Here is a 72089-nt window from a genome sequence, read left to right as displayed (position 1 = left end):
AAGCACATTAATTACATTCTCAGTCTGCAGAAGTGAGAAGAAAATTGGCACTTTTAAACACAGCTCCCAAAAGATTAAAATGTCAAATACACAATGTTCTTGCCAATTTGTCCTTCTCAGTGATCGTAAAAGGAGGTGGGGAGAAATGGTAGGGAAATTAGAATCTTTTTTAAGAGGTACTTTTTAAACTATAGTTGACAGAAAAATTCTAAACCACAGTAACCTATGGGAGGTACCCCCAATTAACAACCACTGTGTGTAATGAGCTACGTTACTGAGGAGCATGAGTTGCGTTTGTCAATAGCTGAGAAACAGAAAAACATCGAGTCTCTATAGATTGTTACATCTTTGGGAATACAATTTTATTTGAGCAAGGCTAACCATAGGTTCAATATGGTGAGTTTTCTTAATTGAAAAGTTCCTAGTTCTATTTACTATCTCAACCAGCTTGCAGAAGCTGGAACTCACAATTTGAATTGCCTACTCCTTGGCTTAATTCAAAAGAGACATTGTCCTCTCTAAAAAGCAAAAGTTTTTGTGGAGTTAATTGCAATGAACTCATACCCTCCTACACAGGAGTGAAAAAAGCCAACAAATTCTCTCAAATGACGTGGTTTTGCCAAGATTGGGCGTCACAAAATGAGTAGAAGCAGTTATAAGAAACAAGTAAATGAGGGCTGCTGATTGAGAAGAGAATAAAGAAATGGAAGATCACTGATAAACTGCTCCCTTCATGTCACTGCCAATAACAAACTGCTTACAGTACAGCACTGCTGGAATTGGGCCCCTTGGGAAAGGCAGGAGACTGCTCTGAGGCAGAGTAAGAGAAGGATTCCACCTGGTAGCAATTTAAAAGAAACATAAAGAATACAGATACCAATTCACTTGCCCCATTTATTTTATTGCAAACAGTTCACCTAATAATTATAGTGACCTTGAACTAGCTAAGTTTTCTGAAATTTTTTCTTCCTTTGATAAAAATTACAGTAACACATACTTTTCCATGTCTAAGAATTAAACTATATGGCGTACATAGAATGCACATTAGTAGTATGTATACATATTGCATGAAGTAGTTAACTGAATAATTAGTTGACTATCTGCTATTAGTCATCAGTTAGGGAAAAAAACATTAATATAGTGAGGTAGAATAAGTTTAGATTAGAAACAGAAGGTTGGGCTCTGCTCTATTGTTTCACTATCTAACCCTATCAACTCGGGCAAGACAACACACATTGTTAGTTGCTTCATCTGTAAAATGTAGAGAATGAACTATGTGACCACCAATTCCAGATCTCACAATATATGTTTCCAACCATACTAAACATAAATACATTTATAAACAGACAAAAGAGACATAAGCATATCATTAAACATAATGGGTAAAGACTAAAAACCTATATTCTTGGCAGCTAAATTACAAAGAAAATTAACATTTATTATTTATTTCCTGCTACCCACTAAATGTCATAAATAGTATGTGTGCCATATTAATTTTTCCTTTTATTCATTAGCTGCTTTAATTTAGTTATAAGTTTAAAAGATCTTTATAGGGTTTCCCTGGTGGCGCAGCGGTTGAGAGTCCGCCTGCCGATGCAGGGGACACGGGTTCGTGCCCCGGTCCGGGAGGATCCCACATGCCGCGGAGCGGCTGGGCCCGTGAGCCATGGCCGCTGAGCCTGCGTGTCTGGAGCCTGTACTCCGCAACGGGAGAGGCCACAACAGTGAGAGGCCCGCGTACGGCCAAAAAAAAAAAAAAAAAAAAAAAAGCCAGGAAAACACTGAACAAGAATAAGGAAGACTAGCTCTACCAGATGATAAAAGCTCCTCTAAATAAACCAGTGTGGTACTAGAACATGAGTAGACAGACCAATGGAATTAAATGGAAAATTCAGAAATAGATGTTATATATATGGATATTCAGTATATAATAAAGACGGTTTCTCAAAGCAGTGAAGGGAGAAAAGTGGACTTTCCAATAGTGTTGGAATAATTTGATAGCCACATGGACACAGAAAATAAATAGATTAATTCTTCACAGAGTATACAAGGGAAAATTCCAAATAAATCAAAGAATTCAGTGTCATTATTAAACTATACAATAATAAAAATAGATGAGTGAATTTTCCTATAAACTGGATGTGGAGAGACTTTCCTAATTAGAATTCAAAAATCAGAAGAAATATGGGGAAATGTTGACAAGTTTGTCTACAGAAAAGCAAAAACATTGCATGGCAAAACACACCATAAGCAAAGGAAAATGACAAATGACAAGCTGGGAAAATTTACCTATAATTTACATCAGAGAAAAATGTTCCTAGTTTGTTAAAAACATCTAAAACGTAGAGGAGAGAAACAACAACAACCAAGGAAACAATTCCCCAAAAATGAAATGCTAGAAGTCCATGAAGAGATATGCAATCTTATTCATAATAAGAGAAATACAGATTAGAAGTATTCTCAGATATCATTACTCAGCTATCAGTTTGGCAAAATTTCTAAATTTTGATAACATACTCTGTTGGCAAGATTTGGGGAAACAGGAACTCTAATATGTTTCCTGGTGGGACTGCAAAATGATAAAACCCTATGGAGGGGAATTTGACAAGTAACAAAGTAAGCCTTTTCCTTTGACCCAGCAAATTTACCTACGGGAAATTTTCCAAAGATGTATTCGTAAACTATTAAAAGACATATGTCCAAAGCTATTCACTGCAGCACTATTGGTAATGGCAAAATTCAAGGAGCAACCCAAATGTGGGGGGGGGGGCGGTGAGGGCAGGGGGGAACTGATTGCATGATTCTGAATATCCAAACAATGGAGTAATACGTAGTGGTTAAAGAAATGAGGATTAGTTCTAAACTGGTAAGGAGTTATTTCTAGAACACATTGCTAAACCAAAACAAGAACACGAACACACACACACACACACACACACACACACACACACACACACAACCAACAAAAAACAAGTTGGAGAAAAGAAGGAGGGGAACAGCCTTGTGGAATTTGTTTGGTTCTTGATTCAAACAAACAATTTAAAAAATGAAACATCTGAGGAAACTTAAGAGCTCACTAGATGTCTGTAATATTAAGGAATTATACTTATGTATGATAATAGTATTGAGGTTGTATTTTTAAAAATCTTGTGTTTTTAAAAATCCTTAAAAAAAAATTAATAAATAAAAATCCTTATCTTTTAAAGGTACTTGGAGAAACACAAATGAAATAATATGTATGGGATTTGCAATGAGTTGGTAATTTTTTGTATATTTCCGCAATAAAAATGTTTTAAGGAAAGCATACAATACTAATCATTCCAGTTTGCCAGAATTGTTTTTTTAGTAAAAAGTAACATCAATAATGAATTTATCAGATTCAACAAACAGCCTCAGAACCTCTCCCTTTCCAAGTTCATACATGTAAATTTCCACATTCTAGAAAAGTAAAAGAAGTACCAAAAAATTATGCTGTTACTTATTTTATAGGTAATGCATATGTGCTGCTTAGATGATCGAGATACTTGGAATATTTTCCTTAATTTATAAAAAATAATTTCCATTTTATTATTTGTTCACGATAGTAAGCTCCTTTTCAACATTACCCAAAGTTTATATAAACCACCTAATGCCTTCATTTATTTATTAAACAGCTGCTCACTAGGTGACTACCATTTTCCAGGGACCCTTGTAAACATGGGGATACTGCAGTGACTGCAATAGACAGCAACCCTGCCTTCATGAACCTTATTCTGACGAGTGTGAGATACACCATAAACAAAATAAGTTTTTAAAAAGTATGTAACCACCACCACCAATGGAGAAAAATAAAGCAGGAAATGGAGTTAAATAATGGAGGAGAAAGGGAAGATACACATTTTAAAAGGATGGTAGTCACAGAAGGCCTTTTTTAAAATGTAGAATTTGAAAAAAAAAAAAAAACCAAAAGGACCTGAAATACTGGCACATCTGTTGTGTGGATATCGTAGGGAAATGTGTTATGCCAGTGGAAACAGCCAGTGCAAAGAACCTGAAGTAGGAACACACCTGTTACGTTTGGGAAACAAGAGAGAAGGACAGACTTCCTGGAGAAGAAAAAATGACAGGAAGAACAGAAAATAACGATAGAAAGTTAAAGAATGAGTTACATAAGGTCTGTTGATCATTGTTAGGACTTTTGCTTTTGTACCTATAAGAAGGGAGAACTATTGGATGAACATGAGAAAATGAGTGGTAGAATCCAAATAATACTTGGACAAGATCATTGTGTCTGCTTTGCTGAAAACAGTCACAGGTGATGCCAAAACGTGACCCATACAACTAGAGAAATGAGATCCTTCTTGCCTGAGATCGGGATGACTGTGAAAGAGCATGTTTGTGGAGGAAGATCTAGATCTTAACTTGGGACAACTTAGGTATGAGTTTCCTAATCCTTGGGGCCCATCCTTTATTAGGGATGAAAAGCAGCAGAAGTCCAGTGAGTTCCTTCACATGTGATAGAAGCTACGCCACTGGTAAAGCTTAAAAACACCCTTTGCTGTTCACTTAGTTGCTCTCAAGAGACACCCCATGTAGCCAAAGTGATCTGGAAGAGGGGTGACCTCCTCCAAAACCATAGCATCTGGCAAGGGACTGAGGACTAGGGAGACCACCCCTCCTGCAGGTGACATAAGGCAGAGGGCCCAGGTTTAGTTCTGTCCTGCAGGTAACATTTCTGTTTTAGTTTAGAGGCCTAACAACCATTCTTAGCTTGCAAGGTGCTGTTTCCATGACCCAAGGCCTAATGGGTGACCTGGTACAGTGAGTGGGTCGTGGACTCAGGACCTGTGAGAGTTGTTTTCAGGAAAGCTCGGTGAGCAGATAACAATTTCAACTCTATTGGCTTACAGAATTCAGTTAAGGAGGACAGTTTCTTGCACTGGAAGCTCAGGGACAACTTTTGGCTATCATGGATGGTCCAGAAACCCCAGGAGGCATACAATGGGAGTATACAATGCATGAGTTTCTTGATGGCACTAGTACCAGATTGTGATTTTGTCAGATTCTAGATTCCCTTTTGTTGTGGGGAACTCCGTTCAATGTTGACAAATTTGCAAGTAACAACATAAAGGGCTTGAGTAGAATTTATAAATGAGAATTAGGTTGCCTCCAGAATCCAAAAGACCTAAAAGATGTTAGGATTATTTTAACAGTGCTGGTGCTGAGAAGGTCAATAGGGTTTGTTTGTTTTGTTTTGACAGCACCAGGACTGAAGAGACCCTTACTAATCAAATAATGCCCAGAAATTTTATTGAGGTAGCAATGACCTTGTACTTTGTGTGTGGCAATGGTCCATTCCTTTTTGTCAGCTCCTTTGTGAATGTTTATATGTATCAAAGAGTATGTCAAATGAATGTCCTTGGAGGAGGATGCTAGCTGTGTGATGCCATAACTGTGCTCCTGGAGAGAGTTGAACAAGGTTAAAATCCTTCCTACAAAGACTGCACGTGATGTTGATGTGTGGGCCCTTGAGATTCCCCATGAATAGCCAGGTGAAGGTATATTGTGTTCCTTCTAAGGCCAAGGTAAACTGCAGCTGAGGGGCTGTTGAAATACTGCATCATATCAGCCAAAATCTATGACTGAAAGGTATTTACTGGTTGTGGATTATACAGAATCAGTAATTTCAATAATATTGGGTATGGGGACCTTAATAGGTGGGACCACATCATTAAGATTGTGGTAATCTACTGTGAGGTGCCATTCGTTGGTTTTTAAGTTAAGAGCAGGCCAAGTTGGACTATCAAATGGGAATCACTAGGGATAGTCAACCCTTCTCTCAATAGGTTCTATATAATGGGCTTTAACAAGGCTTGAAAGCCTTGTTTTAACTTATATTGAGCTGTATTAAATTAACTGGTGAGGAAGATCCATGGAGTCCTATTTGTCAGCCAATTTTAAGCATCAAGTAATTTTTACTTCATTGTGTCAGAGATTCAGTGTCTGCTATGAGATATTTTAAGGCAACAAATGCTATGACTGTGGGTAAATTAGGCAAAGCAAGAGTTCTGATGGAGAACAAATAGGTATACCTCACCTTAACTCTTTTATGTTTAACTCCCCTAAAACCATAGGGAGTATCTTGTTTAAATTTAGTGGGATCCCAAGTTATAACTGTAATTTGAGTACCAGTATCAATGAAGGTTTGCTAATGGGTACATTTCAGTAGATGTTAAAGTTGATGCAGAATATATTAGGCTAGCAGTGAAAGACCATTTTGCACCCTTTTATATTTTTGTTGTATGAATTCATTTAGCAAATTTTGGCTTTCCAGTTGGGTTAAGTTTGAAACCTCTGCTTCAGTTTCTGTTTCATCTCCCAATATCTGGGTTGGGTTTTATTGTTTGGTTTTTGTTTATTTTGTCTTTAGTAGTTGCTGATTAGACCTGAGGTGAGGGGGTAGGTACTCTCCACCCTGCTTATATTTATGTTTCTTCTTCCAGAGAATTTCAAATCATTATCATCAGGATTAGGGGTCTCCCATGGCACTGGTGGCTTTGGTAGTTTTAAAGATCTCAGACTTAAATCAGGCTTAAATTAACCCCTTGGCTGAGCCATGGGTGTACCATGAGTACAGGGGCATTTTTCCCTGTAACCTGAGGATTAGAATTTTTTTGGCAAAAGAGGCATAGGCAGTAGCAGCAGCAGAAGTATTCTGTAGGGTCCTAGTGAGCCATCTGCTTAGGAGTGTGGACCTCCGTGTGCCATAGAGTGACCAACCAAAGAGCCCATATAATACACAGAGTGTCACTCTTTCCCTGAACACTCATTTCCTGAATGAAGACTCAATGCCTGGTTGAGACCCACAACCAGTGGTCACAGAGGTGTTCCCCTGAGCCCAACATCAGTCATAGCTTATACTGGAATTGATACACATGAGTCAATTTGGGGACACAGTTAGGTCCAGGCCATGGACTGGATTCCTGTGTCCCTCACTGACCTCAAGCAGGCTAGATTAGGCATGTTATTATAGCAAGGCTGAGATACAACAGCAAGCAAGTCCACCTGAGTCAGAGAGCAAGCAGAAGTGCACAAAGACTCAGAACTAGCACATGCCACCTCTGCCATATTCTGTTGGACAAAGAGAGTCACAAGACCATTGCAGAGTAAAGAGAAGGTAGGGACTACAAAATTATAGGGCAACAGGTATGGGTATAAGATGGCCTTTCACTGGGGCCATCAATGTCATCAAAATATGGGAAAGTCATAGTTCCTTGGGCTAATCACCTGACTTCAATAAATCAACACCTTCACTTGTAATATATCCAAAAGTTTGTTGGATACAATATCTGACACACAGTAGACCCTAAAAAAGAGCCATTTCTCTCTTTTCTCTATGTCCAGGGACATGCTGTACTTCTAATAAGAGTAATCTCCTCTCCTGACCAAGCTAAATGATGCAAAGATGAGCACCTGATGAAAGTCAATCCAATTACAACTATTCCTTCTTTTTTTTTTTTTTTTTTTGCGGTACGCAGGCCTCTCACTGTTGTGGCCTCTCCCGTTGTGGAGCACAGGCTCTGGAGGCGCAGGCTCAGTGGCCATGGCTCACGGGCCCAGCCGCTCCGTGGCATGTGGGATCTTCCCGGACTGGGGAACGAACCCGTGTCCCCTGCATCGGCAGGCGGATTCTCAACCACTGCACCACCAGGGAAGCCCCCATCTTTTTTTTAAATCAAGTTACTGATGAGAATCAGTGCCAACCAAACTTCTGTGGCTACGAAATAGAAGTCTGGGGAGTTATTAGTGACTGTTTCCTACCATCCTACTAAAAGAGGCAATCTAGAGTACAAAAGAATAAAGTGCACACAGAATAATTTATGAACAAATGCCAAAGAGACAGAGGGTCTTGAGGAGGTTCAAGTGCTTATTTCTAGTTGTCTTTGGAACCTACCAACCCCAATGGCTTCTGTTAGTGAGATACTCCCATATACATGCAACAAATTTTCCTTTTACCAATGTCAAGTTGGATTTCTGATACAACTACTAATACAAAGGAATACCTAGGTTCCAGTCAAAAGTTGCCCTACTTGGAACTATTGCACAAGTAAACAAGAAAAACTAGAAACTGTTTTGATAGCTTTCAAGGATTAATAAAAGAACATAAGACAAATAATTTAGGTGACAATAAAATTTAAAACAAAATAACATTTGCATTTTATACTTATATGAATTTTAAAAATTTGACGTATCAATAGTATGCTTTGAAAATATTAATATAAGTTTGTTTTATACACACGATTTGAGATAATGCAAATTCCCTTAAATGAAATCATGAATTTCAATTCCCAGCTGTGTTTATGCTCAACACATGGCAATGCCAACTTAACTGAAAAACGCAAATATTGATTATTCTTCCTTATGATTGATCTCAAATTTTGCACAATTTCAATTATGCAAGTTTTGAAGGCTGCAACCGTCATGTGAAATATTATATTCTGTGTGATTAACTAACAAATAGTCTGGTTGAAAATTGACTGAAAATTGTTATATGTTGGTTGGTCAAGAAATTTAAATTAGCGGGAATTTCCTGGTGGTGCAGTAGTTAGCACTCTGTGCTTCCACTGCAGGGGGCATGGGTTCGACCCCTGGTCAGGGAAGATCCCACACACTGCTCGGTGTCTCCATAAAAAACAAAGAAAAGAAAAGAAATTTACAGTAGCATCATAAAAGCATAGTCAGACAACAATTTTCAAGTTGCTGGGTACAAAACATCTATAATTAACGAAAAAAACCTAGACTATTACAAAAATTTTATTTGAATATAATCAATTTTAAGCATTAATTATTAGAACATAATAAATGACTTGAATTATTGGGAGAATGGACATTCTCTTTTTTTAACTTTGTCTAAGATCCTTAGGGTGTCAATGAAAATTAGTTAAAATTCTTTTTGTATACAGCAAAGATGACCAGTATGTAGTAGGTGTAATAACTGGTTAGATAGCTATTTACAGTATACACTGAAAAACTGAAACTGGATCAGAAATACAAAATATAATGACAAGCAATACAAACTAACACCTATTGAGTGTCCAGATATCTTTCAGGGTGTTCTCTATGTATTAAATCATTTAATCCTTAAACATTGTATGTAGTAGATCTTATAATTTTAAAATGAAGAAACTGACACATAGAAGTGCTAAGTAACTAGACCAAGGTCAAATAACTAGTTAGTGGCCAGTACTTGAACTGGGTAGTCTGGTTCTGGGGATATGCACTCTGAACCACTATTCTATTCTGTCTCTCATTATATTACTGGTCAGGAATTTTAGAAATTAAAGTGTTACGGGCTGAATATTTCTGTTACCTAAAATTTCTTATATTGAAATCCTAACCCACAATGTGATGGTATTAGGAGGTGGGGCTTTTGGAAGGTGACTAGTTCATAAGGGTAGAGCTCCCTTCTACCATGTAAAGACACAGAAAGACGACAGCCTTCTATGAAGCAGGAAATGGACCCTCACAAGATACCAAATCAGCTGGCATCTTAATCTTGGATTTCCCAGCCTCCAGAACTGAGAAATAAATGTTTGTTTGTAAGCCACCCAGTATATTTTATTTTATGTTTTTTTATATTTTATTTTTGTTATAGCAGCCTGAACAGACTAAGACAGAAGGTAACCATTCTGGCCTTGGTAGTAAGAATATACTCTATCCCTACATTTGACACGAAGCTACATTTTGTGTACTGGTTGAAAGAATTAGGGTAGGGGAGATGAGGAGGGTTGGGGGCAGAGGTGGAGCGTTTTGAGTCCCACAGAAACAAAAATCCAGAAACTCATGATATTCTGAATAAATAATTCTACAATAAAACTGTAGGTCAGTCACTACTGGCTCTAGGGCCCAGTGGGTGAAAATGACTGGTGATAGCTTCTAATAAAAGAACAAAGAACATTTACTATTTAGAAGCTACTAAAAAGTAGCTGGAATGTAGACACTGTTAAAGCTGGAAAAAAATATCAAGAGTAAGTAGATAAACTGCATTTAGTACTGTGCTCTAAGTAAAGGAATCTTGAATATGTAGGTCTGCTCACAGGTGCTGGGGAACATTGAAATCAGGCCACCCTGGAGTGGGAGAGTCCTAAAGGCTGCCAGAAGCAGTGTTTAGGCTAGAGTAGGAAAGCTTCAAGGCTCTCTTTGAAAGACAATGCCTTCAAACTCTGAAGGGTGAAGAAAAAGTAAAAATGAAAGACCACATGGCAATATCCATAGTTAACATAATTGAGAACAGGATGAAATGAGACTCAAGAAATAGACTGAAATTAATTGTTACTTGGAGAAGACAATTAATTGTAAGTCCATACCAGTATGTCACTTTTATGTGGTTGTGGGGTGTAACCAAGTACTACATCAGAGAACCCTAGACACTTGTCTTAGTCTGTTCTTGCTGCTATAAAAATATACCACAGACTGGGGAGCTGTCCAGTAATAAACAACAATCATTTATTTCTCACAGTTCTGGAGGCTGGAAGTCTGAGACCAGGTGCCAGCATGGTCAAGAGAGGGCATTCTTTGGTTGCACACTTTATCCTTGTGTGGTAGAAAGGTCTAGGGGTCTCTGTGGGGTCTCTTTTACAAGATTATTAATCCCATTCATGAGGGTCCATCCTGATGGCCTAAAAATCTCCCAAAGGACCCTCCTCTAATACCATCACAATGGAGTTAGGATTTCCACTTGAATTTGGGGGTGGGGGTCACAAACATTCAGACCATAGCAACACTCTTACAATCATTTTCCGATGTATGTGACTAGGAGAAATAAAAGCAAGGTGTTCTTACTGTAAGAAGCTCACAAAATAGTTGAGCAATTTCTGTGCAACCTTGTCCTATATAAAAGTTTAAATTGTTTTGAAAGCAGGTACTGTCTTGGGATTCTCAAGAAAAGGTTAAAAAAATCTTGATTTCCTGATAACAGAGGAATCCTAAAAATAGATTGAGATGCAATTCTAGGAAATCATCTTTTCAGCTTTATTCTTCCTGTGGTGTGAAACAGCATACCCTTTCCACCTCCCTTTATAGGGGATGAACAACGGGTCAGTGCACCGAGTTCTGAGTACACCTCTGCACAAGTTTCCATGTTTTTTATACTAGTGTCTTTGGTTAGAACGTTAAATTCTAAATTTAATCAAACATCTGTGGGTGGGAATAGATGGGCCTGATGCTTCTCACAGAGCCCATTGAGCTCTCTCTATAGGCCAAAGGCCAGACATGCACTTGGGCCCCAAATATTCATATGCACTCATTTTGTGAGCATCTACTATGTAGAGAACCCAATTCTAAGTATTTGCTAAACCTCAATAAACAAAAAAGTCCTTTCCCTCACACAGCTTACCTGTAGTAGAGAAAACAGATTATTAAAAAATATACACACGAATGTATAAATTATCAAATGGTGGTATTAAGAAAACAGACAAGGAGGATTGGTTCAAGATGGTGGAGGAGAAGGACGTGCTCTCACTGCCTCCTGCAAGAACACCAGAATCACAACTATCTGCTGAACAATCATTGACAGGAAGACACTGGAACTCACCGAAAAAGATACCCCACACCCAAAGACAAAGGAGAAGCCTCAATGAGACAGTAGCAGGGGTACAAACACAATAAAATCAAATCTTATAACTGCTGGATGGGTGACTCACAAACTGGAGAGCACTTATACCACAGAAGTCCACCCACTGGAGTGAAGGTTCTGAGCCCCATGTCAGGCTTCCCAATCTGCAGGTCTAGTAATGGGAGGAGGAATTCCTAGAGAATCAGACTTTGAAGGCTAGCGGGATTTGATTGCAGGACTTCAACAGGAATGGGGGAAACAGAGACTCCATTCTTGGAGGGCACACACAAAGTAGTGTGCATATCAGGACCCAGGGAAAGGAGCAGTGAGCCCATAGGAGACTGAACCAGACCAACCTGCTAGTGTTGGAGGGTCTCCTGTGGAGGCAGCGTGTGGCTATGTCTCACCGTGAGAACAAGGACACTGGCAGTAGAAGTTGTGGGAAGTACTCCTTGGCCTGAGCCCTCCCAGAGTCCACCATTAGCCCCACCAAAGAGCCCGGGTAGGCTCCAGTGTTGGGTCACCTCAGGCCAAACAACCAACTTGGAGGAAACCCAGCCCCACCTATCAGCAGACAAGTGAATTAAAGTTTTACTGAGCTCTGCCCACCAAAGCAACAGCCAGCTCTACCCACCACCAGTCCCTCCCATCAGGAAATTTGCACAAGCCTCTTAGACAGCCGCATTCACCAGAAGGAAGACAGCAGAAGGAAGAAGAACTACAGTCCTGCAGCCTGTGGAACAAAAACAACATTCACAGAAATATAGACAAGATGAAAAGGCAGAGGGCTATGTACCAGATGAAGGAACAAGATAAAACCCCAGAAAAACAACTAAATGAAGTAGAGATAGGCAACCTCCCAGAAAAAGAATTCACAATAATGATAGGGAAGATGATCCAGGACCTCAGAAAAAGAATGGAGGCAAAGATAGAGAAGATGCAAGAAATGTTTAACAAGGTCTAGAAGAATTAAGGAACAAACAGAGATGAACAATACAATAACTGAAATGAAAACTGCACTACAAGGAATCAATAGCAGAATAACTGAGGCAGAAGAACGGATAAGTGACCTGGAAGAAAGAATGGTGGAATTCACTGCTGTGGAACAGAATAAAGAAAAAAGAATAAACAGAAATGAAGTCAGCCTACGAGACCTCTGAGACAACATTAAACGCAACAACATTCGAATTATACGGGGTCTCAGAAGGAGAAGTGAGAGAGAAAGGACCCAAGAAAACATTGAAGAGATTCTAGTCGAAAACTTCCCTAACATAGGAAAGGAAATAGCCACCCAAGCCCAGGAAATGCAGAGAGTCCCATACAGGATAAACCCAAGGAGAAACATGCCAAGACACATAGTAATCAATTGGCAAAAATTAAAGACAAAGAAAAATTATTGAAAGCAGCAAGGGAAAAATGACAAATAACATACAAGGGAACTCCAATAAAGTTAACAGCTGATTTCTCAGCAGAAACTCTACAAGCAAGAAGGGAGTGGCATGATATAGTTAAAGTGATGAAAGGGAAGAACATACAACCAAGATTACTCTACCAAACAAGGATCTCATTCAGATTCGATGGAGAAATCAAAAGCTTTACAGACAAGCAAAAGCTAAGAGAATTCAGCACCACAAAACCAGCTCTACAACAAATGCTAATGGAACTTCTCTAAGTGAGAAGAAAAGGACCTACAAAAACAAACCCAAAACAATTTAGAAAATGGTAACAGGAACATACATATCAATAATTACCTTAGGGCTTTCCTGGTGGCGCAGTAGTTGAGAGTCCGCCTGCTGATGCAGGGGACGTGGGTTCATGCCCCGGCCGGGGAGGATCCCACATGCTGTGGAGCAGCTGGGCCCATGAGCCATGGCCGCTGGGCCTGCAAGTCCAGAGCCTGTGCTCCACAATGGGAGCCACAAGAGTGAGAGACCCACGTACCGCAAAATAAAATAAAATAATAATAATAATAATTACCTTAAATGTGAATGGATTAAATGTTCCAAGCAAAAGACACAGGCTTCCTGAATGGATACAAAAACAAGACCCATAAATATGCTGTCTACAAGAGACCCACTTCAGACCTAGGGACACATTCGGACAGAGAGTGAGGGGATGGAAAAAGATATTCCATGCAAATGGAAATCAAGAGAAAGCTGGAGTAGCAATACTCATATCAGATAAAATAGACTTTAAAATAAAGAATGTTACAACAGACAAGGAAGGACACTACATAATGATCAAGGGATCAATTCAAGAAGAAGATATAACAATTATAAATATATATGCACCCAACATAGGAGCACCTCAATACATAAGGCAACTGCTAACAGCTATAACAGAGGAAATTGACAGTAACACAATCATAGTGGGGGAATTTAACACCTCACACCAATGGACAGATCATCCAAAATGAAAATAAATAAGGAAACAGAAGCTTTAAATGACACAATAGACCAGATAGATTTAATTGATATTTATAGGACATTCCATCCAAAAAGAGCAGATTACACTTTCTTCTCAAGTGCTCATGGAACACTCTCCAGGATAGATCACAACTTGGGTCACAAGTCAAGCCTCAATAAATTTAAGAAAATTGAAATCATATCAAGTATCTTTTCTGACCAAAATGTTATGAGATTAGACATCAATTACAGGGGAAAAAAACATAAAAAACACAAACACATAGAGGCTAAACAATACATTACTAAATAACCAAGAGATCATTGAAGAAATCAAAGAGGAAATAAAAAAGTACCCAGAGACAAATGATAATGAAAACACGATGATCCAAAACCTATAGGATGCAGCAAAAGCAGTTCTAAGAGGGAAGTTTATAGCTATACAAGCCTACCTCAAGAAACAATTTCAAACAAACAATCTAACCTTACACCTAAAGGAACAAGAGAAAGAAGAACAAACAAAACCCAAAGTTAGCAGAAGGAAAGAAATCATAAAGATCAGAGCAGAATTAAATGAAACAGAAACAAAGAAAACAATAGCAAAGATCAATAAAACTAAAACCTGGTTCTTTGAGAAGATAAACAAACTTGATAAACCATTAGCCAGACTCATCAAGAAAAAGAGGGAGAGGACTCAAATCAATAAATTTAGAAATGAAAAAGTAGAAGTTACAACAGACACTGCAGAAATACAAAGCATCCTAAAAGACTACTACAAGCAACTCTATGTCTATAAAAGGGACAACCTGGAAGAAATGGACAAATTCTTAGAAAGGTATAACCAGGAAGAAATAGAAAATATCAACAGACCAAAATCACAAGTAATGAAATTGAAACTGTGATTAAAAATCTTCCAACAAACAAAAGTCTAGGACCAGAGGGCTTCACAGGTGCATTCTATCAAACATTTAGAGAAGAGCTAACACCCATCCTTCTCAAACTCTTCCAAAAAATTGCAGAGGAAGGAACACTCCCAAACTCATTCTATGAGGCCACCATCACCCAGATACCAAAACCAGACAAAGATACTACAAAAAAAGAAAATTACAGACCAATATCACTGATGAATATAGATGCAAAAATTCTCAACAAAATACTAGCAAACAGAATCCAACAGCATATTAAAAGGATCATACACCTTGATCAAGTGGGATTTATCCCAGGGATGCAAGAATTCTTCAATATATGCAAATCAATCAATGTGATACACCATATTAACAAACTGAAGAATAAAAACCATATGATCATCTCAATAGATGTAGAAAAAGCTTTTGACAAAATTCGACACCAATTTATGATAAAAACTCTCCAGAAAGTGGGCATAGAGGGAACTTACCTCAACATAATAAAGGCCATATAAGACAGACCCACAGCAAACATCATTCTCAATGGTGAAAAACTGAAAGCATTTCCACTAAGATCAGGAACAAGACAAGGATGTCTACTCTCGCCACTATTATTCAACATAGTTTTGGAAGTCCTAGCCACAGCAATCAGAAAAGAAAAAGAAACAAAAGGAATACTAATTGGAAAACAAGAAGTAAAACTGTCACTGTTTGCAGATGACACGATACTATACATAGAGCATCCTAAAGATGCCACCAGTAAACAACTAGAGCTAATCAATGAATTTGGTAAAGTTGCAGGATACAAAATTAATGCACAGAAATCTCTTGCATTCCTATACACAAATGATGAAAAATCTGAAAGAGAAATTAAGGAAACACTCCTGTTTACCACTGCAACAAAAAGAATAAAATACCTAGGAATAAACCTACCTAGGGAGAAAAAAGACCTGTATGCAGAAAACTATAAGACACTGATGAAAGAAATTAAAGATGATACCAACAGCTGGAGAGATATACCATGTTCTTGGATTGGAAGAATCAATATTGTGAAAATGACTATACTACTCAAAGCAATCTACAGATTCAATGCAATCCCTATCATATTACCAATGGCATTTTTCACAGAACTACAACAAAAAATCTTAAAATTTCCATGGAGACACAAAAGACCTCGAATAGCCAAAGCAGTCTTGAGAGAAAAAAGCAGAGCAGGAGGAATCAGACTCCCTGACTTCAGATTATACTACAAAGTTACGGTAATCAAGACAATATGGTACTGGCACAAAAACAGAAATACAGATCAATGGAACAGGTTAGAAAGCCCAGTGATAAACCCATGCACCTATGGTCAACTAATCTATGACAAAGGAGGCAAGGATATACAATGGAGAAAAGACAGACTCTTCAATAAGTGGTGCTGGGCGCATAGCACAGGGAGATCAGCTCGGTGCTTTGTGACCACCTAGAGGGGTGGGACAGGGAGGGTAGGAGGGAGGGAGATGCAAGAGGGAAGAGATATGGGAACATAGGTATATGTATAACTGATTCATTTTGTTATAAAGCAGAAACTAACACACAATTGTAAAGTAATTATACTCCAATAAAGATGTAAAAATAAATAAATAAGTGGTGCTGGGAAAACTGGACAGCTACATGTAAAAGAATGAAATTAGAACACTCTGTAACACCATACCCCAAAATAAACTCAAAATGGATTAGAGACCTAAATGTAAGATCGGACACTGTATAACTCTTAGAGGGAAACATAGGAAGAACACTCTTTGACATAAATCACAGCAAGATCTTTTTTGATCCACCTCCTAGAGTAATGGAAATAAAAACAAAAATAAACAAATGGGACCTAATGAAACTTAAAAGCTTTTGCACAGCGGAGGAAACTACAAACAAGACAAAAAACAACCCTCAGAATGGGAAAAAAAAGTATTTGCAAACCAATCAATGGATAAAGGATTAATCTCCAAAATACATAAACAGCTCATGCAGCTCAATATTAAAAAAACAAACAACCCGATCCAAAAATGGGCAGAAGACCTAAATAGACATTTCTCCAAAGAGGACATACAGATGGCCAAGAAGCCCATGAAAAGCTGCTCAACATTACTAATTATAAGAGAAATGAAAAGCAAAACTACAATGAGGTATCACCTCACATCAGCTAGAATGGGCATCATCAGAAAATCTACAAACAGCAAGTGCTGGAGAGGGTGTGGAGAAAAGGGAACCCTCTTGCACTGTTGGTGGGAATGTAAATTGATACAGCCACTATGCACAACCGTAAGGAGGTTCCTTAAAAAACTAAAAATAGAATTGCCATCTGACCCAGCAATCCCACTACTGGTCATATACCCAGAGAAAACCATAATTCAAAAAGACACATGCACCCCAGTGTTCATTGCAGCACTATTTACTATAGCCCGGTCATGGAAGCAACCTAAATGCCCATCGACAGACGAATGGATAAAGAAGATGTGGTACATATATACAATGGAATATTACTCGGCCATAAAAAGGAACGAAATTGGGTCATTTGTAGAGACGTGGATGAATCTAGAGACTGCTATACAAAGTAAGTCAGAAAGAGAAAAACAAATATCGTATATTAACACATATATGTGGAACCTAGAAAAATGGTACAGATGAACCAGTTTGCAGAGCAGAAATTGAGACACAGATATAGTGAACAAACGTATGGACACCAAGGGGGGAAAGCAGTGGGGGGTGGGGGTGGGGGTGTGATGAATTGGGAGATTGCGATTGACATGTATACAAATGTGTATAGAATGGATAACTGGTGAGAACCTGCTGTATGAAAAATTTAATAAAATTCAAGTCCCCTTGGTACTGACTAAAAATGTACAAAACTTTTTTAAAAATAGTATTGGGATCGGCTTCTCATTATAGAACAATTTTCCTTGGGCAACAGAGGCTCAAATATCCTTAATATTAAAAAGTATATAATCGTATGTATTAGAGGACTATGAATACTAAAATAGATATGCCACATGCAATTTAGAAGAACATGGGCTCATCGGATTTTTCGTAGTGTTAATTACCTGTGTAAGGAGGGTCCACTAAAAACTTTTGCATTAGAAAGCGATTATCACTACTTAAATAATTCTATCCCACTAGAATTACATTCCATTAGGGCAAATATTTTTGACTGTATTTTCATTGCCTTACCCTCAATTCTTAGAACAGTGCCTGGATGAACAAAAGTGTGAATGAATGAATGAATGTGTTACTAATGCTAGTCAAAATACTATAATTAACAGTATAACAAAGAATATGCTATGAACAATTTGTCACTATACTTATGCCAAATGACTACAGATTAGGCTAGAGTTCTGTTTTAAAAAGGGGGTTTATTTTATTTCTTCCGATTTGTTTTATCAGTCAACATTTGTAGAACCAAGAAATTTAACTCCTCATGAATTATCCATGACTGAGAAAAATGATGTGTTCTAAAAATACAAAATAGAAAACAAGTTATTATGTTTGTGTGTGTTGAATTGAATGTTTATATTTACCTAGGTGCTTTAAGTAAACTTTTTCCATTTAGACTTTTTTCATTAAACTCATATTATTGTATTGATCAAGGTTGATAGGTAAAGCTTAGATACAAATCTTTGTCAAACATCAAAGTTCAAGCTCTTTCCACTGTTCTAAGAGATTGCTTACTCCATTAGGAGAAAGCCATCTACCTTATATACCAATGGTGATAATCTGTTCTAATCCAGTTAGTGGGAAGTACTCTGGTCTTGCAGTCAGGTTCTGAATTCTAATCTTAAAAATTCTCAAGTACCATTGGTATTGAGTCAACTTTCTTGTTTGTAAAATTAATGTTCTGCCTATCAAGGCATAAATTGCTGTCTAGAAGAAAGGAAATTAAAAGTATAGGAAAGCAGTTTGTAAATTGTAAAGCAATATTGAAGTGCATGTGATACTGTTCACATTAGCACTTACCTATATCCATTCATATTTTTAAAAATACTTTTTAAGAACTGTGACTTTATACCAAATTTTCTTTGTGGGGATGCAGTAGATTCCCAGATATCTGAAGTAAGAGGACAAAAAAAAAAAAAAAAAAAAAAAAGAATAACAAATAGCCAGTGTTTAAATTGTACTGTATCCCTTTACATTTAACTGGACTCCTTTTTCAGAGTGAATCCTCATATAGCATTCACATGGCAGTACTTTGAAACAGGAACGGGAGAAATATGTAAAGTTTTCGTTATACATTAACCTCCTGTTTAAAGTCTCCACATTTGAAGTTAAAGTCCAAAGTAAACTATCTAATAGATAATCAGATTCCATTTTTTAAAAGAAACTTGAGTAGAAATAGAATAAAATTTTTTCTGTTACCAGAAAACAACTTCTCTTTGCTAGTGCTTTTTATCCCCGACCCAATTAGAGTTTAGATATGACATCAAACTGAGTTCATCAGATCCCTTTCTCTCTTAGTCACACATTTGAGTGTTCCAAATGGTGGTTTGACTGAAGTAGGCAGCAATTTGACTGTTATCCAATCAATTCAATCAAAACAATGTCTGAATAGCGCTAATTAAACTCTGGGATATCAAGAATGAGAAGAGCAATGTGAAAACAACTTGACAATTTTGTATTGTTTAATTTTTTTTTAATTCCCTGTAATTAGACTACCCATGCTAATTAGACTACCCATCCTAAGGGTCTTGTTTTCCTGTGAAAGATCATCTTGACCTAACCTAATGATTTTGCATGTGAATACTCCGAGAAGGTAAATGTCAATCCAAAAAATATATATTGTATATACATATATACATATGTATACACACACACAAATAATATTAAACTTCAAACAAACACTAATTGTACTAATTAAATGCACTGGAGAAACTAAGACTATTAAAATAATGAAGTGTTCACCAGAATACTTAATAAAAAATAATTAAAATGGTGAATATATGAAGCTATTACACTAAAGGCTTATATCCAATACGCAGAGTCAAGACATCTGTTCAAGCAAAGCAAAGAAATAAAGGTATTATTCAAGACTACAATAAAGTCAATTAGTTCAAAAAATTATTTTGTTCACTTCAACAAAATTACAGAAAATCTAAGCTGGTTTCTTCAAACACTTGATCCTTCCAATACTAAGATTAATTTCCATCTTAGCATTAAAATAGACTTAGAACAGGTAAAAAGAAAAAATTACACAAAGTTACAGGAAAGTTGAGGAGAAATATTAACATTTAAAAATTAAAGTCTAGTCATTTAAAAATTTTAGAATATTCCAGTAAAGTTCTTGAGTAATTATTTATTGTTGTTAACATCTATAGGCAAAGTTATTTTATATTTTAGGTATTTGTAATTGTGTTTATACATTTAGAGTATTTTCCCTTCTGGGTATAAAGGAATAGCAGGAAAGTCAAGTACCATACTAGAGTTCAGGCTGTAAGAAAGCATTAATGAAGTACCTGTTTTCAGGACTGGACAACAGATAAGTTTGAGATCCCTCTGGGTAAGGACAAAGGTGAGCTCCAAGGTTACCTTGATTCTCTATTTGTATAAAATGTCCTGACCTTGCTATATCAAGCTGAAATCCAAAAGTGGAGCACAGTGATCCCACTGAGCTGAGGAGGCAGAGATTAGAACTTAGGGCAGCTTAAACAGTGGAATTTGCAGAGTAGGGTACCAGAGGGGAAGAATCTGTGCGCAGGCAGGAAATATACTCAGGGGGCATAGCTTCCCCATAGGTCCCACACAGAAGGCTCAGCTGTGTGTGCACAGGGCAAAGACATATGAGGCTTGCTAATGGGTAAGGTTTTTTGTTTTTTAAATAATATCTGCTTTATTGAAATAATTCACATATTATGTAATTCATCCATTTAAAGTGTTAGTATATTCACAGATACATGAAACCATCACCACTGTCAGTTTTAAAAAACTTTCATCGCCTCCAAAAGAAATGCTATAGCCTTTAGCTATCACCACACGGATCCCCCATTCCCCCAAACCTAGGCAACCACTAATCTACTTTGTCTCCATAGATTTGCCTATTCTGAATATGTCATATGAACAGAATCATGTGATGTGTGGTCTTTCATGACTTGCTTCTTTCACTTAGCATAATGGTCTCAAGGTTAATCCATGTTAAGCATGTATCCATATTTCAGTCCCAGTATTCTGTAAGGATATACCACATTTTGTTTACCCATTCATGCATTGATGGACAGTTGAGGTTTTTCGACCATTTGGCTAATGTGAATAGTGCTGCTATAAACATTTAAATGTTTCATTTCTCTTGGGTAGAAATCTAGGAGTAGAATTGCTGGGCCATATGGTAAGTTTAACCATTTGAGGAACTTACAGATGATTTTTCAAAGTGGCTGCACCATTTCACATCTCACAAGCAGTTTATGAGGGTCCAAATTTCTCTACATCCCCAAGAACACATTATTATCTGACTGAGAATACAGTCATTCTAGTGGGTATGAAGTGGTGCCTCATTGCCATTTTGGTTTGCATTTTCCTGATGACTAATGAGGTCAAGCATCTTTCATGTGCTTATTAGCCATTTGTATACCTCCCTTTGAGAAATGTCTATTCAGATCCTTTACCAGTTTTAATTGGATTGCTGTTGTTGAATTGTAAGAGTTCTTTATGTATTTTGGATACAAAGACTTTTTTCTTCCTTTTGGCTGCGCTGCACAGCTTGTGGGATCTTAGTTCCCCAACCAGGGATTGAACCCAGGCCCTCAGCAGTGAAAGTGCCAAGTCCTAACCACTGGACCACCAGGGAATTCCCTGGATACAAGACCCTTATCAGAAATGATTTGCAAATTTTTTTTTTCCTACTCTGTGGGTTGTCTTTTCGCTTTCTTGATAAAAAAAAAATTGCACTTCAAAAGGATACTAATTTTATCCATGTTTTCTTTTGTTGTTCATCCTTCTAGTATCATATATAAGAATCCATTGCCAAATTTAAGATCCTGAAAATTATCCCCATACCTTTTTCTAGGACATTAATAGTAAAATAGAAAGTACAGAGTGTCAGCTGAGCTGAGCATTCAGCGGAGGGAACAGGCATCAACCCCAAATCTCCTTGGCTTGTCTCTCTTGTCCTGGGGCTGAAGCAAGGGCAATTAGTCATGCCAGGCCCAAGGTGGAGTCTACCTCCCACAAGTGGGGCCTGGGAGGAAAAAGGGCACCAATTTTTAGGCCACACTCACCTGGAACTTAGCCCCAGCAACAGGTAGCTGAATGTATGAGGAGAAATGCTGGCATCCTGCCCCTCTCTGGAAAATAGCCTTCTCACTGGGAGATGGGGTGAAAGGGAGCCCTGAGTACTTAGTTATACTTGTCTTGCTGAGCTGGAGCTAGGAGTGAGTGAGTAGGTCTTGGCTCAGATTCCACAGACTGTCACTTTTCTTACCAAGTTTAGTCGATTTCCTTAATTAAGCTTTTCATTTGCTACATGCCCTTAGAATCATTTCCATAGATTTTCACCAGTTTCTTCGGGGAGGAAGTCTATGGAGCTCCTCATACTATCATGCCAAAAGGAGAACTATAGGGCTTCTCCTTGGGGTAATGATAATGTTCTAAAATTAGATAGGGTGCTGGTTGTCCAACTCTGAATATACCAAAGCCCACTCAATTTTATACCATAAATAGGTAAACATTATGGAATTCAAATTATATCTCAGTAATTTTGCTTTAAGAAAATTATATATATAGTTTTATATAAAAAATTATGTAATTATATATAAAATTATATATATAATTACATATATGGTTTACCAAAAAGTGGCTAGTAAGGTGTTGAGAAAGGAAAAGAGACTAGAGGTCAAGCAGTGCTAGAAGACTTTGGAGGCCCCACCTTGATCGTGGGAAAACCCCTTTATCACCTTTTCAAACACCAAAGCACCCAGCTAAGACACTAGAAAGACTACACCTTGGAAGTAGAGACCTCACTGTAGAGTAAGGCCTACTCCAGACTCACCTGTACAGAGTCTACAATCTACATCCTTACAAGAGTAATAGTGTTTAGAAGGGTTAAGCCCGTCCAAGTTACAGGGGCTTGGGAAACGTTTTGTGCTCTCCACACATCCACCCTAAGAAAAGACAATATTAAGCTCACATGAGTTTAAGATGATTGGTCAGTAACTGAAGTGCCAACTGAAACAAAATTCAAATCTTTACAGGAATATAATGAAATACAGTTATTATAACATACCTTCAATAAAGTACAGTGTATAGTGAAAAAATTTCTACACTTGAAGCAAATATCACTGATAATCCAGATTAAAAAAAAAATCAATAGAAACCAACTCTGAGATGGCGCAAACATAGTATTTAGTAGACAAAGACTACAAACAAAGCAGCTTTTATTAATATGGAGAAAGATTTAAAAGATAATATGTTTAAAGCATTTAAAGCAAATACGATCTTGAGTAAACAGAAAGCAGCAAAACAGAAACTAAGAAAATCAAATAGAAATTCAAAACCTGAAGAATGCTAAATTTATTGAATGACACTGGAGATACAAGAGTAATGAACTTGAGACTAATGAACAGTAATTATCCAAACTGATGAGCAGAGAGAACAAGGGTTAAAGAAGCTGAGTAGAACCTCAGGGATGTGAGATAATATCAAATAGTCTAATACACCACTGGGAGCATGTGTAATAATTATCCTGAAGAGGATGAGAATGAAGCAGAAAAGTCCTTCAAAAATAATGTCTGAACCTTTCACAAATTTGATGAAAAACACTGACTTACAGAAACAAGAAGCTCTATGAACCCTTATCAAGATAGATAGGAAAAAAACCACACCATGCACATCAGATAATAACTACTGAAAACTGAAGGTAAAGTGCTAATCTTGAAAGCAATTGGAGAAAAAAAAAAGACATACCACATACAGAACAGCAATAATAACAATGACCACTAACTAATTGTCAGAAGTTAATAGGAAAACATGTTTAAAGGGCTAAATAAAATATAAGGCAAAAAGAATAGATCTGAAAGAAAGGTTTATAAAACAAAAATACAAAGTATGACAAAGTACAAAGGATGGGATGGATAAATGGTATTATGCTGTTGTAAGCTTTTAAAATATGTGAAATGGTAATGAAAATATGAAGTGGAAAGTAGGAAATAAAAACTATCAGATGTGAAATGAGAAGTGTGAAACAGAAAGTGCCAGATATAAAACCAATAAACTTTGATTAAAGATGAGTATTGTTAGTCCTAGAGCAACCACTGAAAAATAAAAGCGAAGAAGCTGCAAAAAATTAATAAAACATTCAACAAGAAGAGGCAAGAAAAGAACAAAGGAACAAAATACAGAAGAGAAAAATGGAAAACATTCAAGTACATAAAACAACAAGATGATAGATTCAATTATATCAATAATAACATTAAACATAAATGAACTAATAAACACTCCAATCAAAAAGTGGAGATAAGTCTTAATAAAAATGATGCAATCATATTCCTTTTTCAAGAGAGTCACTTTACAGAGACTCAAATAGCTTCAAAGTAAAAACATGGAAAAAGATATGCCATGTAAAAGTATAACAAAACTGTCATGGCTATATTAATATTAGACAAAAGAGACCAAGACAAAGTATTACATAAAAGGACATACCAATAAAAGGGGACATGTATCAGAAAGATAAGTTATAAGTCTGTATGTATATAATAACAGAGCTTCAAAATTCAAGACTCTACAACAGTAGAGGAATATAAGAAAAAAATGGAAAAATCCTCAAGAGCTGGAAATTTTAACATCCCTGTTTTCCTGCCCTTTCCAACTTCTAGAGGCTGCCCACATTTCTTGCTTCATGGCCCCTTTCCATCTTCAAAGCCAGCAATCACATTACTCCAATCTCTGCTTTTCTCCTCACAGCTTTCTCTGACTCTTACTTTCTGCCTTATTCTTCCACATTTAAGGGACCCTTGTGATTATATTGGGACTACAAGGATAATCCAGGAAAAGTTCCATATTTTACAGCAATCCAATCAGCAACTTAATTCCCCCTTGCTATGTAGCAAAACATTCACAAGTTCCAGGCATTAGGACGTGGGCATTTGAGGGGGGCGGGGGGGATGGGCGCCAGAGAGGTCTGCGGGGAATCATTCTGCCTATCGCAATTAGTTTCATAAAATTTCCTATTTCTTAACTTTCCAGACCCACCTAAATAGAAATTCATGAAAACGAAGGTAATACATTTTCAACCAAGTAGAATTTATTAGATTATCTAATATTAACTAGTGTCACAATATGCTCCTGAAAACTTCGAATCCATATAATCCAATTTAAGTACCACTTTTTTTTTTTTTGCGATACGCGGGCCTCTCACTGTTGTGGCCTCTCCCGTTGCGGAGCACAGGCTCCGTACGCGCAGGCTCAGTGGCCATGGCTCACGGGCCCAGCTGCTCTGCGGCATGTGGGATCCTCCCGGACCGGGGCATGAACCTGCGTCCCCTGCATCGGCAGGCGGACTCTCAACCACTGCGCCACCAGGGAAGCCCCTAAGTATCACTTTTTATTCAAATTGCCAAACTTTCTTCTATAGAATCCTGCTTATTACAGAATATATAGGAAACAGCATTATTAGACACTCTTAATGAAGTTTAACACAGGCTATGAATATTAACAGTCTATCTTTAAAGACCCTATTCTGAGAAAGTATTTTAAAATTTGGAAGAGAAATATGTACATTTTGGGCACAACAATCTGTACTATTCACAGCAGATATTTTACCATAAGTAGATGCATTTTCTCATTCTCATTCTCTTTCATCTTTTACTTTTCCCCATTCTCTCATTTTCTCTTTTATCAACCTCTGCCTCTTTCTCTATAAATGATACAAAAAATATACCACCATTGGCAATGCTCTAGAAAATAATTGCAGTTTTAATAGGCAGACCTGTTTTCACCAATTAGTTGGCTTCAGTGTTGGAAAATAGCTGAGCAAGGAACTGCTATAAAGTGATTTCTTTTTAACTGAACCTAGACATCTTTTTTTCCCAATAGTACTAAGAATACTTAGCTGACAGTTTACTAGTTATGACTATGCTTATAACAGTGGCGACTATGGAGTTCTTCATTCCATCAGACAGAGGCAGAAATATGTAGCTGTTTGTCCAAGGTTATTGAGGAAAGCTCAGATGAACCTTGTTCCTGGATTCCTTCCTTTTCTTTTTCTTTGTCTTTCCAGGCAGAATGTAAAATTGTTTTCTAGTCTGAATAAGCATTTCTCTTAAATATCTATGATTCTCTTTAGCGATGTGTATTTCTTTATGAAAGTGTTCTTGGGAAATTGATGATTTGCCAGTTTATCATATAAGACTTCTTAAACTACTGCAGTCTTGGTAGATGGAGCCATGGTAGAAGACAATTTTCTCTAATTTTAGTTCAAATTTTCCTTTTAAAATAAATGAAGCCATCTTGCTTAATAAATCATTTATGTTTGTGAGATTTTTCTAACTTCTGTCCTCTGTTGAAAATATTTATCTAATAGCCTTTTTTGTTTTAAATACAAAGGAATCATTCACAGATTTGCATAAAAATCCAAGTAAAATTATAAATGAATTAGCTTGTTCATCAAAACAGTGATTTGTTTAAATTTTACCTGGATTTCAATGAGCAAAATCAAATTATAGACTTCTATCATAGCCCTTCATTTTAAACAGAGGATTGACAAACTCACTAGATATTTAAATTCCTCCATTAAACTGATTGTTTCTCAGGATTTACCATGTTGAGTTTCTGTGCTAGCTTTTGGGAATACCTAGATGAATAAATTTTAGCTAGACTAAGAGCACTGTGGGAGAGCACAGCTCAGAGAAGGAAGACTCAGTGCAGCCTGGAAATTCAGATCTCTTCTGCACTCCAGGGTGGTAGTCAACCCTTGATCTTCTGGGGGGATTGCTTCCACAATCCCCACAGATATCAAAATCCAAGGATACTCAAGCCCCTTATATAAAATGGTGCAGTATTTGCATATAAGCTACACACATTCTCTGGTATACTTCAAATCATCTCTAGGTTACTTATGTCTAACGCAATGTAAACGTTATGTAAATAGCTGTAAACACAATATAATCCTATGTAAATAGCTGTAAATACAACATAAATGCTATGTAAATAGTTGCCATGGTCAGCAAATTCAAGTTTTGCTTTCTGGAATTTTCTGGAATTTTTAAAGTATTTCCAATTCGAGATTGGTTGACTCCAAGGATATGGAACCTGCAGCTATAGAGAGCCAACTGTATATCCATGTACCTAATCAAAATTCTCCCTAACACATCTTCCCCCAAACTGTGTGTCTCCTCCAGTTTGTTCTATCCCAGAAAATGGCATAGATGTCACTCACTTGCTTAGGCCAGAAACCTAGGGAATCACCTCTGACTCCTACTCCCTCCCAACATTTAGTCAATTATCACCCCCCTAATTCTGTCTTCTAAGTAGAGTCTCTTCATCCCATTGCCAGTACCGCAGGCTGAGCCACTGTCATCCCTTGCTTGGACTTCAAAGCAGCCTTCAGACTGGTCTCTCTGCATCTACTTTTACCGCCTCCGCTTCCGCTTCCGTCCTCCACACACTCACCGCTCAACACATTTGTTGTTTTCATTATCTGCTTTCCTAGCTGGATTAGAAGATCCGTGAGGTAGTTATGTACACCGTTATAATACCAACTATTTGCATTATAGCTGGCGTAAAGGGGTGTCAATTACATATATGTTAAATGAATAAGTGAAAGCCTTCTTCTAGTAAAAGATAAGAGCAATCACACAAAACAACAACGGGGGTCTTTCAAAGAAAAGAGTGTGAACAAAGACCTTTGGAGGCCCAGCAGCACAATGTGCTCAGTGAACCACAAGCAGTTCAGCTGTACTAAATTTTAATATGCAAAGAGTACCCTACAGAGGTAGGTAGCATGAAGTCACAAACTTTGAGCGCAGGCATTTAACTGAAGGGTTATAAGTAGGGAAGCAATAACATGGTCCTGTTCACATTTCAGATAAATAATGACAGCAACAGAGGGAAGAATGGTCTAAAATACATTAATTGCAAATAAACGCAGCTTGAATAGGCTTAAGTAAAAAGGGAGACTTATTAGGATATTGGAACTTCTCATGGGAGTCGAAAAAAGCAAAGTGATTGGGTTACGAGAGTTCCCTGCAGCCTAGACTGTCCTCCATTCCTGCTCTGCACACCAACTTTAAGGATATCACTTTATGCTACTGATATCCATTTCACCAGGTCATTTATCAGGGAAAGATGCTGATAATGCACTTTAACAATATAAAGAGAATCTGAATGAAAACACTCTGGCAAATGAAATCGATTTGAAGGTCATTTCTACTGGACTACTATAATAGGAGAGTTTTAAGCAGCCTGTTGCAGCATAAAAATGTTAAAGATACTCCTTTAGTAAAGGGTGTAAGATCTAAGAGTTACTACAAGAAGAGAATGTGATAGCGAAAGAACTAAAGATGGGCTTTATCTCACAATTTTGCCTAGAACTAGCCCTGTTTAGGGAGAAACCTACATTTCTTCTGAAGCCAATGGCAAGATAAAGAGGTGGGAGATTACTTCAAATCAGCTTTTTAACTGGTTTATAATATTATATCAATTTCATGTGTACAGCAACTTATTTCGACTTCTGTATATGCTATTTGATTCTTTATGGGCAAAAAATTCCTGTGAAATTCTACTGCTTATTTAATAAATAATTCTTCTAAAATAACTATTTCCATTATAAATTTCTGAGTTGCTGTAACTGTGGCAGAAGATTTCACTCGGTCTTTTTTATCTCCCCCCCCCATCGGACTTACTGGAGTAGTCATGGCAAGATGAGATGTCTCAATTAAGCCAATTATTTCTTTCCAACAGAATGACGGTGAGCTATCAACATGTAAAAGAATTAAAGGAGAGTTCTATAAATAGGACTGAGAGACGGTTCATGTATTTAGCTGTTAGCGCATGAGTGCTGATTTTCAGTTGGAAAAAGGTAAACCCAGCCAAGAGAATGCATTTGGCAGCTTGTGTAGAGATTTCTCAGGAGGACCTAAATGAGATGTTGCAACTCTTGCTACATGTAGTTTATCATTAAACAAAAGTGGTAGATGTTATTGCAAAATCAGAGATAAAGTTATAATTGTTTTTTAAATGAAAGAACAGGCCGATCTTAAACTGTAGCAAAATTAATGGGAAACAATCCAGTATATCTTTTTTTTTTTTTTTTTTTTTTTTTTTTTGCGGTACGTGGGCCTCTCACTGCTGTGGAACAGGCCGATCTTAAACTGTAGCAAAATTAATGGGAAACAATCCGGTATATCTTTGAATGAACTGGATTGTCATCATCAGAAGATGAAATACTGTTAAATACAAAACTCTATAAAAATGGATATGTGTATTATCTTAAAAATGGAAATTATAATGTGTTAATAATGTTTCTGAGTTCTGGGCTTCTTAGTTATTTTTAAGTGTTTTGGCACTTAAGATAACAGTTGATTATTAGTGCCACTTGATTATTTGGTACTTCCAAATAATCTATACTAAGATTAAAACACACTTTTAAATTAACTTGCAAAGTAAACTAAGAGTTTAGCCAAAGGAAAAGTTTAGAGGACTTGTAGTAGGAAGGAAGTTCATCTTTGAACAGCATATAGTTGGTCCTTGAACAGTAAGGCTATCTTCCCATATTGCTCCTAGCAATATTTAGAGTATCTTTTAGTCTCCTCTAGCATGTGAATTTCCGTTGGCTTTATAGAGATATCTCTGCTTTAACCTTGCTTAGTTATCCTTTTCCAACTACCTGGACTGTATTTTCTGAACTTAACACTCAACAATTTTCAACATAGATGGAGAATCTTACTAAAAATGTAACTGCTTATGCAATTTGAGATTTTGATGGAATCTGACCATGCAGTTAACCCTTAGCTACTAAATTGATATCAGAATTCTTTACCACTTATCTGTGATGGTCCTAAACTCATAATACAGGCTGGCTTCAAGATTTTCCACTGAGTTCTAGGCCTCATTAGCTTCAATAACCTTCTCAGATATTATAAATTTGGAGAGCCAGTGAAAAGAGGGGGCAATAACTAGAATAAGAGCAATAGTTAACATTAATGCATGCTACCATGTATTTGTTATTATGGTAAACCTTGCACAGTATCTTAATTAAGCTCACAACACTCTTGTAACAAAAGTACTAGAAGTTATCATCATTTTGCGTAGGAGAGAGATGAGGCTTAGAGAGATGATTTTCCAAGGTTATATAGCCGATAAGAGCTGAGTAGGGATTTGATTCCAGAGCTGGTGTACCCAACCCTTATCTGACCCTGTTTCCTGAAAAGATGACTACTGCAAGAACAAGATGCTGACCTGTTTCCAGTGATGGAATGAACGACAACTACCTGTGCGTTTCTGGGCAAGCCACAGAATCTCTGGGGTTTAGTTCCTTCTTCTGTAAAATGAAGATGGTGGATTCTGCATTCTACAAGGCCAACTGTGTACTCTCAATTATATTATCCTAAAATATACTAGTTGTATAGTACTAGTAAAAAGAACTTTAAATGAGCTATGGGGAGTCCAAGATTTGCCACTACCTATTGTGATTTCAAGGGTTATTTCTAATAGGTATGTCAGTGCTTTAGAAATATATTTGTGTAATATAGCACATAAAAATAAAGTACTATCCCAGTCATCTTCAATAAAATATACAGCATTAAAATTATGGATTTGAGCAATTGTGATAAATTGGTTTCTCACTTTTTTTGCCCTTATTAAACATCTAGTCTGTGATATTTTAAGATAATCTTTATTTGTAGTAGGTTTAAACAAAGAGACACCTCCAAGTTTCCATTTATACACATGAGAAGGGTAGGGAATGTCCAAAGACAGCACAGAAAGAGGGAGGGAAAATGTGCCCATAAATACATTAGATAAGCTTTAGCAAAAAGCAGAAGTGGGGGGAAAAAAATCTATATATACCCTGACTCTTTTGCAGTTTGACAAAGTTAATGATTAAAATCTCCTAGATTTTCCACTACTTTTTCCCCAGGTTGTCTATTTGCCTTGATTGATGATATTTTATCTCTTGTGGCCCAAGGATGACTGCCCTTCCTTCCATGTAGAGATTAATAATTGATTAGCTCACAGTCAGGAATCTTATTAGTAAAAGGGAATTGGTTACTTTTGGATGCCATTTTTTTTTTTTAACTGGGTAACATACAGGAGACAGGAGTGCTACAGGACTTGCCGGCAGAAAAATGAAGAGGATCCTGGTTTTCCTGCTTGCTGTAGCATTTGTGCATGCTCTAGAGAGAGGTAAGACTTACAGTGCTGTGACCATTTACAAGAACTCTCAACTAGCCTAATTTCGTTACCATTTTAAAAATTATACACAAGGTGAAAAACAGAAGAATCAGGGCATATGTTGGGGAGAGAGGGAGGAATCAAAGGGGGGTTAATCTGAGCTCAAATGTCACATAGAGTGTTCAATTAAAATAGCCAAGAAGTCACGATAAGAATTCCATGGAAGAAAGAAAAACTATATAATTTGTCACTTTCCCTGTTTTCTTGATAACCAAGATCTTAAAAAATGGTTCAAAATTAGAATTTTTTAATTTGTTAAAGGAGAATGCAAATGGAGGCTATGATCCATCACTGAGCTTTTTCAGACTTCAAATATTCATTGCCAGTGAGAGTACAATATACCATATCAATGATGAAGTCAACAGATTTCTTTGATCTTCTTCAAGGAATCCTCTATATGTAATATTTGAAAACGCATTATAGTTTCTAAAATATCTCACATAAAAGAATTCATTAGCTAAGAAGTACGACTATCAAGGTCTCTGAGCTATATTTTTCATTAAGTTCATTCATCACATGGTGTCTTCGTCTTTGAGCAATATACAACTTTATAAGTTCCCAAGCTGCGAAATTCATAATCAGTTCCAATTTACTTTCTGGCTGATTCTTTAATGCTTATAAAAGGAATCTGCATTCATCCGGCTTCAAAAAATTAAAATTTTCATGTAGTGCTTCCAGTTAACCGCTTTACCCAAGTCATATTAATAACATTTAACCAGTGGAATAAAATGCGTGTATCCCAGGAATTAACAGTTATTAATTATGACAAGAATAACCTTACTCCTGACCTTATTTTTTTTAAAAAAAACCCTCATTTTTGTCATTAAATTATTTTAAATTTTGTCTTATTCATGTCCCTTACAAGACCTCTGAATAGCCCAGATCCCAAGGAACCCTGAAAGCTTACTCCTTCACCCATGGTTTCCCTGAGGCAGATCTGAACCTGAAAAGTCCTCCTGAAGTAGGTTCAGATCTGGATTTTCAAAACACAGAAAGTCCAGTAATGGTTATGTCCTGGGATTATATGTGGATGCCATAATGTGCCATTTTGAACTACTGACTCAATAAATGTACATTGGCTTCACTTCAAAGAATTACAGTGCTTTGGAGAATAACAGTATTCTGCAACCTCTATTTCAACATCCTTTAGTATTCACTCAGCCTCTGATGAAACAGATGCTAAAAACTTCAAGTAAGCTCCCTTGAAGGTCTGAACTTCACAATGAACTCAATTACCTATGTTCCATAGGTCAGATCATGACTCCCGAGACATAAAGTACAATTACCTACATAATAAATGTCCAATATTTGGGGACAGTAGTCCTGACCCATCAGTCCTCTGTTCTGTAATACCTGAGCATAACCGAAATACCAAGTCAGTGTCTTATCTGGAAGCTAGGTGTGCTCACTCCTGGCAGGAAGTGTACAGATTGAAGGAGTTGAGAGGAACTTTGGATGCTGGAGGATTGGTTTGGGTTGCAGTTCTCTGCCTAGTTCTACAGAGCTGACCAATCACCCAAAGCATTTGTCTAGAACCTCTTTTCCAAGGTGTATTTCCTTCAAGACTCATTTCGGAAATATGTTTCTATGGACAAACATATTTAAGAAATAAGCCAGACATTAGTCTTTCTTGGTTTGTTCATAATCAATGTTTTTGGTGTCCTAAGAGTTCTGAGAAATCAAAACAAGATAATTTAACTTTATTCAAAACAATAAAGTTTCCCAAACGCATGGGCTCTTTCCTAAAATGCCTATATCCCATGGAAGCAGTTTTGGAAAACCTCAGTTCTAAAGTGGATATAATATGAATGTTAGCTCCAGTCAGGCTCATCCTCTTCTATCAAATGGCATTGGGGATTCAGTTCACAAACCCTTGGGTACATCTTGAGAGAGACGGGCTTACCAAATATGCCAAATCTAAATGATATTATAATATCCACTTTAGCTACCCTGTGAGAGGCAAGAAAGTTATGTTTGCCAACTGCCTCCACTTGGCTTCTTTACTCAAAACTGAAATGGATAAAGCACTAATCTAAATCATATCTTTCCCTCTTCCCAAGAAACAAGAAGGCTACACAATTACTACACAATTACCAAAGAAATAATGCTACAGGAAGCAAAGCACTGCTGTTTATAAGAGCTATTGGCAAGAACATTTTCCTTTTGCTTTAAGCATTTCATTCTCAGCATAATTTTATTAAACATGGTATCAAATAGCAAGAAGAAAGTCAATTCCCCTTGAGGTGGGGGGGAAGCTGTATTTCTCCTTCTCCCACTTACCTGTCGAAACAGCCCTAAGACAATATGTTTCATCCCAATCTTCCAAACCACCACTGAATCACTCTTTCTCTTTTCTACAAGTTGCCACCCCTTCATCAGGAGCCATGTGAAAAACAAAATTGCCCTCAGTTTGATTCAGGAACACAGCTGTACAGAATGCTAAAGAGAAGTAATTTAGAATAAGAAGATATTCTATTGATACTTTCCCAGATATGTCTGTATATGCTCTCTGCAAAATAAGCATAATTTTATGCTTATTTTAGTGCTTAGTCACCTCCTCAGGTGACTGAGGAGGCAACATAGGATTTGAGATCTACATGATGAAAAGAAGACAGCCATGCAAATATCTAGAAGTATATTTCAAGCTGACGAACTCTGGGGCAAATGTCCTGAGCTAGGAACAAATACGGCCTGATCCAAGTTCACAAAGCACCCAGAGTAAAAGCATTAAAGAGGCTTAGCTGAGAAGGGAAAGGAGGAAAGGAGGAAGAGCTGAAGTCAAAGAGGTAGCTAACTTCATCATCAAAAGCAATGTTAGGGCTTCCCTGGTGGCGCAGTGGTTGGGGGTCCGCCCGCCTATGCAGGGGACACGGGTTCGTGCCCCGGTCCGGGAAGATCCCACATGCCGCGGAGCGGCTAGGCCCGTGAGCCATGGCCACCGAGCCTGCGCGTCAGGAGCCTGTGGTCCACAGCGGGAGAGGACACAACAGTGAGAGGCCCCAACAGTGAGAGGCCCGCGTACCGCAAAAACAAACAAACAAAAAGCAATGTTAACCTAATAGCAAAATTATGCTTCATTGCTATGAGGTGCAATGCCAGTATGAATTCACCATCATATATGGGGTATGGGGATGAGTAAGCACACTTTAACAGGTCACAAGGTTGATCTATACAGAAAGAAGATGAAGAAATCCTTAAAAGGAACTGATTACCCTCCCCCTAGTATCTATGGTCACTTAACTTCTTTATTCTGCCCACTACTACCGTCCTCTCTATTTCCCCCCAGTTCACTCTGTTTCAGCCACACTGGCCTCCACTAGCTCCCACTCTCTGTATTCTGCACCCCAGGGATCTGCCTTAGCACCTCACTCATCTTAGAACATGGATCCCCTCTGTCTGCTCCAAGTTCACATACAGGGAAGACTTCCCTGACCAATCTACCTCAAATAGCACCTACTACTCCATTTTTCTCTATTCCCTTACCCTGTTTTTGTTGTTTTATTCTGCTTTTATTTTTTAGCACTCATCACCTTATTACCAGCTGTTCATTTGTTTATTGTAATGAAAGTAAGATGTAGAGTGTAAGCTCCGTGAAATCAAGGACTTTTTGTTCCTTGCTGGAATTCTCAGTTTTAGAACACTGCTTGCCATATATTATGTGTAGCAGTTTTTTGTGTGTAAAAATCACAAAACTAAGGTTATTAGAGTACCTACCTCATAAGGTAGTTTTGAGTATTTAAGAAAAATTAAATATCAACTAGGACACATAATATATATCCTGGAAGGAGTAAACTTTAAGTCTTTTGTTATTTTCATTATAAGTTTTATATATAGTCTCCACTGTGAAGCATTGGCACTAGATTTTATCCATTGAATAAAATAGCTAATAGTTTATTTACAATATGTTAACATGTTTAAAATCTTTCAGATAGATTTATTTCATCCTTTCAACACCATGATGAGCTCAGTACTATTATCCCCATTTTATAAATGGGGAAAACTGAGGAAGAGAGGGGTTAAGTAACTTATCCAAAGTAACTGAGCTAGTTAAGTGTCAGGATCAGAATTTTACATCAATTCACTGGGTTTACAGTCACTCAAAATCACTGCTTTGCTGCCTCTCATGAGACACATACCTGAAATACTTTCACTAATCTTAGAATAAGTGTAAGAGAGAGCCAATCATTGACACCAATTTAGGGGGAAGTAAGTGAAATTCATTCTGTCCACCACAGTCATCCACAGCTGATCCAAATCCCAGTTCATCCCTATTCCATGAAACTAGCTCTGTCTTCTAACTTCCTGTTTTCCTGGCACTATCGCCTCTAAATCATTTATGTTCAATCCTGTAGAGCACTGTTGGATTTTATTTTATACACTTTTGTTATCAGTATCCAATCATTTCTATATTCTATAAATTTCAGCCCTAAAATATGTCAGCCTTGTACCGAAACTCCTCAGTGGTCCTTTTGTCTGTCTCCTTTACCCCCTGCATAGATCTAGTTCTCAAAGCCTGGGAACACTGGCTCTTTTCTACTACATTTCCACTTTCTTATACTGTCCTTGTGCAGGCCCTTAACCTTCACCCAGCTATTGTAGTGGCTTCTCTAACAAAATCCCTACCTCCCATCCCTTCCCCAATCAATTCATGTTAAAACACAATGCAAAACCTGACATAACCTGGTAAGTAGAGTCCAAAAATGAAATACATAAAAATTAGGATCACTGTTGGGAAGGTAAATGAAATGCTAGGGGTGAACATGTATAGCTGACTGGTGGGATTCTAGCTATCAGACTGTCTGATACAAACCCACCCCAATTCTGGTCTCTGTTTGGAGTCATGTGACGGTGGGTACAACCTCAGGCTTAAATAGTAATGTGTACGTTAGGCAGAATGAGCATCCTCCAAAAATGTTGACATTCTAATGCCTGGAACGGGCTAAGAGGTTAGCTCACATCACAAAGGGGAATTAAGGTTTCAGACAGAATAAAGGTTGCTAGTCAGCAGACCTTAAAGTAGAAAAACAATGCTGGATTATCTGAGTGAGGCCAAAGTAATCAAAAGAAGGGAGCAAAACAGAATCAGTCAGAGGATGATGTCACTAAAGAGAAAAGGCACAAAGAGACACAAAGTTGCCAGCTTTGAAGATGGAGGAAGGAGGCCTTGAGCCTAGAATGCTAGGCTACCTCTAGAAGTTGGAGTAGACAAGGAAGTGGATTCTCCCCTAGAGCATCCAGAAAGAACACAATCCTGCTGACACCTTGATTTTAGCCCAGTGAGACCTGTGTCGGTCTACCCAGTAGAAATGTAAAGCAGTAAGTTTAAGCCACTGCATTTGTGGTAATGTGTTACAGTAGCAATAGAAACCTAATACTGTAGGTTTCTGGGTTCTGTGACAGGCTGGAACTTCCCCAAGGAAAGGATCATTGAGTGAAAACATCTCACTGTTGATAGACTATCATCTCATTGGTCAGATCCAGGGAGAATTGGCCAGGAGATAACTGGGGTACATGTTAACTCATTTCCATGCTTCCTGGGAGTTTTCTATTCTCTTCCATTTCCTTCTGACCAGAAAGTAATTTAGCCTACCATCTGAGAGAAGGACCGGAGCAAGCCACATGGGATCCTTATCACAAGGGCATATAGGTATCATCACTGGATTTTACTATAAGAAGAGGGGCTAACATTCATCGTGTTTTTACCACGTTAGGCAGGAGATGTGCTAGGCATTTTTACATAGACTAACATATTTCACAGAACAGCCTTAATAACAAGGTACTATTTTGCTTAGATCCCAAGATTACTCTTCCTTGAGTACAGCTCTGAGTTGGTCATTCCTCTCCATGAATGTATTTCAATAGATACCCCATTACCTTAAAAAATAAGTAAAACTTTGGTGATCAAGTTTTCTACTATTTAATTCCACTGCTTCAGTTTTATTGGATTACTCATTCTCCAGATATGACTGGAGATTTTCTAACTTCAGATATTTCTTCATGTTCTCTCCACTTAAAATTCCTCTCCAAATTCACTTATTCCTGTTAAAATCCTGCCCATCATTCATGGTCCACTTCAAGTAATAGTTCCTTTCATGAGGTTTTCTAAAAGCTCTCTTCCATTCCATGGGTTCATATGCTTTGTTTCAATCTCTTCCATGGCAATGATCACTACTGCTGCTATTGGTGTTGTATTCTTATTCTTATCTCTAATATCAGACCTCAGTTCCTTAAGTATTGGTGGCTTTCAAGTTTCTTGTATGTGCTTTATCATGTTATTTATTCTTATATTGTTTTAAAAACTAAGCCCTGTAATGCATTCTAAGTTTCCAATTCAGGATACCAAAGACACCACCCTCACTCATGCCAAAGGTGGGAGAGGGAAACTTGCTCCCTTATCTTCACCTCTGCAAAAGCATTTGTTGATGACAGGGTGCTCAACTTGTGAAGGAAAAGCGAGGTGGAATGAGATGTGTGGAGGAAGAATGCCTCCTCTGGGACTTTGGTGAGTGTAGCACCTATATGGGCTACCACCCGTGTTGAAACCAAAGGCATCAAATTTAAGTGAGTCTATGAGGCCATCCTCTATGGCAATTTTAGTATTGGGGCAACTGACCCATTGCCCCTGTATCTTCTACTGATTTTGAATTTTCAACATCTGAAATGTTCCACTGATGGCATCCTAAGAGATACAGTTAATTTCCTCTAGATAGTTAATCTATAGATGTCATGCAGAACTCTAGGTTTACTTTCTATTGACTTAAGCTCAAAACTGCACCCCTGCTTGCAAACATCAATATGAAACCAGATCAATGCTTTATTTAATAGTGATTTAAAATGTCAACGGAAATGAGACCCAAAAAGCCTGAAAAATGAAATAAAAGTAGTAATTTGAATACCACTTCTTCGTTGACAATGTTTCTAATGACATATCGGCAGTTTTCTTTAGTTCCAGTAATCAGGGCAACTTCCTAAACCAGCCCAACAATATTTAATTTCTCAACTAAAACCACTACTCTGAATATGTAGCCCACCTAGTTTGAACGAATACTACCAACCATATTCTTTAAGTTAAAAAAAAAAAACTCACTAATACACTGACCTTTTCTGACATAGATGAGTCTGTCAGTGCAGAATGGAAATAAAAATGTCAAAGGAATAAAATTTCAAAAATATAAACGCCCAACAGTTCTGAAAGCCCATGATTCTCCAGAATAGGAAAATAGCAACGTAAGACAGTTCCTAGCATCCTATATAAGCGTTTTTATTCAACACAACATATATAGGCTCCAACCATTGCTCCCGGTATACAAACAGCTTTTCTAGAGGACCAAACTCGTTTTAGAGAATGATTATAACAATAGTTAAAGCATTCAAAATACCCTTTTTTAGTAAAGTTTGTACCATAACAATGAGTATCATATTGTCTATCCTCACTAGATTAAAAGTTCCATAAGGGCAAGGATGTGTCGATTTTGCTCTTTATTGTATATTCAATACTGAACCCAATGCCTGGCACAGAGTAAGTCTTCAAGACATGTCCGTTGCATGTATGAATGAGTATCGTCAGCTGTGTTGGGAGAGGAGAGATGCATGAAGCAGTAAAGATTTCCCGAAAGTAAACCAAATGTTTTCAAAAGTCCAGAGTTAGGCACAACTTACCAAAATGTTTCACAATACAGACAGAAAAGGGACATGCTATTGCAAAAAGCAACAATTCTGTTAACGACATTTGTAAACATTGAGTGTTTAGGGGTCACAATGTGAAAATGATTTCGCCAGTGTCACTAGGATTATGCCAATATTTACTAGTGCCATATCAAAGTCCAGATTGCCCTCTTCATAACCACATGGCACATTAAAGAACAGAGTAAGTCATTTACAATTCATTTGATATAGGATTTAATTATATAAATGAAAGTGAGCTCAATTGGTGTGAAAACATTAAGCAATACTCCATGGAATAGGGAATTGATTTAGAACAATCTCATGGCAAATTAGGTTCAGTATTTGTTACGTTTGGAAGAGAAAGTGATTAACATACTCGCTTAACCAGTTCAGCTCCAGGTCTTCTCTTTGAATAAATGAATAGATGAATTTTTTTTAATCAGAAATATTTCAAGTAATCCACCTGAAAAATACATGGTGCAATGGCTTCCTCTATAGGTTACTTTTGTAAGAGCAGTTTTACCCTCATATTTTAATTCTGAATTTCTTCAACGCCTATTTGGGCTTTTTCCCTTGCTTCTGTTTTGCCCGAGACTGAATATTCCAGCAAAAATGGTTCCAAAACCATTTTAAGTCTTGTGTAGTTGATCTAGTTTCCCAGTTTTCTGTCATTGCATTCTAACTAAAGCAGTACATAACACCCATGGATTCCAATGTGTTTCTGTGCAATCTCAGTTGTTTAAATAGCTTTAATTAAATCAGGAGATAAACTGTAGTTTCCACTTATACTATATTCACATGCACTCACGTTCTCAGCACACTGAATGAAACTCTACTTTCTTAATGAAGTGAGAAATCTGGAAAGTTAGAAACAAAATATTTTTTTAAATGTTCAGAGGTGCCCCCCTCGAATGCAGGCTCTCATTTTGCATGGTGACAATAAAACAAAAGTGACCTCTGCAGTTTTATAGGGAGAGTTTATTAAGCAAAGTTATTTCCTTTGCATTAAGAACAAAGGAGTTCTTATTTGAGTATTTTTTGTAGCTTGAAAACATAAGCTTTGGGAGAAAAAAGATTCTGTATAATTTCTTACTGTTTCTAAAAGGGGTGATTTTCTAAGCTTTTAGAAGTGATCTCAAAGATCATGAGGATACGACTGTGTACTAAATTCAGGAATCTAATACATACCATTATTTAAACTCCATTTGAATATTTTAAGGACAAAACAAACTCACTTCAAAAAGCTGTTCAGGGCTTCCCTGGTGGCGCAGTGGTTGAGAGTCCGCCTGCCAATGCAGGGGACACGGGTTCGTGCCCCGGTCCGGGAAGATCCCACATGCCGCGGAGCGGCTGGGTCCGTGAGCCATGGCCGCTGAGCCTGCGCTCCGCAACGGGAGAGGCCACAGCAGTGAGAGGCCCGCGTACCGCAAAAAAAAAAAAAAAAAAAAAAAGCTGTTCATCATTTCAGTTATTAATTAGCCGCAGTTATAAAGTTCTCTCACACTGAACTAAAATCTACTGCCAGCCATTGTCCCCAATTCTACCCAGGAGCAATATAAAACTCCACTGACATCCTGATACTACATCTTCTCATTACAGGAAGACAGCTCTACCCTAAATTTTTTCCCTGTGCCCTAATCTTCAGTCCCACTGAATACCATTAATGATTAACAGAAAATTTCTGCCTTATTTTGACCTTCTGAAACTGTGACAATATCCAACCTTGTAAACAAGTCAATAAATTACAGAAAATGTACTAGATATGAAGGTTCTCAGTCAATAGAGTATAAAAAGCCACTATCAATCCTACTGTCTTGTCCTAGTTTCCAAGATAATGTGCGATTTGATCATGCAGGTTTATCCGCCTTCTTTGTGATTTTGATGGTATTTGAGTTGGTCCCTTATTAGAAAATGCCACTTAAAAAGGTCTTTGTCCCTCAATTCTGACTTCTCACCTTAGTTATATGCATTGAACAGTCCACCTGAAAGACATAGGGTACAACAGCTTCCTCTACAGGCAATTTTCATTGAAATCAGGCATTTTTAACATGAATTCTAACAAATCCCAAAGAGAATCTTTTTATTTTTTTAATTTTTTTTGGCTGTGTTGGGTCTTCTTTGCTGCACGCAGACTTTCTCTAGTTGCAGGAGGCTACGCTTCATTGCGGTGTGCGGGTTTCTCACTGTGGTGGCTTCTCTTGCTGCGGAGCACGGACTCTAGGCATGTGGGCTTCAGTAGTTGTGGCTCATGGGCACTCAAGAGCGCAGGCTCAGTAGTTGTGGCGCACAGGCTTTGTTGCTCCATGGCATGTGGGATCTTCCCGGGCCAGGGATCAAACCCATGTCCCCTGCACTGGCAGGTGGATTCTTAACCACTGCGCCACAAGGGAAGTCCCGAGAATCTTTTTAAAAGGAAAAAAAAAACCAAAACAAAATCTTCCCCAGGCAGTATCCAGCCACTACCACCTCCACTCCAAACCATAAAACAAGAATTTCTACATACAAGCAATATCATATGACATAAAATAGACGACTAATAAAGACCTACTGTATAGCACAGGAAACTCTACTCAGTACTCTGTAATGGCCTATATGGGAAAAGAATCTTAAAAAGAGTGGATATACGTATAACAGAATCACTTTGCTGTACACCTGAAACACAATATTTTAAATCAACTATACTCCAATTAAAAAAAAAAGAATTCCTACTCTGCCTTATGTATATTCATTCATCCATGGAGCTGAGGTGAGCACATTTAGGGGGTAAAATGCATACCAGTAATTGCCATCATATCATCCAAGATGGATTTCCCAATATTTAAATCCAGGAGGATAAGTTACTAAATGTTAAAACCATTTAGAACAGGAACGGGGCCATTTCTATACTTCTTACATTTTTTTGGAAAGATATAGCATCAAAATGTTGGCAAATTTCCTAGACTTTCTTGCATAAATGATGAATCGGGGAAGAAAAACACTGGCTGCCTTCCATGCGTCCACCTGTTGTATATGTAACAGGTGTGTTGAACAAGTGGGTCTCACCATCAATAAAGAACTCATCCCCTGTGCAAACTAGCTCTTCCCAACCACCCGAATGGACTTAAGAGTAGGTTCTATGATTTTTCTGATCACTCATATAAGGTCCTCTGGTCCTTTTGAACATCAAAATAACCACCTGTTAACAGCCATGGGACTGTCTGGTTAAAGTCAAAAATTTGTAAATTCATTTAAAATTGAAGCTACTCCCCCAGGTCAGGCATGTTTCAGTCCTACTGCCTTTAGTGGCAAAGGGAGGCATACACTTTCCTCTGCCTGTTCTCTTCTCCTTCCTGCTACTCTCTAGGCTGCTTTTAGTTCCTCCAGGGTTAACACAGGGAAAAGAAAAGCTAGTAGGAAAGGTAAGCAGCAGCAAACACTCATTCAAATGGGCAGCTTGGTGAGATAGTGGTGTTTTCTCTGGTTACAGGAGATGTTCAGAGTTGATATTTTCTCTTCATGGGTTCTTTGGAGATCTCTTTCCCCATCATCCCTGGGGATCTCTCCATCCAGCTGGCACCTTAAGACCTCCCTTTGATTTTCAAGTTATCTGCATCTGCACAGAGGCGTCCTACTTTTGGTAGCCTGCTGCCTTCTAGATAAATGTCTCCCTACCTTAAAAAAAAAAAAAAGATAGGATGATTCCAGGACAGTTTGTTCTCCTGCTCGATCTATATCAGGTACACAGGCCACAGCAGAACTTCCCACTCACAACCCTCTCCTTTGTTGCCTCAGGCCACTTAACCAGCCTTTCTAACCTCGTAGATTTCTCCAGTCTGAACCAGACACCTGTCCGTTGTACCCCACCTTCCAAGGGTCACCTATCAAGGTCTGAGTGTTTTCTTTGAAGCCCTTCTTACTTTGCTTGAAGTAAGGAGATGCACTCTCACACCACTCTCCCAAACCCACCACATTGACAACTTTCTCCAAAACTTATTTTGCCTAATTTCCATCTTTTTCCTCAGCTGAATTCCTAAGCTTCCTTTAGAGAGTCTGGAGGTGGGTAATGAAGCAAGGGAGGCAACACCAGTGCTCACACCCCCCTTTTAAAGGCTCGCATTACTGGGCCTAGCTCTTCACTTCGGAAGGTAGATATATTCTCCATTTATTTTTTGTTCTTGGTTCTTTTGAGGCCTTGGGTGAAACTGAGGCAAAGAAAGGAAGGAGGAATAAAAAGCTTTATTTATTTGAGCATTATTATAAAGATGGGACCTAAGAATGATTGCTATATCAGTAGGTTCTGACTCACTAGTTGGCATACATATTTTGACTTACGTGCTTTCAGTATTAGTTCATTCTTTTTTTAAATTTATTGAAATATAGTTAACATACAATATTATGTTAGTTTCAGGTGTAGTACATAGTGATTTGACATTTGCATACATTATGAAATGATCACCACAGTAAGTCTAATAATCGTCTGCCCCCAAAGTTATGAAATATTATTGACCATATTCCTTATGCTGTATATTACATCCTCATGGCTTATTTTATAACTGAAGGCCTCTATCTCTTAATCTCTTTCACCAATTTTACCCACACCCCCAGTACCAGCAAGGAACCACCCATTTGTATCTGAGTTTGTTTTCATTTTGTTTATTTTTAATTTTTTTGATATAGACCATATTTTTTTAATTTTTAAATTGTATTTATTTTTTATACAGCAGGTTCTTATTAGTTGTCTATTTCATAAATATTAGGGTACACATGTCAATCCCAATCTCCCAATTCATCACACCACCACCCCCCTACACTTTCCCCCCTTGGTGTCCATACGTTTGTTCTCTACATCTGTGTCTCTATTTCTGCCCTGCAAACCGGTTCATCTGTACCATTTTTCTAGGTTCCACATATATGTGTTAATATACAATATTTGTTTTTCTCTTTCTGACTTACTTCACTCTGTATGACAGACTCTAGGTCCATCCACATCTCTACAAATAACTCAATTTCTTTTCTTTTTATGGCTGAGTAATATTCCACTGTATATATGTACCACAACTTCTTTATCCATTCATCTCTCGATGGGCACTTAGGTTGCTTCCATGACCTAGCTATTGTAAATACTGCTGCAATGAACATTGGTGTGCATGTGTCTTTTTGAATTATGGTTTTCTCGGCGTATATGCCCATTAGTGGGATTGCTGGGTCATACGGTAATTCTATTTTTAGTTTTTTAAGGAAACTCCATACTGTTCTCTATAGTGGCTGTATCAATTTACATTCCCACCAACAGTGCAAGAGGGTTCCCTTTTCTCCACACCCTCTCCAGCATTTGTTGTTTGTACATATTCTGATGATGCCCATTCTAACTGGTGTGAGATGATACCTCACTGTAGTTTTGATTTGTATTTCTCTGATAGTGATGTTGAGCAGCTTTTCATGTGCTTCTTGGCCATCTGTATGTCTTCTTTGGAGAAATGTCTATTTAGGTCTTCTGCCCATTTTTGGATCAGGTTGTTTGTTTTTTAATATTGAGCTGCGTAAGCTGTTTTTGGATGGAATGTCCTATAAATATCAATTAACTCTATCCAGTCTATTGTGTCATTTAAAGCTTGTGTTTCCTTATTAATTTTCTGTCTGGATGATCTGTCCATTGTAGTAAGTGAGGTGGTAAAAGTCCCCCATTAATACTGTGTTACTGTCAGTTCCCTTTTATAGCTGTTAGCAGTTGCCTTATGTATTGAGGTGCTCCTATGTTGGGTGATATATTTATAATTCTTATATCTTCTTGGATTGATCCATTGATCATTATGTAGTGTCCTTCCTTGTCTCTTGTAATAGTCTTTATTTTAAAGCCTATTTTATCTGATATGAGTATTGCTACTCCAGCTTTCTTTTGATTTCCACTTGCATGGAATGTCTTTTTCCATCCCCTCACTTTTAGTCTGTATGTGTCCCTAGGTATGAAGTGGTTCTCTTGTAGACAGCACCTATATGGGTCTTGTTTTTGTATCCATTCAGCAAGCCTGTGTCTTTTGGTTGGAGCATTTAATCCTTTCACATTTAAGGTAATTATCAATATGTATGTTCCTATTACCCTTTTCTTAATTGTTATGGGTTTGTTTTTGTAGGTCCTTTTCTTCTCTTGTGTTTCCCACTTAGAGAAGTTCCTTTAGCATTCGTTGTAGTGCTGGTTTGGTGGTGTTGAATTCTCTTAACTTTTGCTTGTGTGTAAAACTTTTGATTTCTCTGTCAAATTTGAATGAGATCCTTGCTGGATATTACATCCAGCAAGGTTGTAGGTTCTTCCCTTTCATCACTTTAAACATACCATGCCACTCCCTTCTGGCTTGTAGATTTTCTGCTGAGAAATCAGCTGTTAACCTTATGGGAGTTCCCTTGTATGTTGTCATATTTCCCTTGTTGCTTTCAACAATTTTTATTAATTTGATTACTCTGTGTCTCGGCATGTTTCTCCTTGGGTTTATCCTGCCTGGGACTCTCTGCGCTACCTGGACTTGGGTGGCTATTTCCTTTCCCATGTTAGGGAAGTTTTCAACTATAATCTCTTCATATGTTTTCTTGGGTCCTTTCTCTCTCTCATCTCCTTCTGGGACCCCTATAATGTTAATGTTGGTGCATTAAATATTGTCCCAGAGGTCTGTGAGACTGTCCTCAATTTTTTTCATTCTTTTTTCTTTATTCTGCTCTGCAGTAATTATTTCCACTATTTTACCTTCCAGGTCACTTATCCATTCTTCTGCCTCAGTTATTCTGCTATTGATTCCTTCTAGTGTATTTTTCATTTCAGTTATTGTTCATCTCTGTTTGTTCTCTAATTCTTCTAGGTGTTTGTTCCTTAATTCTTCTAGGTCTTTGTTAAACATTTCTTGCACCTTCTCGATCTTTGCCTCCATTCTTTTCCCGAGGTCCTGGATCATCTTCACTGTCATTATTCTGAATTCTTTTTCTGGAAGGTTGCCTATCTCTACTTCATTTAGTTGTTTTTTCTGGGGTTTTATCTTGTTCATTCATCTGGTACAAAGTCTTCTGCCTTTCATTTTGTCTATCTTTCTGTGAATGTGGTTTTCCTTCCACAGGCTGCAGAATTGTAGTTCTTCTTGCTTCTGTTGTCTGCCCTCTATAGTTAATTCTTTTTCTTATTTTATTTCTTTAATTTTCATTAAAGTTTATAGCATGCCATCAAATTTTGATCCATTGTGATAAAACAGAAAGGCACCAAAAAGTGTAACTGCATATAGGTATTGAGAAAAATGCTACTTTCACCACTGATGAGTCATGTGGAAGATCCCTTTGTATATATATATTTAATGCAACATTCATTTAAAAGGAAAAAGATACTTTTTAAATATATATTTCTGGTTCCTAGGTCGAGATTATGAGAAAGATAAAGTCTGCAAGGAACTCGCCAGCCTGGGAAAAGATGACTTCACATCTTTGTAAGTATGAGGTACTCGCTCACTCTCCTAGTTACCTGATCTTGAATGAAGCTAAGTGTGAGGTATCTTCAGTTCTGTGTCAGGGACTGAACTGATCTCCATTAAGATTAAGAGGATAGAGCCCCAGGGTCAAAGTGGGCAGAGATGTCAGGCAAATGGAGGACATCCAAAGATTCCAGCTGAACTATTGTTAATATGGTCTAAGAATTTGTTACAAGTATACTAATGAGTTGCGAAAACAAGTAAGCATAGTTTTCTAAGGTGAATTAAAAGGCAAATAGTACCTGATATGACGCTGGCAAACAAAGGCAGCAAGGTAAAGGAAATGTTCATTTGGGGAGGCTTGAGAGAGGAAAGAACATGAGGCTGGTTTGATGGAACTCCCAAACCCAAGTTCTACTGTTACAAGATGCATCTTTGTTTCAGATAAACTTATTTTTAAAGCCAATGTCATATTTTCATTAGTCAAGAACATGGGTGCAATATTCCACTAAAAAATTGAATAGATTTCATATTAAAATATGTGCAAATGTGAAAACTTTAAAAAATTCTGCATACATTGACTTCCATTTCTCCTCAGGTCAATGGTCCTATACAGCAGAAAATTTCCCAGTGCTACCTTTGAACAGATCAGTCATCTTGTGAATGAAGTTGTCTCCTTGACAGAAGCCTGCTGTGCTGAGGGGGCCGACCCTGACTGTTATGACAACAGGGTAGGATTGTGTGGTTGGCCATGTCTATGCTGGCCCATAGAAGGGGGTCAAGACAGGCCTTTACATCGTATCTTGGGGAAATTTTAGACAGCAACCCACCTACTCCAAGTTTGAGGGAGATACGAAGTCTATTATCCTAGAGTCCAAATTTATTCTGGTATAGTGAACCAATTCTGCCCATTAGTCCTACAAGGTTCAAATGAGAAAACTGGGGTATGTATTATTAATTCATGGACCTCTTGAAATAATTCGAATATATTCTGTGTATCTTAGAAGCCTACCAATACCCATCCCTTTATCATGCCAAGACTGGTACCAAGTGCCCTGGAAAAACTTAGTGTTGGTTTCAAGTTATTTGGGGGTTCAAAAATTGCCCTGTATATACACACACAGTTCTGCATTTTCTACCTTAGATATACATGCAGAAATTAAAAATGCTGAAATGACAGTTTTCAAAATATAGACAACAGCTGAAAAATGTGAAACTACAGGTGTTTCTAGCAATTTACTGATACTGTCATCCGGAAGAATAAAAATGACATTTAGCTGCATCTTGATAAAGGCCTCTACAGACAAATGTCTCATTGCTCAAGACTTCAACAGTTAGCCAACAGACACAATGCTCCAAAGATCTAATTAGAATATATTCTATGACTCTTACCTATTAATTTCTTTACCTGGACCTTATCTACATCCTAAGAACTTTATCGTTTTCTCCCACCAACAACTCCACAAATAGTATGTCATTTCAACACAACCTTCTGCACTATCTTAAAATAAACAAGCAAACTACCAACTACAATCAAAAAAACAGAACACATTTTTATTTCCATTTTGTTTTACATATTTGCTAACCCATCCCTCGACCAGAAATGTTTGGTCATAACCCATCCAAGACTGTTAGAGACAGATCATAAGAACAGAGATAGCATTGACATTTTTTGGATAACACCATTTTCCTGCTTTACAAAGCAATTTTTTTTTCTACAAATATGTTACTTTCTTTGTAAACTTTGTTTTTTTATTTGAAAGGAGGTAATAAAAAAGGAAAAATAGGAAAGTTGCCAGGGAAAGAAATGGGAAAAGATTCACTGTTTACTTTTGGTTTACATAAATGATTCATCATTTATGCTTTGCTTTCCTTCATCGATAGGAAAGATCTTTAGAAGTTTTATCTTCAAAAGATATCTTATAAAATAACTGTAAAGATGTCAAAATCATTTTCCCATGTAAATCCCCAATTTTTTCCATGGACTTATTTCTATTTCCATGGGACTATTTCTATTCTACATTTTTATTCCAGGTATCAAATTCTTTCCAAAAAGAACATTTTGTTGCTACAACTGCTTTGCTGGTACTCTTACCATGGGCTTAGTCCGCCCACACGTATCTATGTACCACTGTTGAGGCAGTAAATTAAGTTGTACCAGTGCTTCAACCCATGATGCATAGGAGAATAAACTTTGGGACTTTGGGGAAAAAACAGGCCCTCAGGCCTCATCTTTGACCTACTGATCAGAATTTCTGTGTTATGCAGCCCAGGTATTTCTTTTTTGGCATTTCTTATTTTTATACACTGATGCAAAAGCAGGCTAAAGAACCATTGAGTAGGAGAATGCAAATCAATGTTGAAGACGAAAGCAGTCAAGGATTAAGAGCCTGTTCATTTAACAAAGGGAGGAGAGGAGGGAAGAGGGAGGTCCCCATTCTTAACGGTATTTAGAACAGAATACAGATGGGAGATCACATCAGAATCAATGGAGCTTTTTCAAATGACCTCCCTCATCCTTAGAGATGTTAATATCCCTGTGGATAAACACTGTACTAGAGGATCAAACCTCTAACAGCTGCAATCATATACAGTTAACTTGTTAATGAAGGTTCTCTTTTGGTCCTACTCTGAGTCTTAACATAAGACCCTGTACTAGCCTGTAACTAGAATAATGCAGCTTGTCATGGCCAGTTTGTTACTAAGGAGAATTTTAAAATTTAAGACTAAGATGTTATACTAAATGGAGAACTATAAGTCTGGAAACTTGCCACATATGTGAGTTTACTTTTCTTTTCTCATTCTAGACTTCAGCATTGTCTGCTAAGTCCTGTGAAAGTGACTCTCCATTCCCAGTGCACCCAGGAACTCCCGAGTGCTGCACCAAAGAGGGCCTTGAAAAGAAACTCTGTATGGCTGCCCTGAAGCACCAGCCACAAGAATTTCCTACCTATGTAGAGCCAACAAATGATGAGATCTGTGAGGCATTCAGGAAAGATCCCAAGGGGTTTGCTGATCAGTAAGCTGCTTTCATCATATGTAAAACTTCAGGGCATAAAATAACATACATGTCTAATCTAACCCACTATTCTATATAAACACCTCTTATACCGCAACCCGGACAATTACCAATAACGAAAACTTGACTGTCACCCACAACATCCCATCTCTGTCAGTGCCTATTACAAATAGCTTTCTCAGATGGAGATGAAGTCAACTTTCCCAAACGTCCACCCTCTCTCATCCTAGTTCTAGTATCTGAAGCAGACTCACTTGGATCCCCTGTCCACATGACACGTTCAAATATTTGACAGCAGCTGTTGTGATTCCTCTTATGTTAGGGATCCTTGCACGCTCCATCTGATAGAATTTTATTGCTGTGCACAAGTATTTAATTTCCAGTAGAGCATAAGAAATAAACAGTTTTTCATTCTTACAGTACATTCCCAGAAACACTTGTGAACATGACACTTGTTGTACCACATTAGTGGACATTATTACTTTTACCTTCTTGTTTAACATTCATGAAGAGCCGATTATATATTGATTCTTTACTCTCAGAAGATCATAAAGTTGTAAAAAAAATTATGATAATAGAAAAAAATATATATACACACACAGAAGTCAAAAGCAACATCATTCAAACTGGCTTTAGAAGTATGAAATCAAGGTCGTGATTTAATAAAAGTTGGTTGGCTTGCCCATCCCTGTAAATTCAGGGAGGATTTTGCCTAAGATCTCAGTCTCTTTAGATACTTAGTGGCTTATGCTCACAAAAATTAAAATAATTTCAACAAACAAGCCTATACACAGCAATTGTCTAGAATAAACAGATAATGAAAGATAATTCCATTACCTTCATTTCAATTTTTTCCACCAACGTTAATAAGCAGCTACCATAGGCCATGCATATGGCAGATGCTAAAGGAATAAAGGGACAAATGACCCCTCCCAAGTAATCTACATGGAAATTTAGAAACGATTTTTTAAATGAAGATATTGATTAAAAGTGACTAGTATTATCGCCCTTTCTCTAAATCCCTAGTGCTTTTTAGATATTATAACTATCAACTAACATGCACCCTTTTTCCATCAAAATACTTCTGAAAAAGACTGTTTCCCACAAATGTTTTGACCAATCCTATTTTTCCCCCCACAGATTTATGTATGAATATTCCATTAATTATGGACAAGCTCCTTTGACACTATTAGTCAGTTACACCAAGAGTTCTCTCTCCATGGTAGGGTTGTGCTGTACCTCACCAAACCCAACAGTATGCTTTTTGAAAGAGGTAAGTGTCATTTTGTTACATAGTTATGTTCTTTTTTCTTCTGCTTCTATTAATGCCGTTCCTTTCAAATAATGTTAGAAAGATTCCGATTCTGGAATCCGTAAACGTTTTTAAAATGTCTCTTTCGTATTTTGTTAATTGGAAAAAACACACAATCACCTCTGGGGAAAAAGTTCCGTTGGTCAGAATTCAGTTTTCTAGTCATCAAAAGGAGTCCAAATGGTCTCTTTTTGGCCATTCCTGCACACTGCTTTCAATGGATCCTGACCATCTAATGACATTCTCTCATTTATTTTCTAGAGACTTCAGCTTAAACATTTATCACTTCTCACCACAATATCAAACAGAATCTGTTCACAATACTCTGCTTATGGGAAGGAGAAATCAAGGCTCAGGTAAAGATTTAGCACCATCAGCATGTATAGCTGTTTGTTTCTGCACTATTGATCCATAATATTAGGATTCTCTAAGAAAATGTTTGTAATAGAAGATACAGACCATAGTGTTATGCTCCAATAATCCTCAAGTAGGGCCCAGTTATTTTTTCTTTTCTCTACACAAAATATGAATAAGGAACAAAACTTTTCTAAAACATAATTTGATTTTAATCAACCTTTTCCATATGCTCATATGGGAAGACTGGTAGACCACTAGAAATTATCTCCTCAGTATTCATATTAGCATGTATTACAAACACATGAGCAAAAACAATCGTTTTTATTCATCACGTGTTACTTGCTTTGCCTATGTTTTCCTTGGGAAAAAACTTCCTGAATTCTTGTTATATGAAGCTTTGTGCTCTATAGTGTACATCTCTTAAGCTTCATGAATTTATTCTAATTACTTACTTTGTTTATAAGCTTCACTTTGATTTTTGTATGGCTATTGTTAATTTCACAATTTTGACAGTTTCTATGTTTACACTTCCCTCAACTTCTCAGACATCTAGATTTGCCAGCTTTATATCTTCAGTATTTAGAGTCTCTTTAATTCCTTTTACTCTGATCCACAAGTGTTTTCCTCTAATGGTAATGAAAGAGTTCATGCTGGGACCAGATCTTAATGTTCCCCCAAAGGGCATAGAAACTACTTTCATGAGTCCTTTAAAAAATAGTCTTCCATTAGAACTACTGAAATACTAAATGGCATCTTCTCTAAAGCTTCCCTTTAGTTTTCCTTGCATTTAGAGTATTTGGCATGCAGGGCATAGGAATTCATAGTATAAAACCCCCTATAACAATATACATATATGTCTTAATCATAAATTTATACTTGTATTAGTGTCTAGGAATTTACTCCAAGGAACTATCACTGAGTGTGGACAAAGAGTTAGCTAAAAACATTGCTGCCACATTTTTTTAAATATGAAAAACTTAGATATTTCCTAATAGAGCACATTTAAATCAATCATGATATATCCATTTATGAGAGAATGCCATACAGTTTGTTATAATTATATTTTAAAAGAATATTTAATGAAAACAAAGTATTGCTAAAAGAAATCAAAACTACAAATAGACATTTCATGCTTATGGATTGGAAGAATTAATGTTGTAAAAATATCCATACTATCAAAGCAATCTACAGATTCAATGTAATCTCTATCAATATCCCAATGGTTTTTTTTTTTTTTTTTTGCTGAAACAGAAAAAAAATCACCCTAAAATTCATATGGAATATCAAGGGACTCCTTATAGCCAAAACAATCTGGAAAAAGAACAACAAAGTTGGAGGTCTCACACTTTGATTTCAAAACATGTTACAAAGCAACAGTAATAAAGACACTGTGGTATGGGCATAACAAGATGCAGAGAGACCAGTGGAAAAGAATAGAGCGCTCATATAGAAACCCTAATATATATGGCCAAATGATTTTCCACAAGGGTGCCAAAACTACATGATTGAGAAAAAAGTCTCTTCAACAAATGGTGCGGAAAAATTGGATTTGCACTTGCAAAAGAATGAAGTTGAACCCTTACCTTACACCATATATTAAAATTAATTCAAAATGGATTAAAGATCTAAATCTATAAAACTCCTAGAAGAAAACATAGGGAATAAACTTCAGGACATTGGATTTGGCAATTTCTTGGAAATGACAACAAAGCATAGGTCACAGCAAAAATAGATATACAGGACTACATCAAGCTTAAACTACTGCACTTTAAAGGAAAAAACCAAGTGAAAAGGCAATCTATGGGATGGAAGAAAATATTTGCAAGTCATCTATCTCATAAGGGTTTAATATCTAGAATGTGTAAGGAACTTCTACAGCTCAACAAAAAATAACTTGATTAAAAATAATTGAATAGATGATTCAACAAGAGATATGTAAGTGGAAAGATATTCAACATCACTAATCATAAGAGAAATACAAATCAAAGCCACAATGAGATATCATCTCACACCTGGTAGGATGGCCACTACCAAAAGAACAGAAAATGAGTGTTGGCAAGGATATGGAGAAATTGGAATCCTTGTGCACTGCTGATGGGAATGCAAAATGGTACAGCCATTGTGAAAGATAGTATGAAGGTTTCTCAAAAATTTAAAAATAGAGTCACCATATGATCCAGCAATCTCACTTCTGCATATATGTCCAGGGAAATTCAAAGCAGAACCTCAAGGAGATATTTGCACACCCATGTTAACTGCAGCATTATTCACAATAGTCAAGAGGTAGAAGCAACCCAAATGTCCACTGACAGATGAATGGATAATGTGTGATACGTACATACAATACATACCTATATTACATATTATATAGTCTTACATTCCTGTCACATGCTACAACATGGATGAACATTGAGGACATTAGGCTAAGCAAAATAAGCAGTCACAAAAGGACAAATACTGTATGATTTCACTCATATAGAATATTTAAAGTAATAAAAGTCATAGAAAAAGAAAGCAAAAAGGTAGAAGCTCACCAAAGGCTGAGGGTGGATCAGTGGGGAGGGGGCAGTATTTATGGGTTTCGAGTTTTAATTTTGCAAGATAAATTTCTAGAGATCTGTTATATAAAAGTAAATATACTTAACATTACTGAACTATACACTTAAAAATGGTTAAGATGGCCAATTTTATATGTTTTTTGCCGCAATTTAAAAAGAATGATATAGAACCTATTCCTGATATATTAAGTGAAAAAGGAAAATAGGTGAATGGTATAGCAGAGCATAATCGCTTATAAAATACCTTGTAAGCCTTATAAAACACTTCAGGGTAACACATCAAAACATCAACATTTATTAACTCTGTGGTCTAGCGCTATAGGTCTTCATTATTTCTTTTATCTGTAGTTTCTAAATGAACTTATGAAAATTTTTAAACATGATGAGGGGTCACAAAAACACAACGCTGGCCTTATGAATAGACATTAGTGCTTTCTTTATTGCCATTTTAGATCTAACATTTTTTTTATCACAACTATTTTTTTAACATCTTTATTGGAGTATAATTGCTTTACAATGTTGTGTTAGTTTCTGCTGTATAACAAAGTGAATCAGCTATACGTTAGATCTAACATTTTAATGGCATGCTTCAACTACGTAGATCTGGCCAGAAGAGAAGCTCTATATCAGTACTGAAAATATGAAAAGATTCATTGGGGATGACTGAATTCTGAATAGTGACTTCTGCACAAAGGATCCATCACATAGCAGTTGTGCTCTATGCAGCCACTGAGGAATTAAAATTATGCTATTACTCCTCCCGACTCTGTGTTCATAATGAAACCGAAAAAAACTGGGAATATGGGTAAACTACTAATTCATTTTTAACTGTTTAGCCATCTCATAAAATTTGCCCAAAAAGTGCCTACTGCAAATCTGGAGGATGTTTTGCCACTGGCTGAAGGTGTTACCACAATCCTCTCCAAGTGCTGTGAGTCTGCCTCTGAGGACTGCATGGCTAAGGAGGTAAGAAAATCACCATCATCATGAGCCACATACTGAGAGGCAGACTTTCTCCTAAGCTGCTTTTTATATGCATCATCTCAATGAATCCTCATATGTATCCTATGAAATTTAAATATATTGTTAACTCAGTTTTACAGATGAGGAAACAGAAGATTAGCAAGGATTAATAATTTGAAGTCATACAACTAGCAAGTGGCAAAGTCCACACACAAGGACAAGATTCTGATTCCCAAGACCTTACTCTACCTACAGAGTCCAATGCAGATCTACTAGTCGTATATAGTTAAGTTTAAATTAAACAAGTTTAAACTTCAACTTTGGTAACACTAGCCACTTTTCAAATGCTCAGTATTGCACAGTACAGATAGAAATTATTTCATCATTCATCATCTGTTCTATTAGACAACACAACCATTAAAGTGTCTAATGTTTTTGTTATGTCTATTAAAATTTGATAGCCATCCAAATTTCTCACCTTTCATTTATATAATCCTTTCAAGTAGATACAAATTTGAACTGTTACTTAAATAAAAGTCACTACGTGTCTGTGGACCTCTTTAGAGATAGATACTTTGTTACCTGGCCTTTTTTCATTAAGGATACCTGTCTATGTCCATAGATGTTTTTCTATAACCTGACTTATAATGGCTAAGTGGGACTCTATGTATGTATTGCATATGCTGCATTAATCTACCTAGATATGCCATCTTTTTATTTAACCAGTCCCCTTTTATTGGATTTAGGTTGTTTCAGTTTAATATGTTAAGCAATGCTGCCCTTAATAGCCTTATAGCTAAATCTTCCCTTCACCCATAATTATTTTCTGAGAGTAAATTCGTGGAAATCAGATTGTATACTTTAAGGCTCTTAGTACACATTGACAAATTGCCCTCCGCAAATGTCCTACCAATGTACCTTGAAAGAGCATTCACACTGACTTCTGTAAGCCTTCCTTATTTTTAATTAGACTAACTAGGAAACTAACAATGCACAAACTCACAATTGCTTTTGTAGCTGCCTGAGTACACAGTAAAAATCTGTGACAACTTATCCACAAAGAATTCTAAGTTTAAGGACTGTTGTCAAGAAAGAACACCCATGGACATTTTTGTGTGCACTTACTTCATGCCAGCTGCCCAAAACCCCGACCTACCAGATGTCAAGTTGCCCACAAACAAAGATGTGTGTGATAAAGGAAACACCAAAGTCCTGGATCAGTAAGTAGGGTTGATCTAATTTGACAGTATTGATATTCACTAGTATTAAGTGACAAAGAAATTAAAATGGGAAGAAATAGTAAGCCTTTATCTGTTTTCCTCCAGCTAAGAACTAAAATAAACCATTGGTTGCGTATACTGAGTTGCATGAACTACGAGTATGTGTATACTTGAGGTGTAAAAATATTTCTTAATTAAGTCAACAGGCCCTAAAATCAATTACCAGTATTAGAGAGCAGGATTTAGACTGAATTTGGATTGAAACTAATTTACATTTGTCTAAGTACTCATTGTTTTTTTTTTTTGCGGTACGCGGGCCTCTCACTGCTGTGGCCTCTCCCGTTGCGGAGCACAGGCTCCAGACGCGCAGGCTCAGTGGCCATGGCTCACGGGCCCAGCCGCTCCGCGGTATGTGGGATCTTCCCAGACCGGGGCACGAACCCGTGTCCCCTGCATAGGCAGGCGGACTCTCAACCACTGCGCCACCAGGGAAGCCCCTCATTGTTTTTATAAATGCATAAACAATGGGATGAGACAATGGAAGAATTTACACAAACTGCTTTCACAGAAAAGCTACCTAAGTTACTCACTTGATGCTTTATATAGGGTTCATTGTATTATAGTTGCATAAAGGACAGTTCCATAGGCATGTGAAGTAGATCTGTTTATATATAAATATATAAACAAATTTATATGTAGTACATACAGCATTTTACTTGAGTTAAATTAACTAGTTACAATAGCTTCAAAGCAACTGTTAATAATTTGCATTCAAATGAGAATATTGATTTTAACTTCAAACCTGTTGATTTGGAGTCAATTTTAATTAAATCTTATTTTTAATTAAGAAGGCAGGTATTCTGCCTTAATAGATGTCAAATTTCAAAACATGACATGCCTCCACAAATCTACCCATTGTTAAAGAGCGTTATCTCCTTTCTCTTTCATGCCAGGTATGCGTTCGATCTAAGTAGGAAGACTCATATTCCAGAAGTATTCCTCAGTAAAATACTTGAGCCAACCCTGAAAAGCCTTGATGAATGCTGCCACTCTGAAGACTCTACTGCCTGTTTCAATGCTAAGGTACAATGTGCTATATTTTCTTTATCAACTTTGCTATAGATCAAGGGTTGGCAAACTGCAGCTCATAGGGCAAATCTGGCCTGGTGTCTGTGATCTCAGAATGGTCTTACATTTTTAAATGCCCTAAAAATAATAATATTATACATGAAAATTATATAAGACTCCAACATCAGTGTTCATAAAGTTTCATTGGCATATAGCTCTACTTATTGTTTATGGCTGTTTTGCCATGGTGGTAGTTGAGTAGGTACAGCAGAGACTGTATAGGACTTACAAAGCTTAAAATATTTACAATCTGGTCTTACGTAGAAAATGTTAGCCAATATCTGATATAGATAATAAACACTCATCTTGATACATTGCATGGAGTTCTGATTTAACATCTCCCTGGACAGTGTTTCAAGACAAATAACTGTTTTCTTACAGGGTCCTCAATTGACGACAGAACTATCTTCTTTCATTGAAAAGGGACAAGAACTGTGTGCCGATTATTCAGAAAACACATTTACTGAGTACAAGAAAAAGTAAGGGACTTGTTCTGGCTGATTCCTCCAAATTTATCAATAATAGTAGCCCAGTACTGCTATTTGAAGAAGAGTTGAAGACTTTAGATGTGCTAAGCCCAAAAGGAAGGCATTTCTTTATAAATAAGTGTTAACACTAAAATAATAATAAGTTTTACTGGCTTCCTGGAAAATCTCTGTTGAGAAGATCATATCATTCTCAACTTGATTAATTTCTTAGATTCATTTCAAATCATTTTGAACAACACAGATCCAGCAAGCACAAATACAACCCCACAAAAAGACCTTTATAAAGAATCCCAAAAGGATGACACCTTCTTCAGTGACCCCCAGGAAGTCTACCTTAACAAAGCTCTAAAAGAAAAAAAGCTGTGAAATCCTTAAGTTCAAAATGGTTATTTCCCAGTTATCAGGAAATTACATAATTAATAGATCATGGAGGCGTTATAGAATGTTACAGATAATGCAAGATTAAGTTCTCTGCCAACAGTTTTGAACTCCAGGATGACACGGGGCAACTGAGTGATAATTTATATAATCTCAATACATTAAAAATGTTAATGCAGTCAAATTGACATTTTGAGTTTTGAAAGTAGAGAAGATGGAAACGATTGAGTCTAGGTATTTACAATCCCATACATGCCCTTTTTCTCCCTATCCTACCAGAGTTCCTTCTGGTCTGACTTGCTTTCCCTCCCAGCTGGAACCAATTCTTTTCAATAACCTTTTTATAAGCAGGCTAGTCACCCTCACCCTGTTGTCCTTTCCCTGTATCCATTTTACTAATCCCAAATCCAGATAAACTTGGGTTTCTACTACTTCCCAATCCCACTACTGAGTGGGCTGGCAAGTATTTCTTGGAGAAAGGCGTAAACCAGGCTGAGTCATAAACCATTATGAGGGTAGAGAGTTACCAAGATCATAGACCAATCAAACTGGGAGAGAATCAAGAGAATTCAGATCCTAGCACCGTCTTGAAAGGGAGCTAGAGAGTTAGTTAATAGTAGAGCTAAAAACAAGAGCCAAAGTTTCTAACCTTTTTTGTGTTTTCTAGTATAGCTAGTTGAGAAGTAGGCAAACTGAAGGGAAAATTACATAAAATGAGGGAGAATACATGAAGGTGACAAAGTCCTGTAAGGGAAGTATTCTTTGAGGAGTTTGAAATCTAGAACTTGAGAGAAGATGAAAGGTCAGGGAGAATAGAGGAGGAAGTCATCCATGCTGATTGATGCAACTGAGCGAATGAAAGGGGAAAGGCGGGAATTCAAATTCAGCAACAGTTTGTATGTTTACTTTCATGATCTAAAGAGACGGGTTTCACTTTCTAATCTCAAATTGAGGCACTAAAAATCATTCCACAGATATTAAGTTTTCTTAAGAAGGGCAACTATATTTTCCTTTTTTGTTGCTAAAGATCTGAAGTGGCTATCATTTTGCACTAGACATGTTTATAAAACACATCTAGTAAAACTTTACATAAAATTGGCCTTTCAGACTGGCAGAGAGGCTAAGAGGAAAACTGCCTGATGCCACAGAGACAGAACTCGAAGAGCTGGTTGACAAGCGCTCAGACTTTGCGTCCAAGTGTTGTTCTATAAACTCACCTCCTCTCTACTGCAATTCAGAGGTAAGAAAATTTAACCCTCTACTTAATCACTGCATAGTATTAAGAACTTATATAGTAAGATTTACTCATTTGTTATTGATTGCCTGATGGAGAAATATTTTGTTGGCCTTTTCAGATGCAGTAATCCGTTTGTTTACATCCTCCATTTGACCCATTATTCTCCAGCAGTCATTTCAGAATGCGATATTAGAATAGTCAAAAAAGATAAAGAGAGCACTTCATTTCACTTTACAGCTAATTTGGAGGTATTAGTGACAATTCCAAGAATTTTGATGTCTCACCCATTCTATTTCTGCAGTATAGAGGCAGGGTTAAGAACAACTCTATGCTATACCAAAATAGCATCTTCCTTTGCTCATCTCTTTCTAAAGTTCATGATATTAAGTTGTATCCCTTTTGGCAGGATTTAACTATTGTTGGTTTTGTTGTCTATTGGGAAGGAAACATTTATGATCCATTTTGGACCCATCATTTTTGCTTTTACATAAAAGTAATTTAACTATAGTGTAAAAGTTAATACTACGGAGCTTCCCTGGTGGCGCAGTGGTTGAGAGTCCGCCTGCCGATGCAGGGGACACAGGTTCGTGCCCCGGCCCGGGAAGATCCCACATGCCGCGGAGAGGCTGGGCCCATGAGCCATGGCCGCTGGGCATGCGCGTCCGGAGCCTGGGCTCCGCAACGGGAGAGGCCACAACAGCGAGAGGCCCGCGTACCGCAAATAAAGAAATAAATAAATAAAAAGAAAATAAATTAAAAAAAAAGTTAATACTACTTAGGCCAGTGATTTAATGCCAATCAGAAGTCCCTTTCTATAAGTTAAAGAACTTTTTCAAGAACTTACATGAATTTTTGTTCATCTAAACCATGAAAGCAACAAAGGCTGGTTTCATTTTATTATTCTATTATTTTTCTATTCTATTTCTATTACTATTCTATCAGAGCACATTTGATAATATCCTAAAACTTAATAAAAATCACAAAAGTTTGTGTGTCAGAAGAAAACCTTGAAGCTCATTTAGTGTACTTTTTTACTCAGTTAATCCCTTCCACAGGTCATTCAGCTTCCATTTAAATACAGTCAATTTATTTTCTCTTAGAGGTAGACTACTTTCACTGCCCAGTGGCTTCATTTATGAGAACATTTTTCTATAAACTAAACCATGATATTCTCCTCATAATTTCTACTGAGTCTAGTCTGGCTTTCTCTACCAACTAGAAAATGTCTTTCTCTCTTCTCAGTAGAGGCTCTTTTATATTTGAAGTGGTTTTTGGAAAGTCAGACTGTGAAAAGCTGTTTGTGCCTTTGTTTTTGTTCTTTTGAGTTTGGGGTTATACGTACCAATTCTCTTAACGTTTTAGTGAAGTTTTGTTTTTCACCGTATACTGCCAAACAAAGCCTTAAATTAACAAATCGAGCTACATCATATTGTTTGTCTTTCTTCTCTATACCCTTGAAGATTCTGATTTCTCCTCCAATTTCCATGTATACACTCCAATCCCAAACCTATTTGCCAACCTTGTTTGTAATAATTTGTAAAGTCAGAATTCCAGACGAAAAGGGTACAACAGAATAAAATCCTGTTCTTTAAATTCTGCTGAGAAATATATCATGTTCACCTTTCATTAAAATTCAAAACAAGTAAGATTCTAAACAAAAACTGAAAGACTTGGAGTATTAGGATATTTTGGTCATTATCGGCATTAAAATATTTAGCATAAGGCAACTAAATAGAACAGTTCCTTCCTGGACTACCAACTGGCTTTGGGTAATATAAATAGCTGCTTAGGCTGCCTTTTCCAGAAGGGGGGAAAAAAAAAGTCACCTAAAAGGTGTTTTCTATCAGCAGAATTTGCTCTGACGGTCTCATGCAGTCATCAAGGAAAAAAAAAAGCCTAAATCCTTTTCTTATATTCTGTCAAAATACCACTTTTGTAACCCATCTCTAGTCCCATCATCTGTTCATCCAGCTACACAGTTTTTGACCTCATGCGAGACAAACTGAGCTTTATGCACGAAGCACGTGCTTCCTTCAAGCCTCTTGCTTTTCATTTCTTTAATCTGCTTTTCACTATATTTTTCATTATAACACATTGCCGTTTTAAAACTTTATTTTCAACAACCATGATGAGAAGGAGTTTGGTAGTGTTCTCTTTTCTTGCTGTATAACCAGTAAATTTATAGCAGTGCTGCTGCTGAGTAGCCAGACTTTCCGTAATAGCTAAAGAACAGTGAGAGGAATGGAGTTGAGATACTCATGAACATTTGATTATTTAGAGCCCTCGGACGTTAGACCCTCTGGTGTTCGTTAGCCTTTTTGATTGTCTTTCTACGTTAATCTCATTGTGAGGTAGGTGTGCTCACCTCTGCTTTCTGACTTCAATCTGCTAGAACAGCATTCACTTTAATTCTCAATGCTTAGTGTAAATATTTGTCCCATTTACCCTATAATTTGGATTATAACTTCTCATTAAGTTTATCATTTAATCTCCTCATCCAAATGCTTGACAGTTTCTTTTCCTTATAAGTAGTGCCCATCTACTACATTCACTCCAAGTCATTTATATCCAGGGATCCATTTCTGTCTGCCATTCTAAATATACTTGACACAGTTGCTAGAAGAGTGGCAGAAGGGGCCTCTGAACCATACTAGATCAGTGTTTCATTACGTGGTCATCTACCCCTACCTACCCTCACCCTGATCTTGAAATGATCAGGAAATAGAACCATCAGTGTAATCTTCTTTCGGCTCTACCATGGCACTCAGGACTGGTCCATTTTTATATTCCGTAGAGGCCCACTGACTGTAGAAAAACTTACCGCTACAAAATTAGACTTGATTTTTATTCCTCTCCATCATTCAGGCAAGGCATCCCTGTTCATTCTTCTGAAAACTCATTACTATGCTATCCCTAAGATGTCCCAACAGATTTCCCAAAGTTTTCAGAAAGCCACTGTTATGTGCTGGAGTTGATCATTAAAATTTCGAAGACAGTCAAATGCAAATAGCCAAGAGAAGCTGGGCAAAGAGGAGACTGACTCTTCCTCTCTCATCCCCTTCACCTCCTTCTCTCCCCTTTTCTTCTCTCCCATACTTCAGGAAAAATTGTTACATCTCTCAGTATAAGTAGATTTTATAATCCTCAGTATCATAGCTAGCAATTATTAAACAATTTCTATTTCTTAGGCAGGATATTAATAGCTTTACATGTATTTATAGAATGATCTAAAACAATTCTAAATGTTAGGTAACATTATAATTCCCCTTTACACATGGGTTGAGTGAGATATACAGAGATTATATAAGGAAAATCGTAAGTTTATTTAATGAGTCTGTTACCTGTCACTCCATGTCATTGTCAGAATTCAGCCCAAATTTAGCTAATAATGACAAAGGCAAATTACTGATACCGGAAGACTATTAATTACTGACTGAAAATCCAAAATTATTGTTAAAATAGCAAAAATGATACCAGGTCAGTAGTATCATTCTGAATTCCATTCATCCCACTTCCTTGGAATCTTCTTTCATTAGTTACACTCTTTTGTTTCAACAATACCTTTTTAATGATTCTAATTTAAAGTTACTTATCTCCTGATCTTAAAAAACTAAGATACTTTAGACACTACTCCCTAGCTACTTTTCTCCTTCCCTTACAGCCAAGATTCTTGAAAGAACAGTATATACTCTCATTCCTTACACCTCTTATTAATTCCTCTACCCTTTGCAGTATGGCTTCTGATGCTACCATACCACTAATGGCAAAGTCACACTGAAATCTTCTTGCTAAATCTAATAAACATTTTTCAGTCCTTATCTTACCAGCCTTCTCTGCAAAACACTTGATACCCACAATTATTTTTCTTCTTGAAACAATTGTCATCTGCATTATCATATTCTACCTTTTTCCTTCTGACTCTTCCCTTCTTACTCCCTTTAGTATTGTCTTCCTCTCTGCCTATCCCTTAAGTTTCCATGTTTTCCAGAGTTTTTCCTTGATCTTCTTCACTTTTCATGACATGACATTTTCCCTGAGTGTTCTCATCCATGGACATGCCTTCAATCTTCAAACCTCTACCTCTAGCCAGAATCTCTCCCCTCAGCACGAACATTTTTATCCAACTGTCCATGGGGGCTCTCTTGTCCCACAAGAAATTCAAACTCAACATGCCCAAAGTCTTTCCCCTAAAACCCCCTCTTATTTCCTAAATGTATAAATATTATCGTCATTCACATTGTCTAAAATGGAATCCTTGACTTCTATATACATTCAACTAAATTCCAAATCCTATCAATTCTAACTCTTCAGTATCTCTCAGTAGATACCTTCTTCTACATTATCAGTACTCTTAGGCAATCTTTGCCGGGATTACACCCTTGGTCTCCCATCTCCAGTCTTCCTCCAGTGCCTCACACCCAATTCCATCTCTATACTGAGGTCAAAATAACCTTTGCAAAGCACAAAATGGTTAATACATTCTAATTGCTCTCTGTTGCTTCTAAATTGAAGTCCAATTTTCTTTTTTAATCAAAGAATTTGGACCCTTGGTTTCCTCTCCAAACTGATCATTACTTCTTGCTCCTCTTGTGTTGGTTCTCCTGAACTACTTGCAATTTTTCAAGTACATTAAAGTTGCTCTCACCTCAAGGTTTTGCACCTAATGACTCATCCTAGATTGCCCTATTCGCACCCTATAACGTGGCTCAATCTTTCATCAAGATTCTGGATTCAGTTTAGACACCACCTCCTCTGGGAATGCTTCCCTGGCCCCCAAGCTGTTATGCTTTAACATTCAGTGCACACCCAATAATTAGCGCCTATTAACTATTGTCATTTTTTCCTCGTCTTTTTTCCTGGAATACTGTAAACTCTTCAAGAGCAGGGACACAGTAAAACTAAATAAGGATGTGAAGGATGGTCAATTAAAAGTTCAATATAAAACTGCATTTTGACAAGAATCCTTTCCTCTAAACAAGGTTCAAAAAAATTTGTTATACCTTTTGAAATGAGCTTCTAGTCTACAAACAAAACACTCCATGATTTAAATAATTTTTTTCATTTCAGATTGATGCTGTAATGAATACCCTACAGTCCTGATGCATGTGTACTGTCTTAGGTAAGTACAGTTTTTAAAGGCAGCAAAGAACCCAGCTTTGTACAATGTATCTTTAAAATCATAATGGGAAGGAGACTATTTGTCCAAATTATTCTAACAATTATTTAAAGTCATTTTATGAGACTATTTTATGAGATGAGAATATTAAGCATATGGAAAAGTCAAGGAGCTTACGCAAGTATATACGACCAACTTCTGACAAATTTAGGACTAGAATTCAGATCCTCAGCCTGGTACTATATCCATCTTAACCTCACATCTAAGATAATGACAGTATAGAGATCATTTCAGGTATTTTAATGCATTCAGTAGAAAAAACTGAGTTCAAAGACAGAGACCATCAAGTCTTAAAGATAACATGGCAGGATTCTCAGAAGGAAAGCGGCATTCCTCAAATTAAAGCAACACTGTTGAAATAGTACCACTTCCTTCTTTCAGATATTACATTTTCACCCATTAAGAAATGCCTGATAAAGATATTAAAAGTATAAAATAATTTCGATAGAACTCCATACTTTAAACTGAAGGTGATCTCAACTGTGCACATTTCTACAAAAATATTTTCTCTCTAGATTTAACTGTATTCATTTTAAAGATATTGCTTCTGGGCTTCCCTGGTGGCGCAGTGGTTGAGAGACCGCCTGCCGACGCAGGGGACATGGGTTCGTGCCCCGGTCTGGGAAGATCCCACATGCCGCGGAGCGGCTGGCCCGTGAGCCATGGCCGCTGAGCCTGCGCGTCCGGAGCCTGTGCTCCGCAACGGGAGAGGCCACAACAGTGAGAGGCCCGCGTACCGCAACAACAACAAAAAAATATATTGCTTCTGAAATTTAAAAAAATGATTTAAAAAAGTGGTTTTGGCTTATCTCACATCTTAAACAGGCTTTTCAATGATGTAAAGTTTTAACTTTGCCGATTTACTGGTATCTTTTCCTAAAATGATATGAAAGCAAAAGCCTTTGACTAATGAAATTCAAGCTTCCAACTATCAACAATATGAATCATTAGAAACAGCAAAAGAAAATTAACATTCTGAGAGGAACTGCAATGGAGATGATCAAGGAAACTCATTTTTGGAATCACCCAATCTGGATTAGAAACCCCTCTCTGTCTATCTTCATAAACTTAAATTATACTGCCTAGAGCTCAGTTCCCTTTTCTGTAAGAAGAAAATTGTAATATCTACTTCTCAGCATTGTTGTAATGATTAAGTGAAATGATTATGCATATAAAATTCCTAGAAAATAGTAGCAGTAATACTAGCAAAGTTGTTACTGCTGCCGCTTCTACTACTGATACAACTGTTGACTAAAGAAAAACATACAACCTGAAAGTTGTGAGTTATGTTTTATTTGGGGACCTTACTGAAGACTATAGCCCAGGAGACAGCCTCTCAGATAGCTCTGAGGAGGTAAAGGAGGAGCCAGGATATATAGGTGTTTTTTTTGCTGAAAAAACAAACATGAAGTTGAACATCAAAGATTATTGCTAATCACAAAGAACAGACATCTCAAGTTAATGATTTTAGTTCTTTTCTATTATATGGGAAGGTGCAAGAATCCGGGGTCATTGAAATTATTGCTTTAGATATGCATAGGGCCAGAATCCAGAGCACGGAAAGTTTTGTTTTTCTCCATCCTGAATTCCCCTCAGGGCGCACTGTCAGGACGACTGCAGTGTCTGACGGCAGGCAACATTCTTTGTCTGCAATATGAATCTAAACTAAAACAAGTTTCCCTGCCTATATATTCTTGTGCTTTTGCACATGAATATTGTGTCTTAAAGGGAAAGTAAGTTCACTGAACTCTTTCTGGAGAAAAAGGCCACACCTGAAACTAATATGTCACTTATACCTCAATTAAAAAATTAAAAGTGAAGTTACTTCAGTATAACTATTCTAGAGTTAAAAACAGTATCTGGTCTCTGTTGCTGCTAAACTAATCGTTTTCCCTCATTTAAATTAATTCAGTCTCCCTTCATCTCAATCCACATATAATCTATATAGAGTTAAAATCCCAATACACAAGTTACCTCACCTCCCACCCTTTGAGGTATCCCTAGCCTTAATAAGACTTCGGGTTGTTTGGAAAGCCATATAACTTCGCCTTTGAATTTGTCTTCACCGGATTATGTTATTCTCTAGGAACTCAGTGCATTTTTTGGTGTCTCATGTATATTCATATTCTTTCAGTACCTGGGAGCACAAATTGAAAGAGAGAGTATTTTAAGGAGACGTAACACTAATTTGATAGAGTTTTTTTTTTAACCTAACAACTTTCTGAAATATTTAATGCTAGCATTAAATTAACAGGTAAACTGTTTTTCTCAGTGACAGATTAATGAAGGGTTCTAATATACTGGTTCTTCTGGTTCTAGTCATTATCTTCTATAAATACTTTATCATTTCTCTCGCATTAGGCAATATTTTTCTATGGCCTTTAATTAGTCCTTCAATTTCTGCATCACCCAAACACATTTTGATCAGCTAGAAGGAAGCCCTAAAAATCACTCACATATTCCTTCCATAGGTTTCAAGCTCTATTTTACCCACTGCCTGTTTATTATAACCACAACCTGCAATTATAAAGGGTTGTTATATTTGGAGCAGTTATGTGGCTTTGAAAGAGCAAATTATACCTTGTTCACAAGGTTGTGGGACTGGGGCACTTGATGTCTAGAAATAATGATGCCATAACCTAAAAGTTCTACTAGGTTTCTAGAACACAGCCAGCAGATTATGATTCTTGGGTTCCAGGTAGAATTCTGTAGCTCTGTAGGACAATCCTGGATCCATTTAATTATCAGCAGTTGTGAGCTGCTCTGAATCCAGCACTTGACTTTGATTCCAAACTAAGTAGTGAGCACTTGTCTTCCCTCCCCCATCTCCCTACAGACCAGCCTTTTCTTCATATCTTAAATTGCTGTAGAATATATCCAAGTTCTTCTATGGTTTTTCTTACTCTAACAATTATGCTCTTGATGACAGAAGTGGCACATTATTTAGCGTGAAGCAGTTCCTAAATCCATTAAACTAACTTTGGCTGGCTATGTATTTTTCACTGAAAGCCTACCCCACTCGAGATGTGAACAGCTTATAGAAGCTGAAGCCTTTGTCTCAAGGTGTTCCCATCCTTAGGTACACCCACAATTCATGTCTTCCACTCAACAGCTTGATGCTATTTCATTCTTAACTAAAGTCTTTTTATAAAACGACTTGTCATCTTGACAGTTATTGGGCCCCTTGATCAATTTCTTCTAACCCCCAAGTTGATTGTGACCACATTTGCATGCCCCATTGGAGAAGGAATTACTGTCTTTTGATAAATCCCACAAAGCCAGTTATCTTTTGCCTTCAGCTTTGGAAACAATTAGTGTTCCTTGGGTTGCCAACAGATAAAGGAGTTAGCTCATGCTGCGGAATCGAGTCAGAGGGAAAATACTACTAGAATCACACTCAGCACAACTAGGTGCTGACACCACAAGAGAAACATATGAGGGAAGCATGGAGGTGTCTCCTTTCTCATCCTCACTCCAAGGCATAAACTCATTGAGGTCAATGAAAGATGGAATTTCTCGCACTGTGCAAACAGAATTATGATACAACCCTGCTGTAGTGTCTTGGAAAAGAAAACAAGGGGGAGACACATTTGCTTCATTACAAAGTAGAAGGTGATTTGATTAAAACCTCACACTCAGTGAGGTACTAAAATAACAACAACTATTATCTCAGTCCCATGACTGAGGGGCCTCATGTGCATTGGTTGTTTATTTTCGCTCTGGCAGTGATTATTCATACTCATACATCAGAAACTTACATACACCATTAGTTCAAAGAAAAAGAAACTGTACGATGTACCTTAGCATAACAGTGATGGCTTTATATTCAGGCCTTGGGAATTTCTTACATTGACTCCGGACCCATCAGGTGGGCTGTAGTGGATACACGGGTCACGCTAGACAGGTTTATCTTTATGCGTAATAACCTGACCTTATATGCATCTGTTGAACTGTAGGATGATTGTCGCCCATTAGCTCTGGTTTTCTAACATTTATTTCCATTATTCCCACAGACCTAGAGCTGGAACCACTCTGGGAATGACATCTGACGGCCTAACCTAAGCAAAACCAGAGCTCCTGGGGAGACAACTAGGATACTCCCTGCTTGTTATCAGCTGCAATAGCCTCGTACTATTGTTAATGTTAAGTATGATGATCTGTTAAGAAAATAAATGGAACTACAATGCAAACCATAAATGCTACTGAGCATGATGCTACCATGTTGATCTCCAGCACTATTCCTGTGACCTTCACCAAGACACGACAGGAGGCAGCCTCAGCCTCACAAGGCCCTGCTTTTTTCTAGATTTGCTGTGTCCTAAAAGATTCACAGCATAAGCATCCACTTTACACTTCCCAGCACACTGAGCTCCATGCCTTGATCGCTTCTCAGGCTTAATACGTACCATTAAGAAAAAGTTAACAGCCTTCTACCATAAATAGCCCAGAAGAGCTCACTTCGTAAAGACAAATTTTGTTTTTAATTAAAGAAAAAGCAGCCTCCCTGAGGATACCTTCTTGCTCCCAGCTGCAAGTTGTACGCCATTAATTAGGTAGTATCTTCCTGGCAACAAGTTTATTGTTGCTAAAGACGAGTCCTCAGAGCAATTTATTGGGTCAAAGTTCTAAATACAATGATTTCAGCTGAATTCGATTTACCGTATATACACTATAAGGTACTATTTCTATGTGCTTGATTTGCCCATGGAAACTGAAGGTGTTCTAACTCAACAGATTTTGCTTTGAAAGAAAGATTATGTTTTCAGAATCAATGCTCCTCTGAAACCAATACAAGCCAAGGAAAGCCTTCTATATTTATAGTTAACTGCTTCAAGGAATTGAAATTCATCTCGTGGTAGATGTAGAGTTTTATGGTAGAGAGGAAGCATGTTTTACAGCAAATATAACTGGAGTCATATTAACCAAAATCATCCCTGGTCCCCTCCCAAGATTCTAAGCCCCAGCAGGTTGCATTTCATTAACTAAACCAAGATCAGGTGCTCAAGACTTCAGCTACCAAGAACTGGGAAAGCCAACGCCTGCTCCTTGCAGCTTCTGCAGCAGAATGTGCAGTTCTACCCTCCCACAAAGATTCCAAGAGGGAAAATTAACCTCAAACAGGGAAGTTCTTCAGGTGATTCCATGAAGTAAAAAAGCAACAACCTACCCATTTCACTTGTAGGCAGCATTTTAGACCTTTTAAAGTCTATTTTTTATTTCTAAAATTAACTTGCTGAAGCTTCAAAACCAACTCTGAGAAGTAAACAGCATTGATAAAAGATATGGGGAACGAGACTCCATAAAGGTGGGTGAAGGGCCCAAGGTAGCAGAGTTAGTAAAAAACAAAGACTTAGCTTTCATTTCTAGCACATCAGTCAAGACTCATAGGCATACTTGAAGAATGTGCTCACTGATCAAATTAGTTTTGGAATCACAATGTAGTGTATGTCCCTTGAAGAGTTACAACTTACGGTATACAATTTATTACTGTCTACATTTAACCAGTGATCTCATTTCCTTTCAATATGGCCCAGAATTATAGCTCCGTGAAATTAATTTTGATAACTTCTGCTCTGCTCTTATCTGAAAGGTCACATTTACAAATTATTCATGAACTGCTTACAAACTGGTCCATTTTGGTCAAGTATTTTTACACCTGACTAGGCACAACTGGGTTTTTTTTTTTATCACTAAGTATTCAATAAATATTACATGATTGGTTGAAGTAGTGTTGTCATGGTTCCCCTGGATATATTTTCCAGCAAACTCTGAACACCTTTCACCATTTTTTAATATTGAGAATCACTGACCCAAATATTCCATCATTTTAGTACAAGAATCTTAAGTTTAGACTTTATACCCATAATTATGCCTGCATTTCTTCCGTTTGGTAGGAAACAGATTTTTTGAGAAGATATTGCCAGAATTTATGCTTATTTCCTAAGTGCTTCCCAACATTAAAGAGACGCTTCTGAATTTCCACCTACTACTGTCAACCATAGCTGACTTTACCGGTTAATGTCTATTATATAAGTTGTCCTCAATTTTTTATACCTTACATATCACCTTCCTCGAAAAACACTGGTCCTCATGAGAGAAACAAAGAAAACAACACCTTGTTTCTAAGAATGTAATCCACAAACTCCATCAGTCAGAGTTCCTCCAAGAAAATAATAGGAGATAGAGAGATTGATTTATTATTAAAACTGACTTACAGAATTGTGGAACTGGGAAGTCCGAAGTCCGTAAGGCAGGCCAACAGCCTGGAGACTCACGCACGTTACAGCCTCGACATAGAATTCTCCTCTGGGAAACCGCAGTCTTTGCTTTTAAAGCCTTTGCCTGATTGGCTGATGCCCACGCACATCATCAAGGATAATCTTTTTTACTTGAAATCAGCTGGTGGGAGAGTTAATCACAGCTACAAAATACCTACAGAAACATCTAGACTAATGTATAACTAAACAAAAAGGCACCATAGCCTAGCCAAGTTGACACCTGAAATTTAACCATCACACAAGCCGCCTGTTATTTTTGTGCCCTTTGCAAGGTTTAAAGTCTTTCAAGTTGCAGTACTAACATCCTGTGTTTTTCTGGATGCCTGAGTCATCCCACAGGTGATTCTTAAATCATCACCTGGGAACCATCTCCTTAAATGGTCTACACAGGATTAGTGTATTAATACCTAACTGGAAACTCTTGCAAAACAAAGCTTCTTTTCGTGGAGATTCAAATTTTAAAACATAAGGGAAAAGCTGTTCTATTATGTCAGTATGTAATATGCTCTAATGAAGTGAGAATTTAATCAACTTAACTGTTTATTTCCATTTAGTGATAAATGGCTAAAAATAAACAAGAAGGCTCAGAAGGTTGTCTTTTTAGGCCTCTGGTCACCCCTTTGTGTACCTCTCCCCACCACAGAAGTCTCATCCCCACCCATCCATAGGCCAGTGATTCTCAAGCCTAGCTGCATATTAGAATCATCTGAAGAAGGGATCATCTGAAGGGAAACAAAACAGAACGGTGCCCAGGACCTCCCTCTCTGAGATTCAGATTTAATCAGTCTTGATGGAAGCTGCTAGCCAAGACTGCAAATCACTGCTCCAGAAGCGTGGTACCTCAACCCACTTAGAAAAAGGAAAGCTTCTGAGATCAACCCGTTAAGCACCAGTTGGCTAAATGACTGATTGCACCGGAGAAGGGAAGTTTTCTAACACTGCCTTATCTCAATCTGCTGTTGCATTTTGAAACTTCCGTCAAGTATAGAATGAAATTTTTGTCTCTCATTATAGAAAGCCCAGTCATAGATAATCAAGTCAAAAGATGGCCTTTCCCAGAAGGTATTTCATCCTTGTCCATTTCTTCCAGGATCTAAAGTACTCTTTTTCCCATTTGTCCAAGAAAGTACCTAATTGTTCTTTCCACCACACCCACCGCCACAAGACTCTTAGTTTCATAACTTAAGCTTTTTTGGCAAATTCTGGTTTACATTTAATGATAGGACCTACTTACTCATCCATAGATCAGGGGTTGGAGGTTCCTATATTGCTTCTACCCCAGCAAGAAAGTTTCTAACAATGAATCGTGTGTCTGCGTCCTCACTCTTCAATTATCAGAAGCACAGATCTTTTTTAAAAAAATTATTTATTTATTTTTGGTTGCGTTGTTCTGTCCCTTGTATGTTGCGCCATGAATAGCCTCAGGAGGGCATGGCCATTTCAAATCAGAATCTTTACTGCCACCTTGTGGATGACGGGTATAAATGCAGATGGCTGTGGAGAAATCTATTCTAAAATCAGATATTAATAAAATTGATAGTATGTAATCACCTTAAACAAGCTTACTTTGTGCTACAGCTCTATTTAG

General features: G+C 37.3%; 1 protein-coding gene across 1 annotated transcript; it reads left to right on the top strand.

Moving 5' to 3' along the window:
* The first annotated feature begins 31106 nt into the window (after positions 1 to 31106).
* On the top strand, positions 31107 to 68416 carry GC (GC vitamin D binding protein). The gene is made up of 13 exons (XM_027087615.1): positions 31107 to 31253; positions 46336 to 46405; positions 46986 to 47118; positions 49195 to 49406; positions 50547 to 50679; positions 50980 to 51074; positions 54470 to 54599; positions 55614 to 55816; positions 56770 to 56899; positions 57326 to 57423; positions 58918 to 59050; positions 64115 to 64166; positions 68237 to 68416. The coding sequence occupies exons 1-12, from the start codon at positions 31196 to 31198 to the stop codon at positions 64145 to 64147; spliced, it is 1428 nt and encodes a 475-aa protein (XP_026943416.1). The 5' UTR covers positions 31107 to 31195; the 3' UTR covers positions 64148 to 64166; positions 68237 to 68416.
* The last annotated feature ends 3673 nt before the right edge of the window (positions 68417 to 72089 follow it).

The sequence above is a fragment of the Aethalodelphis obliquidens genome, unplaced genomic scaffold, assembly GCF_003676395.1.
Source record: "Aethalodelphis obliquidens isolate GAN/ISIS:26980383/991018 unplaced genomic scaffold, ASM367639v1 scaffold59, whole genome shotgun sequence".
Classification (NCBI taxonomy): domain Eukaryota; kingdom Metazoa; phylum Chordata; class Mammalia; order Artiodactyla; family Delphinidae; genus Aethalodelphis; species Aethalodelphis obliquidens.
This window is presented reverse-complemented; position numbering and strand designations above follow the sequence as displayed.

Excerpts from the sequence above, each read along its gene's own strand:
- GC (XM_027087615.1), top strand. The coding sequence starts at position 31,196 with ATGAAGAGGATCCTGGTTTTCCTGCTTGCTGTAGCATTTGTGCATGCT. Across the intron at positions 31,254-46,335 it reads TGTGCATGCTCTAGAGAGAG|GTCGAGATTATGAGAAAGAT; the intron begins GTAAGACTTACA and ends TCTGGTTCCTAG. Across the intron at positions 50,680-50,979 it reads CAGTATGCTTTTTGAAAGAG|AGACTTCAGCTTAAACATTT; the intron begins GTAAGTGTCATT and ends TTTATTTTCTAG.